Source organism: Suricata suricatta, chromosome 2 (genome assembly GCF_006229205.1).
Source record: "Suricata suricatta isolate VVHF042 chromosome 2, meerkat_22Aug2017_6uvM2_HiC, whole genome shotgun sequence".
NCBI classification, from domain to species: domain Eukaryota; kingdom Metazoa; phylum Chordata; class Mammalia; order Carnivora; family Herpestidae; genus Suricata; species Suricata suricatta.
The window spans coordinates 130,869,982-130,942,070 of NC_043701.1; the positions used below are offsets into that span (position 1 = coordinate 130,869,982).

At 37.9% G+C, this 72,089-nt stretch overlaps 1 protein-coding gene and 2 non-coding genes across 6 annotated transcripts; 2 read left to right on the forward strand and 1 right to left on the reverse strand.

Moving 5' to 3' along the window:
* The first annotated feature begins 2,863 nt into the window (after positions 1-2,863).
* On the forward strand, positions 2,864-60,267 carry CCAR1 (cell division cycle and apoptosis regulator 1). Of its 4 annotated transcripts, none has more exons than XM_029931795.1 (25): positions 2,864-2,880; positions 4,290-4,412; positions 14,609-14,781; positions 15,361-15,405; positions 19,919-19,951; positions 22,946-23,139; positions 24,248-24,362; positions 24,476-24,668; positions 27,477-27,606; positions 27,837-27,998; positions 30,874-31,099; positions 31,669-31,782; positions 32,296-32,462; positions 33,214-33,424; positions 34,238-34,321; positions 36,692-36,877; positions 45,012-45,203; positions 49,849-50,088; positions 50,487-50,598; positions 55,838-55,920; positions 56,249-56,395; positions 57,417-57,537; positions 57,627-57,812; positions 58,643-58,848; positions 59,413-60,267. In XM_029931795.1, the coding sequence occupies exons 2-25, from the start codon at positions 4,340-4,342 to the stop codon at positions 59,470-59,472; spliced, it is 3,453 nt and encodes a 1,150-aa protein (XP_029787655.1). In that variant the 5' UTR covers positions 2,864-2,880; positions 4,290-4,339; the 3' UTR covers positions 59,473-60,267. The 4 variants fall into 4 exon arrangements, with proteins under 4 accessions (XP_029787655.1, XP_029787652.1, XP_029787653.1 ...); XM_029931792.1 differs by lacking the exon at positions 2,864-2,880 and adding an exon at positions 3,014-3,101; XM_029931793.1 differs by lacking the exon at positions 2,864-2,880 and adding an exon at positions 3,049-3,226.
* On the forward strand, positions 32,100-32,164 carry LOC115286201. Its single transcript, XR_003905945.1, has one exon. It is a non-coding gene; the product is annotated as a small nucleolar RNA SNORD98 (small nucleolar RNA).
* Positions 40,071-40,176, reverse strand: LOC115286151. The gene has a single exon (XR_003905905.1). It is a non-coding gene; the product is annotated as a U6 spliceosomal RNA (small nuclear RNA).
* Positions 60,268-72,089: the final 11,822 nt, after the last annotated feature.

Consider the following 72,089-nt stretch of genomic DNA (forward strand, 5'->3'; position numbering starts at 1 on the left):
CTGTCAAAAAAAAAAACCAAAAGGGTCACCTGGGTGGCTCAGTTAAGCATCCGACTTCGGCTCAGGTCATAATCTCACAGTTTGTGAGTTCAAGCCCCACATCAGGCTCTGTGCTGACAGCTCAGAGCCTGGAGCCTGCTTGGGATTCTGTGTCTCCCTCTCTCTGCCCCTCCCTGCTCATGCTCTTTCTCTCTCAAAACAAAAACAAAGACAAAAAACAAAACAAAACAAACCAAAAAGAAACAAATAGCCAACATGGTAACATTGTTACTCATTAGGAATACCAATCAAACCGATTTCATACACAGGTAGTGCTCCACAGCATTTATTTATTGTTAGTATCTATAAATATATTTAGATATCTTAATTTCTGTTATTTAAAAAGCATTTGGTGTGGGGATGGCACCTGGGTGGCTCAGCCAATTAAGCGACTGACTTCAGCTCAGCTCATGATCTCACAGTTTGTGAGTTTGAGCTGACAGCTCAGAGAGCCTGGAGCCTGCTTCAGGTTCTATGTCCCCCTCTGTCTGTCTCATACTTATGCTCTGTCTGTCTCAAAAATAAACTATCATGAAAAAATGTTTAAAACGTTTTAAAATTTTTATTTATTTATTTTGAGACTGAGATCTCGTGTGTGAACTGGGTAGGGGCAGAGTGTAAGAGGGAGGGAGAGAATCCCAAGCAGGCTCTGTGCTCACAGCACAGAATCCGACGTGAGGCTAGATCTCACAAACTATAAGATCATGACCTGAGCCAAGATGAAGAGTTGGACACTAAACTGACTGAGCCACCCAGGTGCCCTTTAAAATTAAAAAAAATTTTTTTAATGTCTTATTTATTTTTGAGAGAGAGAGAGAAAGCGTGAGCAAGGGAGGGTCAGAAAGAGAGAGAGACCCAGAATCTGACAACATGCTCCCGGCTCTGAGCTGTCAGCACAGAGGCCAACACCAGGCTCGAACCCACGAACTGTGAGATCATCACCTGAGCTTAACTAAACTGAGCTAACCAGGCACCCCTAAAATTTTTTAATGTTTATTTATTTGTGTGTGTGTGTGTGTGTGTGTGTGTGTGTGTGAGAGAGAGAGAGAGAGAGAGAGAGAGAGAGAGAGAGAGAGAGAGACAACATGAGCAGGAGAAGAACAGAAACAGATACAGGAGAACACAGAATTCACAGCAGGCTCCAGGCTCTGAGCTATCAGCACAAACTCACGAACTGTGAGATCATGACCTGAACAGAAGTTGAATGCTTAACCAACTGAGCCACCCAGGCACACCTAAATATTTTTATTTTTGAGAGAAGATCGTGGCAGTGGGGCAGAGAGAAAAGGAGGCAGAAGATCTGAAGTGGGCTCTGCAGTTGCTGCTGCAGAGAGCCTGATGTGAGGCTCTGACTCAGGAACCATGAGATCATGACCTGAACAGATGTTGGATGCTTAACTGACTGAGCCATCCAGGTGCCACAGCTGTAACAACTTTTTAAAAAGAGAGTAAGGGTTAAGGAGGATGTGATGCATTGCTTGTAATAAAGTAAATTAGTGTGGCCACTGTGAAAACAGGTTGGCAATTTTTCAAAATTTAAGTATGTAATTGCTATGTGATGCAGAATTCTCCTAAGCATATACCTAAATAAATTGAAAACAAGTGTTTTAACAAAAACTTGAGTATTCACAGCAGAAGTACTTTAACAGCTAAAAGTGAAGACAACCTAAACGATCAACTGACAGATAAACCAAATGTGGCAATAAAGGAAAGGAGGAAGAAAAACAACAACAAAATATGGCCAATATCCATTTAATAGAATAGTTTCAGCCATAAAATGTAATGACACACTGATAGTTGCTACATGGAACCTTGGAAATTGCTGTGGAGAACAAAGGCAAAAGAAATATGGGGGGAAAAAATTAAACTTTGTAATTTATAGCCCATTGACAAGTACTTAAGACAGGCAGAGTGATCTGCAAAAGGCAACCTTAGCTTAACTATATCCGGACCTCCAGGATCCAGTAAAAATTCCCTTGGAAACTTCCTTTGTCTCTATCCCCCAAGATATAGGTTAACAATTATCCTCCAAGCATATGGCTCACTGATACACATCTGAAGGGTCTCATGACTATTTTACTAGATAGTAGTATACAACCTTATCCTAAGCTGGACACCTTGCTTCCAAATTCCTTAGAGACTTATGCTTTCTCTAACCACCTCCCAACTTGAAAGCATATCTAATCAGCCACTCTTCACAACCTCAGTGCAGCTCCTTCCGCCCATGGGTCCTGTCCCATGCTTTAATAAAACCACCCTTTTGGCATCAAACATGTCTGGAGAATTCTTTCTTGACCTTTCGCTCCCAACCCCCAACATTTCACATTAGAAACAACAGTTAAGTTGAAGAGGTTAATGAGAAAAGGACACTTATTATATACTCCTATTAATATTAAGGATCTAGGACAAGCAAATCCACAGAGACAAAGCTGATTAGCGGTTGAGAAAGGATGGTGGGAGCAAGGATTAAGAAGTGATTCCTTAATGGGTACAGGTTTCTCTTAAGGGCTGACTCTATGATGGTTGCAGAACCTATGACTATATAAAGGCCACTAGAAAAATAAAAAATAAAGGCCACTGAATTGATGAAAATAATTTAAAAAGTGACTTATATGTTAAGTGAATTTTATCTCAATTTTTAAAAATTAAGGAAGCTGGCACAGGATATATTCATTCTTCCAAATACTATAATGAGAAAACACAAAAACGGCGAGAGAGCACAAAATGGCGGCAAGCCGCTCGGATCACGTGACCGCCGATTCCTTCCTTCCCACCCTAACAAAAGTCTTTTCTTCAGAGTTGGCGCTGAGACACTACGGGCTCATTGTCCCGGAATCCCAGGTAACTCTTCTCAGGCGCGCTCTCGGTCTAGCTGCGTAGCGAAAGCCGTGAGCGTATTGAAGGCGAGGTGGGGAGCGCGCACGTTGAACGTATACTCGTAAGCTCGTCCTCGGAGAAATGAGGAGGAGGGGAGAGGCGTGGAGGAAGAGGGGGAAGTTGGCGCATGCGCCCAAGGCTGACGGGTTTGAAATGGCCTCGGTGTTAGCCGGGACCCGATTCAGGTGAAGGTTTGGTCCTCGAGGTTGGAGCAGCGGGCGGCGGAACCGGGGTTGTTAACGTCTTTTGGGAACCTCGGAAGGGCCGGGATCGACTCTTTTGGTAGCACGGCGTCCGTAGGCCACCGACGGTGGGGTTCTCGTGGGACTGGGGCGGGAGGGACACGGTCCCTTTTGTGCGGGTCGAAGCAGGCCCCGCGCGGCAGGCCCCTCCCCCACCGCTTCTTTTCCCCCGCCTTCTCCCCCCTGGGGTTCTTCAGGTGCCCCCTGCGCCCATCATCCTCTGTCTGGCGGGTCTAGAGGGGCTACCGAGCTTCTTCCCTCGCTGCGGAGCCGTTGAGCTTTAGCCTCCCGGCCTCCGGCCCCAGGCGGCTGGCGGCGGGAGGCGGCGCGGGTTTTGGGGATAGAGGCTCTCTGCTCCGCATGATGGTTAAGGGTACCAGGGCTTTCAATACCCCAGTTTTGGCGCTTCGCCCAATGTCGTGAGACGTAAGATTCCGCCTTCCCTGGTTAGCGTCCCAGAAGGAGCTGGGGCCGGAGGAAGATGGATGGCAGCGCTCTGGCCCCTCCGAGTGGCGGGGGGAAGGAGGGGGTGCGCGGGCTGAGATCCTCGCCTTCTCTGGCCTGATTTTGGGGGGAGGGGGTCTCAGCGATGGTTCTTTAGGGGGCATCCGTTATTTCAACTGTTTTTCCCCCTCGAGGGAGGGGAGAGAAAAGGAGCCCCTAGGCCCTTCTCATCCCGAGAAAGTGAGGTGTTCGTTATTTAGACGATAGTCTTAAATACCTTTATTCAGGGTCTCGACCCGATTTCCGTTATTGGTTTTACCACTTTCAGTCCCCATCTCTTTGCCAGAGGAAACACGCAGACTTTATTTTCTTTGAACCCGAAGCTGTGTAGTTCTTTTTGTTAAGACTTGGGTTGGTAACAGCACATGGTCTTCTGTTGAAATGTGAGTTCGTAGTCACCGAAATAAGTGCCTTTCTTACTAGCCTACCCCTAATGTCATATGTTGAAATCGGGTATTTTTCGTGAGCTACTTGATGTAAAATGTTTTTACTGCATATCGGACATTCGTGTACACCTTGTTATTTATACTGTGATCTAGGAAGGTGTCCTTGACATACATTTTATTAAAATAATACTTTCATGATACTTCTAGTTCGAAGTTTAAAATGTGGATTCTTTCTTAATAGATCGCTGCTATAGAAGACAAACAGGCGAAGGTTTCTTTCCTCCTCTCATCATGGCTCAGTTTGGAGGACAGAAGAATCCGCCATGGGCTACTCAGTTTACAGCCACTGCGGTGTCTCAGCCAGGTCAGGCTACTGAACATAAGGGGTTGGGGAGAGGACATGTTATAACTGCGAATTAGGCTATACGTAGTATTGTAAAATGTTCGCAAAAGATGTATCTTTTAAGCTTATTTGTCAAGCTTTTAAAAATTCATGGATCAGCTAGCAAAACATTTGTTTTATGCTGCAGTTTGGACAGTTTTACATAGTTTCTCAACCATCAAATTATTAACTTTGATTTAATTAGGTTCTAACTATCTGATTAGAGGTTATTTTATTGGCATGTTAAGGTGTCAATATTCACAAGTTTTATTTAAAAATAAATGCATTAAAAATTTTCATGCTTTTCAGTTGTTTGAATTTAAAGTACAAAACCTAACTCTAAAGAATTTACCAAGCAAAGGAGAAAGATAAATAGATATAAAAGGAGTGAATATTTACATTTCCTAAAGAAGGTCAACAAAAAAATGTTGAAAATATTTCAGTGAGCTTTTTACCTTTGCTTGTAGGAAGACTTTTTTTAACACCATTTTCTTCTTGACTCATGGTTTGAATCTTTTTTTTAAATTTTTTTAAATGTTTATTCATTTTTGAGGGACAGAGCCAGAGCCAGAGCATGAGTGGAGGAGGAGCACAGAGAGAGAGGGAGACACAGAATAGGAAACAGGCCCCAGGATCTGAGCTCTCAGCACAGAGCCCGATTTGAGGCTTGAACTCTCAAACCGCGAGATCATGACCTGAGCGGAAGTCAGATACTTAACTGACTGAGCCATCCGGGCGCCCCGGTTTGAATCTTAAAATAAGTTTCTTAGGGATTCTATGGAATGAATTTGGGTTTCTTTGAGTATTCAGAAAAGTTGCAGCTTAATTCTGTTAATTTGAGTATATTTTTACTTATGACATCTCTAATAATAATCTCTTTGCTACATTTTATGTACTTAAAATATCTATTTTAGTAATTGAAGGTCAGTTATAGAGATACTATAATCTTCTGACTTCGGTGTTCTAAAATTTAATGGACATGATTATTTTGTTATGTAGGTGGCCTTTCTCCTTAAATAGATACTTTAACGTTTTTATTTTGCTTACTCTTCACTTAAGGGGTTAAATGACCAGTTCTGCAGTTAACTGAAGATATTATGAAATAGTAGTTATGGATTATATTTAATTCAGATCCAGGTACTTCTTTATGTTAAATAATGGGGACTCTGGTATTAGTTTTGATGAAACAGGAATTCTTAGAAACTACTGTGGGGCGCCTGGGTGGCTCAGTCCGTTGAGCCTCCGGCTTCGGCTCAGTTCAGATCTCACGTTCGTGGGTTCGAGCCCCGCGTCAGGCTCTGTGCTGACAGCTAGCTCAGAGCCTGGAGCCTGCTTCCGGTTCTGTGTCTCCTTCTCTCTGTGACCCTCCCCCTCTCATGCTCGGTCTCTCTCTGTATCAAAAATAAATAAAACATTAAAAAAAAAATTACTACTGTGTACCTAGAAGCAAATGCTGTGTACTTGTATGCTGGTAAACTAAGCACATTTTATCTGCTTTTTCTGCATATAATTTGTTTTAGGTTTGTATCTGTATAAATAAAATAGCTGTTATGGTAAAAGCTATTTTCTATAGATCTTAACGTTTATATTATAATTACTTAAATATAGATTATAGTCTTTTTATTTTTATTTTCAGGCTGAGCAAAGGAGAAAGCAAAGGCTTATAAAAAGTGTCAGACAAAAAAAAAGTGTCAGACATAAAGTCAGTAGTAAATATAGGTCTCCTTTTTTGTATTTAGCAATAGAGTCCAAATATAAATAATGAGATTTGTGTAAATGGAACTTGTGTTTGTGCTGTAGGAAATTATGGGTTATCTTAGACCTGTTTTTTTTTTAAATTTTTTTTTCAATGTTTTATTTATTTTTGATACAGAGACAGAGCATGAAAGGGGGAGGGGCAGAGAGAGAAGGAGACACAGAACTGGAAGCAGGCTCCAGGCTCTGAGCTAGCTGTCAGCACAGAGCCTGACGCGGGGCTCGAACCCACGAACGTGAGATCTGACCTGAGCCGAAGTTGGAGGCTTAACCAACTGAGCCACTCAGGCGCCCCTCAATGGAGAACATTCTAACCTAATTATAGGATCTTAAGTTTTCTCCTGACAGCTTCAAATACAATTTGAGGAAAAATTTCAACAAAGGACATATAAAGACTTAAGGTAATAGTGTAGGTGTCACTTTTTACTCTATTAAAAAAATAACACATATTAATATCAGAGGCTACTGTCATAAATCAGATGATCATGGAACAGAAAAAGGTTAATTGAATAATTCAACTTGAATTGAATATTTTATTTTTGTGTCTATATTTCTGACTCATTTTCTCTTGAGAGCAATATGAAAATTACTAGTATTGGGGCACCTGGGTCAGTCATCTTTTTTTTCTTTTAATGTTTTTTACATTTATTTCTTTTTGAGAGACAGAGTGAGACAGATTGTGAGTGGAGAGGGGCAGAGAGAGAAGGAGACACAGAATCTGAAGCAGGCTTCAGGCTCTGAGCAAGTGTTCAGCACAGAGCCTGATGTGGGGCTGAAACCCATGAACCGCAAGATCATGACCTGAGCAGAAGTCGGATACTTAACCGACTGAGCCACCCAGGTGCCCCTGATTTTCTTTTCCTTTAACACCCCTCCCCCCCCTCTGCCATATTCAATCTAATATCAAATCTTGACTTCTTTCTCCTTTGAAAATGTCTCTGGTATACTCTTATTTTACATTTAGGCCCTGGGCACTCCACATTTGAATAACTGCATCAGAGCAGCTTTCTCTTGCTTACAGTTTAAATCCCAGAGTCTCTCACCTAACTTTCAGATCTTTCCATACTTTCCCAAATCCAGGATGCTTAGCATAGATCCGTAAGTCAAAAAGTTCTTTTTCCCGTCACTTGGTGGCGTTGCTCTTTGTTTATTATCTTTTATTTAGTTCTGATTGCTTTTATTTGCTTTCTTCCTTTACTTACTGGATAGGCTACTTGTTATCTCTCTCTCTCTGCTCCAATGTATATGTCAGATGTCATACTCCTAAGCATAGTTTCTGTTTAAATCACAGTATTTTTCAAAGCTGGATGGATCCTGAGCTAGATTCTGTCTCAACTCCTTTCTCCAACAGATATGGAATTTGAGGCCCAGAATGGTGAAGAAATTTGTTTAGATCTTACAGAATATCACAGGAGAGTCCCTGTTAGGACATCAGAATTGTGGTTCACTGTATCTTCCATTTTTCTCTAACTTGTCTGAAAAAGTATCTTCAAGTACTTTTAGAATTAATTTCAAACTTCTTGGGATGGTATTCAAGATGTTCTGTCTTTCCAGCCCAAATCTCATTTCTTCCACACTGAAATAATGTGTGTGTGTGTTTTAGGATTATTTATTTTGAGAGAGAGGAGCACGAGTACACAAATGGGGGAAGGGGCAGAGAGAGAGGGAGAGAGTCCCGGTGTGGAGCCCAACACAGGGCTTGAACTCATGAACCTTGATACCATGACCTGAAGTGAAACCAAGAGTCAGATGCTGAACTGAGTGAGCCATCAAGGCACCCCTGAAATAATTGTTCTTAATATTTTTCTTTTTTTTTTTTCCATTTCCTAACTGAAGTGCTGTGGTATATGTTCAGTGACATTCTTATTTGGTTCCCGAATGTTTAGGTTCAAAAGTTTTAACAGTTTTCTGTGTATAAAGAGACATTGTTAGAGATAGCTGATCAACCACTGATTGAATCTTTATGAGATATTTATTTATTTTTATTTATTCTTTTTTTTATTTTTTAAGTACTCTCTACCCAGTGTGGGGCTCGAACTCACCACCTCACGATCAAGAGTTGCATGCTCCACTAATGAGCCAGTTGTGTGCCCCACTGATTGAATCTTTAACCCTTAGATTAATTATATTGATTAGGGGTAGTTTGTAGATTTGACTGAAATTACTTGCATTTGTATATGTATATAATCACAACAGTTTTGAAGTGCTTGGAGTGATTTAGCATACCAGTTTCTCACCTCTTTCTTGTGACCATTTGTAAAATGACTGCATTCTGGCCATAGAGGAATATGAACCGGTTTAGGAGTTAAAACTATAATGATAATGTGCTTTTACACAGGTGACTGAAGCTAATATCAATACGGTTGATTTAAATATGATTGCATTTTTCTACCTCTTTATTCTTGCCCAGTAGTCATTTTTTAAGTCCCTAATCTCTTATGGGGCGCCTGGGTGGCTCAGTCCATTAAGCGGCTGACTTCAGCTCAGGTCATGATCTCGTGGTTCATGAGTTCGAGCCCTGCATCGGGCTCTGTGCTGACAGCTCAGAGCCTGAAGCCTGCTTTGGATTCTGTGTCTCCCTCTTTCTTGGACTCTCCCTGGCTCATGCTCTGTTTCTCTTTGTCTCAGTAATAAATAAAACATTTAAAAAATTAGTAAAAAAGATAAAACCCTAATCTCTTGAATCAGCAACTCAAATGATTAAATTCCGACATTCATGGTCCTTTTCTTTTTTTTTTTTTTAATCTTTTTTTTTTTTAATGTTTATTTTTGATACAGAGAGACAGAGCAGGAGAGGGGGAGGGGCAGAGAGAGAAAGAGACACAGAACCAAGTAGGCTCCAGGGTCTGAGCTAGTTGTCAGCACAGAGTCCGACACGGGGCTCGAACCCACGAACGTGAGATCTGACCTGAGCCGAAGTCGGAGGCTTAACCGACTGAGCCACCCAGGCGCCCCATTCATGGTCCTTTTCAAATGAATAATAGTTGATATACTATGTATACTTCACTTATGTTAGTTATCCATGGATCGATTTGGATGTTTACAACTCATTTGGTAGGAAAGAATTGCCCCTGGTGTTGGCTTAACCCTGTTTAAAAAATTTATTATTATTATTATTATTATTTTTTTTTGAGAGAGTCAGAGCCCAATCAGGGGAGGGGTCAGTGAGAGAGGGAAACACAGAATCTGAAGCAAGCTCCAGGCTCTGGGACCTGGATGTGGGGCTTGAACCCACAAACCACGAGATCATGACCTGAGCCGAAGTCAGATGCTTAACCGACTGAGCCATTCAGGTGCCCCTTAAAGTTTATTTATTTTGAAGAGAGCAAGTGGAGAGGGGCACAGAGAGTGAGAGAAAATCCCAACCAGTAGGGAACCCGATGCTGGGCTCCATCTCATAAACCATGAGACCATGACCTAAGCTGAAGTCAAGAGTTGGATGCTTAACTAACAAAGCCATCCAGGTGCCATCCTTTTTTAAAGTAAGCTCTGTGCCCACTGTGGGGCTTGAACTCATGACCCTGAGATTAGTAGTTGCATTTGTTCACTTTACCGACAACCAGCCAGGCATCTCTGTATTCTTCTTAATTATCAAGACATCAGTATGGTCTTAAAGCCTTGTGTCTATATATGCTTCCCTATGTGTGAGTGGCTTACATAGACATAACACTATATTGAGGTCCTAGAAAAATAATGCCAACAACAAATTAGCTAATTGGTATTTTCTTTCATTTAGGAATATTTTATCCCAAACCACTAGTCTATTGGTAGTTAGTTTTGGGGGATTTAAAAGTTATATGTGGATTTTCACTGTTTGAGGAGGTCAAGCATCTTTAAGTCCCATGTTGTTTGGGGTCACTTGTAACTTTTTTGTAGTTTCTAATTCACACTGATTGCTAACAGTGAAAATGAGATGTAGCTATCATCCTACCTATGCTGCCAGGATTCAGAACACCTAGAGAAGCTGTAAGGATAAAAAATAGACTTTCTGAGATCCTGGCTTTGAACCATTCTGCAGTGGCAACATCCAGGGTCCTGGAAATTGGTACTAACAGTGAAACAGCAGATCTGAGGTTGGAGCTCAGGTAGATGAAGGAGAGGTGTATGATAATTTAATGCAAGGTGCAACTTCTGTCAAATTGTAACATGCCAGTCGTAGAATTTAAAACACTAATCATTTTCCCTACGGTCCTTACCTTGTATTCAGTGAGTATCTGGCTTCTGTTACCCTAGAACAGCGGGTCTTAACCTTTTTTGAGTCCAGAGTTCTTTTGAAAACAGATGAAAGCTTTGGACTTTTTCGTTTGTAATTTTGCATACAGTTTTAAAAGATTAACTGGATCCACTGATTAGAACTTATGTCCTAGATTTCCATACTTTTTTCTTTATTTTCAGTGCAGTTAACTTCATTTTGAACTTAGTCTAGTGTTGAGATTCTCTACTTTTATTTAAATTTCTTATCTTTTGTTTATTTTTAATGTTTTATTTATTTTTGAGAGAGAGTGAGAGTGTGCACTAGTGAGGGAGGGGCAGAGAGAAACGGGGACAGAGGATCCAAAGTGGGCTCTGAGCTGACAGTACAGAGCCTAATATGGGGCTCGAACCCACAAACTACAAGATCATGACCTGAGCCGAAGACAGATGCTCAACTGACTGAGTCACCCAGATGCCCCTATTTATTTATTTTTAAGAGAGAAGGAGCATAAGCAGGGAGAAGCAGAGACAGGCAGACACAGAATCCGAAGCATGTTTCAGGCTCTGAGCTGCCAAAGGGGCTTGAATTCACAACCTGGGAGATCATGACCTGAGCTGAAGTCTGATGCTTAACTGACTGAGCCGCCCAGGTGTCTTCACTTTTTAAATTTCTATTTAAGTTCATTTAGTTAGTCCTGATTTTTCCTTTCTGCCCATCTGTGGTATCTCACCTTAAAAACAGAAAAAGATTAATCTGGTAAGGATTTAGGACATTTAGAAATTTTTTTCAAGGTTACATTCTCCTTTACCCCTCTCCCCCTTCTTAATTTTTAAAAATCTGTATGGTTTTTAGGGAGTCATTTGTAATTTACAAGAACTGCAGATATAATTTCTGAGATTTTTGTTTGTTTTTGCTTTGCTTTGTCATTCTTTGGTTTGTTTTACGTAAAATGAATCTGAAGTTTTAAACGACTGATAATGGACCTCATACTTCAAAAGATTTTCTGGGATGTTCTAGATTAGGTGCTTTGTCCAGTTCATTAATGTTCTCTGTTCTCTTCCTGTACAGCAAAATACTGTTCTTTGTATAAGGGTGTTTACTAAAAGTTATAGAGCTATTTTCAGATAAAAGCAAGGTGCTTTGTAGAAGGGCATGTTCCATGAGTAAATATTACTTTTATGGCAATCTTTTGAGGTTCATAATGCTTAGTTGGCATATTAAAGGTTGAGTAAAAATATGTGCTTAATTTAATTCACTGTTTCCTATACTTTAAAAAAAATTATTTTTTGCCTATACTTTTTTTAAAAGTTTATTTTATTTAAAGCTTAATTATATTGAAAGAGTAAGTGTGCACAGGCATGCTCAAGCAAGGAAGGGCAGAGAAAGAGAATCCCAAGGAGGCTCTGCACTGACAGGACAGGGCCTGACATAGGGCTTGATCCCTTGAACTGTGAGACCCTGGCCTGAGGTGAAACCAAGAGTTGGATGCTCAAACCACTGAGCAATCCAGATGCCCCCAGAGTTAGAGTTTATTCATTTATTTTGAGAGGCAGGGGGGTACATATGAGTGGAATTGGAGCAAAAAAAGAGAGAGAGAGAATCCCAAGCAGGCTTCTTGCTATCAGTGCAGAGCCTGATACAGGGCTCCATCCCAGGACCTTGAGATCATATCCTGAGCATATATCAAGAGTTGTTCAGTCACCTGAGACACTGAGCCAGCCAGGTGCCCCAACTTTTTTTTTAATGTTTATTTATTATTGAGAGAGAGAGAAACAGAACACGAGTGGGGGAGGAGCAGAGAGAGAGGAAGACACAGAATCTGAAGCAGGCTCCAGGCTCGGAGCTAGCTGTCAGCAGAGCCTGATGTGGGGCTCGAACCGAAGAACTGTGAGATCATGACCTGAGCCAAAGTCAGACGCTTAACCGTTAAGACTGAGCCACCCAGGCGCCCCCCAACTTTTTTTTTTAATGTAAGCTCTGTGTCCATAGTAGGGTTTGAATTTATGACCCTAAGATCAAGAGTCTCATGCCTTAACCAGCTGAGATGGTTCAGGTGCCCCGTTTCTTCAGCTTTTTATACCTTAGACCCTTCTTTTTGCTTTCAAACTTGAATGTCTTGGAGAACTAGTTATTGTACCAGGAGATCCAATATTGTACCAGGAGATCCAATTTTGGGAAGGATAGTGCCAGATGTGATTTTTATTTTATTTTTTTTAGATTGCAATATTTAGTTGATTGCTTTTTTGCATTCAGTGGAATTGCATGAAAGCATCAAGTAAAATCTTAGCCCTGTCTAAGCATACATTAAACAATTACATACCTAAATCTGTCCTTCTGAGTTCTTTAGCCAATTTGGTTTAATCAAATGGTAATTTTAAGTTGCTGTGGTTAATTTTGTCTCATTGCTCAATACAGTAGTGCATCAATTTTATTTATTTATTTTAATTTTTTTAATAGTTTATTTATTTTTGAGACAGAGAGAGACAGAGCATGAGTTGGGGAGGGGCAGAGAGAGAGAGAGAAACAGAATCTAGGCTCTGAGCTGTCAGCACAGAACCCGATGTGGGGCTTGAACCCATGAACTGTGAGATCATGACCTAAGCTGAAGTTGGACATTTAACTGACTGAGCCGCCCAGGTGCCCCTATAGTGCACCAATATTAAGGTGTTGCTTTGGTGTATTTCTTAGTTTTATAAACCGTTTGTTTTTGAGAGAGAGATGACAGGAATTCAGGAGAAGGGCAGAGGGGAGAGAAAGGAAGAGACAACCCCAAACAGACTCTGCGCTCAGTAGGGAGCCAAACAACGTGGCCTGATCCCATGACCCTGGGATCATGACCTGAGCCCAAATCAAGAGTCAGATGCTTAACTGACTAACCACACAGGCGTTCCCCTTTAAGATTTTATTTTTAAGTAATCTGCTCCCAACATGGGACTCTAAGTTACAACCCCGAGATCAAGAGTGCCATACTCTACCAACTGAGCCAGCCTGATGCCCCTAGTTTTATAAATCTTTAATGCAAAGTAGAAGTACATGAAAATTTTGTCCAATGGAAATTTATAGGGTAGATAACTTTCAGCAAGTGTCTGTAATGTATGATTCTCGTCTTGAAGATAAAACAATAAATTCTAGATTAGTAAAATAAGACCATTTATTTTCTGCCCTTTTTTCTAAAAATACTTCTTGAGAGTACTTAGACTGTTGGTCTAGATAAGGTTAGTTATATTTTAGGGTGCCTGGCTGGCTCAGTTGATTAAACATCCGCCTTCAGCTCAGGTCATGATCTCATGGTTTGTGAGTTTGAGCCCTGCCTCGGGCTCAGTGCTGACAACTAGCTCAGAGCCTGGAGCCTGTCTTTAGTTTCTGTGTTGCCCTCTCTCTCTGTCCCACCTTTGCTCGTGCTCGCTCGCTCTCAAAAATATTTTAAATTTAAGAACTAGTGAATTCTAGGTGAGTAAAGTTAAGACAATTTATTTCCTGCTCTTTTACCAAAAAATACTTGAGCATACTTTAGACTTTTGTTCTAGGTAAGGTTGGTTGTGTTCATTGTGTAGTTTAATTTATAGAATTGGTTTTTTTTTTTAAATCTTTATTTCTTTTTTTAAAAATTATTTTAACTTTATTATTTTTGATATATAGAGAGACAGAGCATGAGCAGAGGAGGGACAGAGAGAGAAGGAGACAGAGAATCCGAAGCAGGCTCCAGGCTCTGAGCTGTCAGCACAGAATCTGATGCAGGGCTTGAACACACAAACCATGAGATCATGACCTGAGCTGAAGTCGGACGCTTAACCGACTGAGTCACTCAGGCGCCCCTTATGTTTATTTCTCAGACATACAGAGAGACAGAGTGCGAGCAGGGAGAGGCAGAGAGAGAGGGAGACACAGAATTCAAAGCAGGCTGCAGGCTCTGAGCTGTTAGCACAGAGCCCAACTTGGTGCTCCATCTCAAAAACCGTGAGATCATGACCTGAGCCAAAGTCAGATGCTCAACCGACTAAGTTGTCCAGGCACCCCTAGAATTATGTTTTCAATCATGACATCAACAGTAAGTACAAAGCTACTGGGATCTGGGATGGTACCTGAATAAGTTAAATTTAACAAGCATTACTCAAATTTTGCTTAGGTTATTACTAAGCAATTACAACATTATAACTAAGTACTTAATGGAAGATTTCTAGAAGGGATCCAAATAATGTTTTTTGTTTCCTTTTTAATCTCATTTTAGCTGCGTTGGGTGTTCAACAGCCATCACTCCTTGGAGCATCTCCTACCATTTATACACAGCAAACTGCATTAGCAGCAGCAGGCCTTACCACCCAGACCCCAGCGAACTATCAGTTAACTCAGACTGCGGCGCTACAGCAGCAAGCTGCTGCTGCAGCAGCTGCATTGCAACAGGTGAGCCTCTATTCTTTTTAAGTGTATTTATTTATCTATTTTGAGAGATAACAAGAGAGCATAAGTGGTGGTGGGGCGACTTAGAAGTGGTGGGGAGAGGAAGAGAATCCCAAGCAGGCTCCATGCTGTCAGCGTGGAGCCCAATGTGGAGCTGTTGTAAGAACATGACCTGAGCCAAAATCAAGAATTGGATCCTCAACCAACTCAGCCACCCAGGCACTCCTTTGTTGGCTTTTAATATGTGACCTAGAAAACTATCAAATCTGCATAGCCACAGTTGGTACTTTCATTTTTTAGAGACTTAATAATTGTGGGGTTTCATTATATTAATTTTTCAGGTTATGAAAATTATATATGCCTAAGATACATGGAGCAGTGCAGTTGCATGGTCAAAATTCTTAAATTCTTAAAATGGACAGTACTTACAAATCTTTTGCTTGTTTTTGGAGAAGTTTAGTCTTTGAAGAAAATTTCTCTTTAGTGTAATTTTGTTTATGTATTTGTATATATGTATATCACTTTTTGAGAATGAATAAAACTAACATCCATATTTTTCTTTGAAAAAAAATTTTTTTCCAGCAATATTCACAACCTCAGCAGGCCTTGTATAGTGTGCAACAGCAGGTTAGTTTATATTTTCCATATTAAAAACTGATTTTAAAAAAGTCATTTGTCCCAGATTCAATTTATGGAGATTTTATTTCCTTTCAGTAACATTAATGTATGATTTGAATTCTTTTGGGGCGGGGAAATGAGGTAGGTAAAAGAAAATGTCTCCAAGGGAGAGGGATAGAAGAGAGATGTCCTATGGAAATCCAGATCCTCAACTAGCAACCATTTTTGTCACATCTTTCTAAGAAAGCATGCCGAGGGTAAACTGGAAAGAATCGTTCTATAAGTGAGTCACTGGCCCAGTACCTCTGTCTGGAACGTCTAGCCCTACTATGCTATATTAGACCACGTGTGAAGACGAAAAGGTCTTTTTTCCCATTTGAAACCTAAGTCCTAGATAGACCACTGGCTTTGAGCTTTTAATTTTAATTTAAATTAATTTATTCATTCATTTATTAATGTAAGCTCTATACCCAGTGTGGGGCTTGAGTCATGACTCAGAGGTCAAAAGTTGCGTGCTCTTCCGACTGAGCCAGCCAAAAGCCTTGTGAGCCTTTTTTTTTTTTTAAAGCAACAGTATCTTCTCTTTTTTCCTCTAATGAAATTGTGTATTGAAACCCAATATGTAATATATTAAAACAGAGCTGTTGAAAATGGGTAGAAGCCTCCCTTTGTACTTTCCCATTCCTACTCTCAGCACATTTGAACAATTTGAAAACTCCTGACGTAGGGTAAAAAGCAAGTTTATTTGGCCCCTTTTCCCTAGTCTTATACTATATTTATGTTCTATAGGGGCTTATATCTGTGTGTAGAAACAGGTAAGAAAAAATGAACCCAAGGAGAGGCATAGATAGGTTCTAGCCCAAGCAGCCACTCAAGAGTTGAGGTAGTCTTCTTCCTTCTCAGTGTTGTTGAGAGCTTCAGGAAAGTATAGCAATCAGGAGGGGGAAAGGGGATATAAGAGAAGGACCAAGGATGTGAGGGCGATCTGGCTGCGACATCTGTCACCCCATTGATCGCCAGGGTTGATTTGGCTGATCTGGCTGGCTAGGCGGGTGTCCCCTTCCTCCCTCACCGCTCCATGTGCGCCCCTCCCGAAGCTGCGCGCTCGGTGGAAGAGGACGACCATCCCCGATAGAGGAGGACCGTTCTTCGGTCAAGGGTATACAAGTAGCTGCGCTCCCCTGCTAGAACCTCCAGACAAGCTCTCAAGAGAAGGACCAAAACTTGGATCCAAAAACACTGGAAAAACATGAGGCTTCTTAATGCATAAGGTCTTATCCATAGATCCATGCCCCAATTTCATCGTTGGCTAAGTCTATTGGGGCTTCAGAAGCATTGCATTTTCTCTGAAGGTTATACTATCTCCCTAATATTGATGTGAACGTGTAAAAAATTGACAAAAAATCGATGTCAAAGTTGACTGCTTTTCAAAATATTCTTTAGACTTATTATTATTAAGTGTATCATTAAAAATTATGTGTTAGGTTGAACCATATGAAAATGGCAATGCTCTGATGTAATTGCCTTAAAAAATGCCATTGTTTATTCTTAAAGAAAAACTAGCGATTTGGTAGATTAAACCTCTAATACATGGTAGCCCAGGTAAACTGAGTGCTTTGAATAGGACCCCACATAGATTCTTTTATCCTAGCTTAAGTCAATTTTCTATTCCATAATTTAAATGGTTTTCTTTTCACACCAATTTCTTGTATTTCTGGTAATGTTATCTTTTACCATGGTCAGAAAAACTATGTCAGAGTGTGTGGTCTTTTATGGTCCCCATGCATATGGCACATCTGACCAGAAAGAAGGCTTCTCAGTTTTAGGGGGATATATATGAATTAGATAACCAGTGATTTTTTTTTAAATTATTGAGTGTGGGAGAGAGAGAGAGAGATGGAGTGTGAGTTGGGGGCTGGCAGACAGAGAGACACAGAATCCAAAGCAGGCTCCATGCTCTGAGCTGTCAGCACAGACCAATGTGGGGCTTGAACCTAAGACCTGCGAGATCATGACCTCAGCCAAAGTTGGACTCTCAGCTGACTGAGCTACCCAGGCACCCCTAATTTTATTCCCTTTTAGTAGGCTGAACTTTTCTTTTTGAGAATAGTTGACATACACTTGTTACATTAGTTTCAGATATACAACTTAATGATGTGACATATTTATACATTATGCTATGTTCACCACAAATGTGGCTGCCATCTGTCTTGTTACATTGCTATTATAACATCACCGTGTTCCTTATGCTTTTAAACAACAGTTTTTTATATAGCCAGCAACTTTTTTAATGTTACATATAGTATTCTCAAGGCACATCTGATGATACATTTTATAACACAGTAGGTGTCAAAGTATGTTTAACATATGATTTCTTCAGGATCCCTCCCCTTTCTGAGTTCCAAATGGAGGAACTGAAAGTGCGATGTAAAGACTGGCCATCCATATTCTATCTTTGGCAAGCTTGTACAAGCACTATTGTAAAATGTAATGTAAAAGAACTGTAAACTAGGAACTTCTTCAGTTTATGAAACAGAATTCAGGTTATTTAAAAACAATTTTTACCCTCTCTCTCTGACCCTCCCTCCTTGCACGGCCTCGTTCTATCTCTCAAAAATAAATAAAAAACATTAAAAAAATTTTAGTGTTTATTTTAAAGATTTTATATTTTTTATTTATGAGAGACAGAGAGAGACCATGTGAGCAGGGGAGGATCAGAGAGAGAGTGAGATACAGAATCCGAAGCAGGGTCCATGCTCTGAGCTGTCAGCACAGAGCCTGATGTGGGGCTCGAACCCACGAACCGTGAGATCATGACCTGAACTGAAGCCAGACGCTTAACCGACTGAGCCCTCCAGGCGCCCAAAGTGTTTATTTTTAGAGAGCGGGAGCGTGCATGTTGCTTGCACGCAAGTGTGAGAGAGGGAGAGGGGAGAAAGAATCCCAAGCAGGCTCTCCCCTTTCAGCACAGAACCCCATGTGGTGCTCAGTCTCACAATCCGTGAGATCTTTATCTAAGCGGAAATTAAGAGTTGGACTCTTAACCAATTGAGCCACCCAGATGTGTGCCCCATTATGCTGTGCCTTTTCATTCCTATGACTTAATAATTCCATAACTGGAAGTCTGAATCTCCCTCTTCCCTTCACTCATTTTCCCCAAACCTCCTCCCTTTCGGCAACCATCGGTTCTCCGTTTATAGCTCTGATTCTCCTTTTTTGTTTATTCATTTTTTTAAAATTCCACTTATGAGTGAAATTGTGTATTTGTCTTTCTCATTCTGACATATTTCATTTAGCATAATACCCTCTAGGTCCATCTGTGTTGTCTGAAATGGCAAAAACTCATCCTTTTTTGTGACGTGTGATTCAGTGTGTCTGTGTGTGTGTGGTTGGTTCCGTATATTGGTTTGTAAATGCTGTGGCAAACGGGTACATCTATCTTTTCAAATTAGTGTTTTTGTTTTCTTTGGGTAAATATCCAAAAGTGGAATTATTGGATTATTTGATTTTATGAGGAACCTCCATACTGTTTTCCATAGTAGCTGTAGCAATTTACATTCCACCAGCAGTACATGACGCTTCCTCCACATTCTTGCCAACACTTAATTTCTTGTGTTTTTGAATTTGCCATTCTGACAGGTATGAAGTGATAGCTCGTTATAGTTTTGATTTGGATTTTCTTGATGATGCATGATGTTGAACATCTTTTCATGTGTCTGTTTTTAAGTAATTTCTACATCCAAACGTGACTCAGGCTCAGGACCCTGAGATCAAGAGTCCCATGCACTACTAACTGAGCCAGCCAGATGCAAATAGATAGCCAAAGATGTTTTTGATACAGGTAACATACTGATGATACTTAATCATTTCTGTAGCATGGTGATTCACATGTGGTAGAACTAGAAATTTTCCCGTCTATGGATATGGGGTTTTATTGTATGTGTTATTCTTAGAAAGTAAGATAAAAGATCAATTTCTTTACTGAACGAGTTAGTTGGTTTTTTTTTCTTAAGATCAAAAAAAATGTTTATTTGGGAGAGAGAAGGAGAGTAAGTGCATGGGGGAAGTATAATGAGAGAGAATCCCAGGCAGGCTCTGCACTGCCAGCTTTGAGCCTGATGCAGGGCTTGATCTCATGAACCTTGGTATTACGACCTCAGCCAAGATCAGCAATTGGAGACCCAACTGAACCACCCAGGCAACCCTAAAGATTTTATGTTTTAAGTAATCTCTGCAACCAGTGTGGGGCTCAAACTTAAAACCCCTAGGTGAAGAGTTCCATGTTCTGCTCACTGAGTCAGCCAGGTGCTCCGTTGAATGAGTTAGTTATGTATTAGATCTACAGTTAGAAATAGTTGTAGGAAACCTTATAACTAATGACTCTGGTATATTTTTTTTACCATATTTCATATTTCTTAATTAGAAATGAAGTACCCATTTAATAGGAATTGTTCCTTATATATAAGACATCTATAAGACAATTTTGATTTATTTTTATTGTTTTTCTTTTTTCTATTTTCAGTTACAGCAACCTCAGCAGACCCTTTTAACACAGGTTAGTTTGCCATTACTTTTATTTATTGTGGATATCTGAATGAAGAATAGATCAAAATTTTATTTGTATTCGAGTGTTTCAGGGTTTGAAGATGAATATTGGCTGACTCACATAATAGTTTAACAGTATGTTAAATACAGACGGAAAGTGTGCTGCTTTTTCTCGTATGGTTTTTGGTCACAGATCCAGCTGTGATCTAGTTTGAATAAATATGAGGTCTTATTTTAAACTTAATTCTGGGGCATTCACTTTCTAATGAAACCTCTATAAACAGAGCTTTCCTACTATTCTTCCTTTCTGATCTTACACTCAATAAACTTTTGTCTGCTGTTCAAAATAAAAATACTTCTGATTTTGGCATTTAGCATTTTCTTTGTAGTGAATAATTTTAGGAATTTTTTATATATCTTTTTAAGCTTGACCTTAGTAGGTGAAGGTATTATGTTACATTATCAACTTAATTTTTCAGCAGCATTAAAATGTTTTTTTTTTAAATAGTTTATTGTCAAATTGGTTTCCATACAACACCCAGTGCTCTTCCCCACAAGTGCCCTCCACCATCACCACCACCTCTTCCCCCGCCTTCCCCTTCAACCCTCAGTTCGTTATCAGTATTCAGTAGTCTCTCAAGTGTTGCGTCCCTTTCTCTCCCCAACTGTCTTTCCCTCTTTTCCTCCCCCTGGTCCTCCATTAGGTTTCTCCTGTTCTCCTGTTAGACCTATGAGTGCAAACATATGGTATCTGTCCTTCTCTGCCTGACTTATTTCGCTTAGCATGACACCCTCAAGGTCCATCACTTTCCTACAAATGGCCAGATTTCATTCATTCTCATTGCCATGTAATACTCCATTATATATATATATATACACCACATCTTCTTGACCCAGTCATCAGGTGATGGACATTTAGGTTCTTTCCATGATTTGGCTATTGTTGACAGTGCTGCTATGAACATTGGGATACGTGTGCTCCTATATATCAGCACTTCTGTATCCCTTGGGTAAATCCCTAGCAGTGCTATTGATAGGTCATAAGGGAGTTCTATTGATAGTTTCTTGAGTTAAAATGTTTTTGAATTTTTGATGTTCCTTTAGGTTTGTGGACCATTATGGTCCCTGTTGTATATATGTTTCTTTTTAGAAATTATTTAAAAATGTAAGAAACCATCCCTGGTTTACAAGTTATACAAGAATCATAAGCTATGGCCTGGATTTGGCCCAAGGACCCATGGTTCACTGACTTAGAGTAAAATACTATACAACTGATCAAAACAAAGCCGGGGGAAAAAAAGGGGTGTCTGGGTGGCTCAGTCAGTTGAGTTTCCAACTTCAGCTCAGGTCATGATCTCATGGTTCGTGAGTTCGAGCCCCACATTTGGCTTTCTGCTGACCTCTAGCTCAGAACCTGGAGCCTGCTTAAGATTCTATGTCTTCTTTCTCTCTCTGCCCCTCTTCTGTTCATGCTTTGTCTCTGTCTGTCTCTCAAAAATAAATAAATTAAAAAAAAATTTTTAATAAAAAAAACAAAGCAGAACCTCTAATAACTAGTGACAGTCATTGCCCCATAGTTAGGGAATTGGGTAGCTAAGGAACAGGAAAAAGAAGAAGGGTTACTCTATAACCTTTTATACTTTTTTAGTCTTGAATCTTATTTTTTGTAAAAAATTCACTTGAATTGAAAGTCAACCTCACTTTCTGTTTTTATTAAAGAATCAAAATCAACTAAAACTGACCTTGTATTTTCAGTCTCCAATAGTAGAATTTCCAAACTAATTAGAAAAGCTATAAAAATTTGTTTTTTCTTAGAATAGCATTTTCCAGTGTGTACCCATAAATCATTAGTGTCTTAGGATGTTAATTTTATTTTCATGAGAAAGTAATTTTGTGGTCACAATTTGAGAAATGTTGAGTTCCTTCACTATATAATAAGATTTTGCTTTCTTTCCTTTTTTTAATTGTAGAAATTAAGAGACTTCTGTTATTGGGCAGGTGTAAAACAAGTACTGTGGTTTTTCTTGAAGAATTAATGTGTCTGTTTAATGACTTTATTCGTTTTTATGTACAGAATTTTAAATCAGTAATATGTTATTCATGCTTTATTGTACCAAGAAAGACCAATGAAAGTGTTAACTTTTTTTTGTTCCAGTTTTATTGAAGGATAATTGACATAATATTGTATTAGTTTAAGGTGCACAGTATAATTTGATTTGTGTATATCGTGAAATGATTAGTTAATATGCATCACCTCACATAGTTACAAATTTTTTCTGATGAGAATTTTTAAGAGCTGTCTCAGCAACTTTTAAATAAACACTACAGTATTATATTTACTATACTGTATATTACATCCCGATATTTACCTTATTACTAGAAGCTTGTGTTTTTTGACCAGCTTCACCCATTCCCCTTCTCTCCACACCTCTGTTAATCACCAATCTGTTCTCTGTATCTGTTAATTTTTGGTGTTTTTTTAAGATTTCACACTTAAGTGAGATGATAAGTATTTGTCTTTCTCTGGCTTCACTTATTAGGACTTTCCTGAGTTTCATGACACTATTGTTTTTAAATTTATGAGAGAGGACTGAAATATGCATTTTGTTGTTGTTGTTTTTGGTTTTGTTTTTGTCTTTTTCAAAGTAATCTCTACACCCAGTATCATGCTTGAACCTACAGCCCGGGTATCAAGAGTCATAACACTCCACCAACTGAGCCAGCCAGGCACTCCTAAATTATGCAATATTTTTAAAACTTGTTTCACTATGGTATCTTCTTGGAACAGTTTTAGAAAACATTCATTTGAGAGAATTTAATGTTGAAGTAGATTTTTTTTTAAAGATTCATTTCTTTAGTTTTTATTTATTTCATCTTCAGGGTGTTCATATGTGTTTCCTAACTTCAAATAAATTACCATTTTGAATTAGTTTTGAGTAGTCATTTTTAATTACTAGAGTATGTCAAATTATTTGTTTAATTTGATGTTGATTTTATTTTATAGCCAGCTGTTGCCCTGCCTACAAGCCTTAGTCTGTCAACTCCTCAACCTGCAGCACAGATAACTGTATCATATCCAACACCCAGGTCCAGTCAGCAACAAACCCAACCTCAGAAACAGCGTGTTTTTACAGGTGTAGTTACAAAACTACATGATACATTCGGATTTGTGGATGAAGATGTATTCTTTCAGCTTAGGTAAACTTACTTAGGTGTTGACAATTGCCTTCTTGTATTTATTTGTTTATTTTTAAGTTTATTTGAGAGAGTGAGTGTGAATGTGCCTGTGTGTGCAAGTAAGTGGGGGAGGGGCAGTGAGGGCAGGGAGAGAGAATCCTAAGCAGGCTCTGTACCATCTGGGCCGAGCCCCACATGGAGCTTGAACTCTTAAACTGTGAGATGATGACTTGAGCTGAAATTGAGAGTTGGATGCTCAACCTACTGAGCCACCCAGGTGCCCCCGCCTTCTTGTATTTAGCATGAAGCATATTGATAAGGCTTAATTATGGCATAGGATTGTGGTTTGTTTCTAATGTTTTATTCATCGAGTTTGTATTATATTTGTATCTGGCCTTTTTGTTGGAGAATATGAATGAGGCTATCTTCTGGTTATTGGACATGATAGCTAATGGTGAATTCTTTACACATGTTTTATAGGAGTGACTTTTTCCAACTCTTCATGGGCAGACTTAAAATAAGAGTAGAGATTTAATTAGTCAGGCCTTCTCAAATTAATCTTCTGTTTGACATATCTAATGACAGTATGTGCTAAAAAAGCATTTTTCAACTGGAAAATTAGTGAATCCAATTGAATGGTTAGTGACTAACCTATTAAAAATTGTACTTTTTTAGTGTGATGGTGGTTACATGAAATAAGATTTTCCTTGGATATTTCAAATATATTCATAATGAATTGCCTTAGAAGTACGTTTTTGGGAAATGTAATTACTGTATGACATTAAAAAAAAAAAACGGGTCACCTATTTTCTGTCTCATTTCTCTTAGCTCTCTACAGCCCCAAGGAGATTTTACTCCTGGATTATAGAACTTAGAATGTATTGTCGAAGGAAGGACACAGTATTGGGAGAAAATGGGGCGAGGGGGGGATTATTTCTTTCACTCCAAACCCTGTGTTTTTATAGGGAGGGTGTCACGTGATCAGTTCTCAAAATAAGTGTAGGAGGTATAGCTAATTTTTAAGAGCTTTTTAGACTTCCATTTCAGTTTAGTTAAAATACTACTAATAAAATATGTTTTTTGGAGGAATCTTTTAATTGCATTTATAGTTAACTTAATTTTTTTCCAGTGCTGTCAAAGGGAAAACCCCCCAAGTGGGTGACAGAGTATTGGTTGAAGCTACATATAATCCCAATATGCCTTTTAAATGGAACGCACAAAGAATTCAGACACTACCAAATCAGGTGTGTAAAGTACTGAGTTAGGTATTACAGAAACTTGGTGATTCAGTCTTCTAATTATTGAAGTATTTTCTTCCTTTTAAAAATTTTTATTTATTTTTTTAATTTTTGTTAAGAATCAATCCCAAACTCAACCTTTACTGAAGACTCCTCCTGCCGTACTTCAGCCAATTGCACCACAGACGACGTTTGGTGTCCAGGCCCAGCCCCAGCCCCAGTCACTGCTGCAGGCACAGATTTCAGCAGCTTCTATTACACCGTTATTGCAGACTCAGCCACAGCCTTTGTTACAGCAGCCACAGCAGAAAGGTATTACGTGCAGTGCGTCTCTGTTCAGACGAATACGTAACTTTCACAGCTCTTCAGTTGTAACAATAAAAAGAGCATGCTTTTAATGATAAAAAAGGCAGGGATTTCCAGAATACTCGATAGGAAGTGTAAGTATCTTATTAATCCCCTGTCGCTTCATTGGTATTTTATCTGTAGTGGAAGAAAATGTCATATAAACATAACATTATATATACATGTTGTCTAGTGGTAGTACTTTGTTGAATTGTGGTGCATGAAATAATCGAGCTGTGTTTTACATTTCCTTTGCAAATTAATTATTTGAAGCTCTGGACATTTTTTTACTGAACCGTGTTAACAAAGATAGCCTTGGCTTAACGGAAGCCTACTTAATTGCTATTTAAGTGTAATTGTGGCATTTTCTCTTTTTATTATAAATTATGACATACTTATAACAGAATTATTAAAGAGATTATAGTGTAATGAATACCTCCACCATCACTATTTGGGTAAAAAAATAAAATGGCTAGTTTACTCTTTTTTAATAGTTTTACCCTCTATCTATGCATGTCCGCATAGTATAGTTAGGTTTGTTTTTGAATTTTACATAGTGTGTGATTCCATTTATATAATCTGTTGTGTAAAACTTTATTCAAGGTTATGTTTTGACAGTGTCTCATACTTTTTTCTCCATGTATATAGGTTATTCTTTTCATTGTTAGGTAGTATTATATGTATGAATATTGTACAGTTTATCTGTTCTTTGGCAAACATTTGAATTGTTTCTAGTTTTTGGTTTTGGAAAATTCTCCTATAAATGTCCTCATATGTGTGTCTCAGAGGAATGTGCATGGGTTTCTCCTTGTATAGGTGTCCAGGGCATATACTGTTAGGTGGCACTGCAGAGTCTGAGGGTATCTGTGACTTTAACCAGTTAATGTGAGACCGTTTCCAGGCTCTTGGTTCTTCCAAATATCTGACTGGTAGGCCTGTGGTTTTTCTCCTTTTGTCAAATTTTTATTTAATTTTAAAAAATTTTTAAGTTTTGTTATTTATTTCTTAAAATTTTATTTATAAGTAATCTCTGCACTGATGTGGAGCTTGAACTCATGACCCTGAAGTCAAGAATTAGGATGCTCTTCCATCTGAGCCAGCAGGGCACCCCAGTCATGTGATTTCTATTTTTTTTTCTATCTTTTTCCTAAGAGGTTTTGTTTCCTGTTAGTGAGCTGCGACTTAAATAGCATTTTTCCCTTGTCATTGTCTCAAGAAGAGATAATGACTTCTGTGGGAGGGGTGAAGGAAGCGGTGTTTCTGGTGCTGTTATGTCCCATGAATTTGGTGGATGACTTACAGAAGCAATGAGTAGGGTAGAAAAAATAGAAGAGAGAAAAATAGGGGCACCTGGCTGGCTCAGTTGGAGGAGTTTGCAACTCTTGATCTTAGGGTTGTGAGTTCAAGCTCCATGTTGGGTAGAAAGATTATTTAAAATTTTTTTTTTAACATTTATTTATTTTTGAGAGACAGATCATGAGCAGGGGAGGGGCAGAGAGAGACACCTACAGAATTGGAAGCAGGCTCCAGGCTCTGAGCTAGCTGTCAGCACAGAGCCTGACGTGGGGCTCAAACCCATGAACCGTGAGATCATGACCTGGGCCGAAGTTGGATGCTAAATCGACTGAGCCACTCAGGTGCCCCAGATTATTTAAAGTCTTAAGAAGAGTGAAAAGTAGTTTGGTAGGTGAGGATTTCAGAACTAAGTTCAGTTGTAACTAAGTTCACTAAGTTTAGTTGTCATAAGTGTAGGGAATTTTCCATTGGGAACTGAGATTCCTTAATATAAGAAACATAAGTTAGTTAATTTTTCCTCTGCCAGGTTTACCATGAAAATTTTCAAGCATACAAAAATGTCAAAAGAACAATATAGTGATTACTTGTATACTTATAATCTTATATAAATTGTTAACGCTTTATTTTGTGTTTTATTCTAGAATAGTTTCCCACTTTTTCTTTCTTCCTTTATGATGTCGACTTCTTTTTTTTTAACATTTTTATTTATTATTGAAAGACAGAGACAGAACATGAGCCAGGGGAGGGGCAGAGAGAGGGGGAGACACAGAATCTGAAGCAGGCTCCAGGCTCTAAGCTGTTAGCACGGAGCCTGACGTGGGGCTCGAACTCACAAACTGAGATCATGATCTGAGTCGAAGTTGGACGTTTAACCGACTGAGCCAGCCAGGTGCTCCTATGGTGTCGACATTTTGAAGAAATTGGGCTTATTGACCTATAGATTGTTTTGGAATGTTGTTTTCTCGGTTTGCTTTGATTCCTTGCAATTTTTTTACCTTGTTCTATCTGTCACATAAACTATGAACTAGAGTTAAGTCTAAAGGCTTTGGCAAGAACACATTATATATGGAGTTTTGTAATTCATATTGCACCATAGTAGGAGACACGTGTCAGATTTTTATATAATTGATGATAAATTTGATTACTTGGTCAGAGTAGTAGCCATAGACCTCCATTATAAGGACCTCGTTTTCTCTGAGTGATACTTTGGCACCCCGTGAATATCTTACTGTACAGCACTCTGGTTTACTGTCTGTGGATAAGGGATTTCAAACTACAGCCCTTGGATTTGGTTTATAGCCTGGTTTTATATGGTACCTTAGCTTTTGCGTTTTTAAACTATTGTGAAAAGTATATACAAATAAATGGTGTCTACAATTTTTTGGCCACAAAGCTTTGGATGTTAGCCAACTTTTTCTATTTGTAAAACATAACTAGGTGATGCTTTTATTTAAAATATTTTTTCTGTGTCTTTTAAAGCTGGTTTATTGCAGCCTCCTGTCCGTATAGTTTCACAGCCACAACCAGCACGGAGATTAGATCCACCATCCAGATTTTCAGGAAGGAATGATAGAGGGGATCAAGTGCCTAACAGAAAAGATGACAGAAGGTATGTCTTTAAAAGTGTTAAGTTTGATAGTGGTGATGGTTGCAGTGTGAATACACTTAATGCCCACTGAAGAGTACTTAAATGCCAATTTAAATATTTAATGCCAATGAAGTACATTTAAAAGTGGTACGTTTTTAAAAAATTATTAAAGTATATTGAAATCTTTCTTGTAATAAGAACTCTTCAATAATGCCAGAAATATTAGTAATTTTAGAAAATTCTGTTTTAAGTCGTGAAAGGGAGAGAGAAAGACGTAGATCCAGAGAAAGGTCTCCTCAAAGAAAACGTTCCCGGGAGAGATCTCCTCGAAGAGAGCGAGAACGATCACCTCGAAGAGTTCGACGTGTTGTTCCACGTTACACAGTTCAGTTTTCAAAATTTTCTTTAGATTGGTAAGTTCCTCGCCCTTCAGTTGTTTTCTTGAATTACCAATATCTGATTATGTATAATTTAGTAGAATGTACAAAATGCAGCAATATTTTTCTTGCATAGTCTTTGATGAAGTAATCCAGGAGTGTACCAATTATTTCAAGTTAGCTGTGATAATATGGCGGAATAGCAACTTAGACCTACATATATACTCACAGATATATAACATATACATATGTGTGTGTATCCATAAATAGGTTTTTCAGGCTTTGGAAATCAGAGGTAGTGGGTGAGTTACTAAGAATTTCCGAGTTTCACCTGCAAAATGGAAATTCTGTTAACTAACAGAATTACTGAGGTTAAATTGAGTTCATGTATCTATAAAGCACTTGATCAATCTGTGGCAGTTGTAGATACTCTATATTTAATGGTGGTGGTGGGATGTGGCCAACTAGGTAATAGCTACAAAGTTGTAATTCATAAAAAGACAGTTTGGCAAAATGACTAGGCTTTAGGAAAGGAAGAATTATCTAAAGGTCCCAAGACTGGCAGTTATGTGTATATGATACAGTAACAATTGGAGAAAACAAATTGATAGTAAAGTAAGAAAAATGAATCATTAAAAGCAGTGTTTAAAGCTGTTGAATATAGGAACAGGTAACTGTATGTACTTCAGTGTCCTGAGAAGGTATTAACTGCATTTTATCAAAGAATAATATTTATAATATTAGTCTATCAAAAGTTTAAATTCTTATATATTCAGTTGTAGATTGAGTAAAACAGTGTAGTTTACTTAAGCAGCTCAGTGCCAAATAAAATCTTGATGGCAACTTTGCTTAATTGTTGTATAGTTGATGTTTCTTTAGCCTTGTGGTCAAATGAGCAACTACTCTAATTCGTACTACTTGCTATTTCTGTTTACTTGTATATTTTAAAATATCTAGACTGCATGTATCTGAGAAATGCACTGTAATCAACTTCTCCAGTCCCACAGATACTAAATAGAGCAGTTCTGCTTTTAAACTCCTCTGTTCCAGTTTATAATGCTCCTTTTTGGGGAGAGTTGACAGATAGGATATAAAATCAACTGCTATCTCCTTCTGAGTTAGACATTCACAGTTTCATTTCACCACTTTGAAGTAAATTTCCCAGAACGTTGAATAAATCCATTACAAATAAAAATGATTTAAAAAAATTTTTTAATGATTTAAAAAAAAATTTTTTTTACATTTATTTGTTTTTGAGAGACAGAGCATGAACAGGGGAGGAGCAGAGAGAGAAAGAGACCCAGATTCTGAAGCAGACTCCAGGATATGAGCTAGTGGTCGGCACAGAGCCTGACATGGGGCTTGAACCCACAACAGATCATGACCTGAGCTGAAGTCAGATGCTCAACTGACTGAGCCACCCAGGCGCCCCAATTTTTTAATGATTTTAAAATATCTACATCTCTTCTCATCTGTAGTTGTGGAAATCAAGATTGTTGTCTAGTACTGCCATTAGACTCTATGCCAAGAAATGATGACTAATTTGTACTTAATCTTTTTTTTTAAATTTTAGATTTTAATCTTACAGGACAAAACACAATTTCAAAAATTCTAGTGATAGGAAACTAAGAAACTATTACACCTACTTTCTGTTTGCGACATTTAAAAAAACCGTCAAATATCTGTTTTTCACATTTTCCTTATTTTGAGATGATTTTATCCAAATAAAGTATAATTCTGTCAGTAATCACACCTGACAAGTTTATCATCAGATATTTGTTATTTTTAGGCTTCAAATAAGAGGACACTCCTATAAATACATTAAGTCATATTTTTTACCCTTGTTGTTAGTTCTCCTTAAAAACAATGTCAGGGGCACCTGGGTGGCTCAGTCGGTTATGTGTCCAACTTCAGCTCAGGTCATGGTCTCACGGTTTGTTAGTTTGAGCCCTATGTTGTGCTCTGTGCTGACAATTCAGAGCCCCAGCCTGCTTTGGATTCTGTGTCTCCCTCCCCCTACCCTTTCTCCCTTGCTTGCACTCTATCTCTCAAAAATAAACAAACATTAAAAAAAACTTTTTTTAATTAAAAAAGACAAGGTAGTTATCGTTTCATCTTACAAATTGTTCTTTTCCAATTTTTGTTATGCTTTTAATAGAAATTCTTTCTTCTTTTACCAGACTGATTTACCTTTGAGTTCCTTTACTTTATGGGTTCTATTTCTTAGGAAAAAGGGAAATCGTTTAGAAAAATCAGTGTTCCACTCTCTCAAAATAAATTTAAAAAAATTATTATGCCAGATTTAAAAGGCAAGAAATTTATTCTCTTTTCATAACAAACATTCAGGTATGAATCATTGCCATTAATACAGAGGGGTGTGGATAATCCAAAATAACATTTGGATTTAGCTTTCATGTGGATAATTGTGCTTATTAAGAATGTAAATAATGCTTGATCTAGGATCTTTCTGTAAAATCAAGGTTTACTTATTTTTATAGTATATGAACCTGTTGTAGAGTACTCATTATTTGGTACCAGTCTTGTCCCTTCATTTTATCCATTCTATATGAATTACAGTTTTCTCAAAAATGCAGTTTCAACTGAGGCAGAACTGCTTTTTGTATATATTTTCTCTGGAGGTGGAGTTGAAGTTATTTCAAAGGGTCTCTAATGAATTTTAAGCTACATACAAAAAGCAGAAAAATAAAGGTAACACTTAGATACCAGTTACTTTAAATTGTAAGTAAACTAATTTGAGAATGAGGTTCTCATATGCCTTTCTGCGACTCTGTAGCCTATTTTCAGCTGTCTTTTAACTGTCAGGTTATATATTTAGATTCAGAATGGACTGGATATTTGTATAATCTTTGATATTGAGGCTATTTATTCACTACTTATGTCTGTTTTTCAGTCCTAGTTGTGACATGATGGAACTAAGGCGCCGTTATCAGAATTTATATATACCTAGTGACTTTTTTGATGCTCAGTTTACATGGGTGGATGCTTTCCCTTTGTCAAGACCATTTCAGCTGGGAAATTACTGCAATTTCTATGTAATGCACAGAGAAGTAGAGTCCTTAGAAAAAAATATGGCCATTCTTGACCCACCAGATGCTGACCATTTATACAGTGCAAAGGTTTGTATTACATGATATACAGCTAAAATTTCTGAGCAGTTACTCATATTAAGAATGTGGAATTAATCTTCATAAAGTGGTTGTTAAGTTCAAGACCTGAATAGCTATTTTTTTTCATGTCTGCCTAAATTTGTTTTGGTTATATTAATAATTTAACCTCTGTCTTACCTCCTTAAAAAAATTATTGTTATTGTTTTAACATTTTGAAACTCAAAAGTGTGAACATGAAGTTGATTTTATTGAACTCTTTAGGATGTTTATTTCTGATATCCTCAGATAAAACGTAACATTGGTGAATACCGTATATGTTAGTCTTCAGGGTAACATTCTCTATATTGCCTATGGTCTCATAGTTTTTGGCTGTTTTAGAAAATTAACCAAAAAGCATTCCTTGAAAAGTTAAAACTCTATCATTATAAAGTATCTAATACCATTTCTATTATAGCATTTTACTTTCCATTTTTTTTAAAAAATGTGGATATCAAATATGTAAGGATAATTAGTAGTGCTTTTCATTTTTTTACATTACTTTAGACTTTTGACAGGATTGAATTATTTGACTATAATAGGTAATGCTGATGGCTAGTCCTAGTATGGAAGATTTGTATCATAAGTCATGTGCTCTTGCTGAAGACCCACAAGAACTTCGGGATGGATTTCAACATCCTGCTAGACTTGTTAAGGTAAAATGAAACATTTATTTTAACTTCAGGTGTATACTTCCTTTGCTTAGTTCTGATTATATATATATAATTTTAAAACGCCACATTTTTAACTTGCTGATTAGTTTAATTTTTGTGTTATGGTACTTAAAATTTGATGATAAGGATTTTTTTCCATTGCAGATTATGTATGTCACTAGTTCAGCTGTCATTTTGATGTTTTGTATTCGAAGTGTAGTAAAATCTTAGTGGTATTGGATTTAGTGTATCTTTGGATGCTGCTGTTAAAGCTTGTTTCTTTAAAGAATTCTTTATCTGAAGAAATATTTTAGAAGGATGAGTTATGATGTATAAATCCTATTCCATTGCTGAAATGCAGTGTGGAACACGATGAACTGAACTCTTCCTTGACTGACAGATACCAGAGGTAGTAAAAATGATATTGGAAAGGTTTGTACCTTTCCTTTTCAAGTACTTTATTTGTAATTTGACAAGTTGCATAATATATGTAAATGACTATTTGTTTTGAATTAGTTTTTAGTGGGCATGAAAGGCAAGGATGAAGCCATGGCCATTGGAGGCCATTGGTCTCCTTCGTTGGATGGACCAGACCCAGAAAAAGACCCATCTGTGTTGATTAAGACTGCTATTCGTTGTTGTAAGGCTCTGACAGGCATTGATCTAAGTGTATGCACACAATGGTAAGTACTAATTCATCTTTTGATTAGAAATGTTTTTCATAGTTTATATAGATGTTCTTACTTATCAGCCTCCCCACCCCCCACCCCGCCCCCGCACCCTTATTTTAGCAACCTTGATCATGCAAGTAATCTCAAAGGAAAATCCCCATTTGTAGCAAAAGTTTATTTGGTGCCAAAAATGTTTGGGGGGGGAAAGGATTAAGAACTAATCAAAATAAATTGGAAATTATTTAAATGTTTTGTTATGCTTTACTTCGGAAGTTGGATGTATGTTGAAAATATTTTTCATTTCATGCATAGCTGGAGAAGATCGTCAAGAGAGAACTTCATTTCATTATAATTCTTTTGTTATAAAATGATATAGTTGCTGATTATTTTTGTTCAGCCATATTTTCTCTTGAGGCTTATTTGTCTTGTGTATTTTAGTATATTTCTTGTGATTTAATTGAGAACATTCTTTTTTTAGCACATGAAATCTGAACAGCTATCCAGCTTCTTCAGGTATTCTCTAAAATATGGGTAGCACTATAATCAAACTTGAAAATGCCTTGGGGACATATTCTTCTTTTAACCCTAAACTGTTGTACAAATGTACCAAAAGAGGAACTATGGCTTCTATAATTTTTTTTTCTTTAGACCAACCTCAGGTTCTTGCAGCAAAATTTCTTTACTTGATGTGCTACAAGTGAACTAGGGTCTTTAAAATGTATTTTAGAATTTTTTTTCCAACATGCTTCTTCCCTTGCAACAGGTACCGTTTTGCAGAGATTCGCTACCATCGCCCTGAGGAGACCCACAAGGGGCGTACAGTTCCAGCTCATGTGGAGACAGTGGTTTTATTTTTCCCGGATGTTTGGCATTGCCTTCCCACCCGCTCAGAGTGGGAAACCCTCTCCCGAGGATACAAGCAGCAGCTGGTCGAGAAGCTTCAGGGTGAACGCAAGGAGGCTGATGGAGAACAGGCACTGAACGCTAATCCCTTTTTCTATTTCCGCTTCTCACAGGCACAGGAACACAGGCACAAATGCACACCACACACTACATAACAAACACACACGGAGGAACATAACTGGTAACAGCGACTGGTAATCCAGCTTTCAGCAGTATAGTTTTATGTTCTTTCCTTTTTAAAAAAAATCTGACTAGTATGCTAACTTTAAGAGTGCTGAGACCTCAAAGGAAAATAAGTTGTGCTTAAATTGCACAGAATTTTGTTTTTTATCATAGGTCTAGTTGCTGGAATCTGGGACCAGTTGTTGAGCAAGTTTCAGTATTAAGCCATTTTAAACATTTTGCCATTTTCTAAAATTTAAAAAATTTTCTCTTTCACGGTCATCAGTTCTAGTCATGGATATTTGAAATTGGACAACCACAAGTCTGAGAGATTTGACATTTCAGGCTATGTGGCATCGTCTTTGGTACATTTGAAAGGTCTGACTAAATCAGTCTTTGGGTGGCTTGAAAATTGGGGCAAGATCACACACTGTGTGGTTAGTGGAGACCGGCAGTGTTTGTGCATCCCTGATATCCTTTGTGTTGTAATTTATCACCCTTTTGTGTTTCACAGATCTGGCTTTGATTGGCTGATGAGTGTCTTTGTGATCAGTTAAAAGTGGTAGAATGTATGTACGTGGACTTGCCTAAATAATAACTTTAGGAGAAGACAATCTGAAACATTTGTGACCTTGCACAGATCAGCAACAGACTTTTAAAAATAAATTACCATAATTTTAAGGTTTCAGAATAGTAATTATGTTCTTAACTTTGTATATCAGGATGAAGAAGAGAAGGATGATGGTGAAGCTAAAGAAATTTCCACTCCTACCCATTGGTCCAAACTTGATCCAAAGACAATGAAGGTAACTTTGAAATTGATGGTTTATTTAAGTTTCTGAATAGGAATAGAGAATGAGAATATTGTTTTAACAGATAAAAAGCACTAAAAATCAAGTCCATATATATATATATATATATATAAATCTTATAAATTGTATTCATGTGCATGTTTATAATGACTAAATAAAAGATGACTTCAGGGGTGCCTGAGTGGGTCAATTGGTCCAACTTTGGCTCAGGTCATGATCCTTGAGGTTCACGGGTTTGATTCCCATGTTGGGCTTTATACTGACAACTCAGAGCCTGGAGCCTGCTTCAGATTCTGTCTCCCTCTCTTCTTGTGCCTACCCTACTTAAGCTCTTTCTCTCTCAAAAATAAAGAAAAAGATTTTTAAAAATTCTGTTAACAAAAAGTGAGTTTATAAATCAGTGCAGCCAGTATCTTTTTAATGTAATATACAAATGTCTCTAGTGGGAGCAACATCATTCTCTGATTGGGGAACTGACCAAGAAGGCAGAATTTTTATGTTTTTAAGTAATTTATATTCAAAGAAAAGGGAAGAAAGTGGGAAAAGATTATCAAGATTTTTTTTTTTTTTTTTTTAGTTTTTAAAAGTAGAATTTTAAAGTAGAATGAGGGGCACCTGGGTGGCTCAGTCGGTTAAGCATCCGACTTCGGCTCAGGTCATGATCTCACAGTTTGTGGGTTCGAGCCCTGCACCAAGCTCTGTGCTGACCGCTAGCTCAGAGCCTGGAGTCTGTCTTCAGATCCTGTGACTCCTTCTCTCTCTGACCCTCCCTTGTTCACGCTGTCTCTCTCTATCTCTCAAAAATAAAAACCTTAAAAAAATATTTTTTTTTAAAAGTAGATTGGTACGGGTGCCTGGGTGGCTCAGTCAGTTGAACATCCATCTTTTGATTATGGCTCAGGTCATGATCCAACAGTTGTGGGTTGAGCCCCACATCAGGCTTCACTGAATGCAGAGCCTGCTTAAGATTCTCTCTCCCTTTGTCCTCCCCCCCCCCCCCCCCCACTCCTGCTCTCTTCCTTTCAAAAAAAAGATACATATCTAAACTGGGAAGGAAGTAATAATTTAAGTCTCTTGAAAATCTTTGGTTAACTCATACTAGGCTTTTCTTTGCTCCCCAATGGTTTTAGACTGTTACCTTTCTGTACGTTTTCATCTCTGGGCCTTTAATGTGAGTATATTTCCATAGATTCTGTATATGTAATTTCTACATAGATCAGAAGGTGGTTGTAAATTGCTCTTGTAGCTTGTTATTTTTAACACATAAAAGCTGACCTTTTAGGTTAACTTTTGTTCTAATTAAAAAAGCAGGTTTTCTTTTTTTATGAAACTATAGTTTTTTAATCCACATTGCTTTTTTAATAAGTGGTGAATATATATCATAAAAGTGTTATTCTTGTACTGCTTCAAGTTGTATTCAGCATCAGGTTTCATATTGAGAACTGTAGAATCAGAAAATACAGGTAATTGGGGGCTCCGGGTGGCCAGTCTGTTAAGCACCCAACTTCAACTCAATGGTGTCATAACACATGGGTTCGAGCCCGTTTCGGGCTCTGTGCTGACAGCTTGGAGCCTGGAACCTGCTTGAGATTCTGTGCCTCTCTCTCTGCCCCTCCCCAACTCATGCTGTCTGTCTGTCTGTCTCTCTCAAAAATAAACATTTAAAAAAAGAAAGAAAATACAGGTAATTAGTTTAAGCCTGAATCCCAGGACTTTTTAGACTAATGACTTTACTATTAAGTTTCATATTTTAAAACTTGTATTTCATTTGATTATAAAAATAATGTGTCCTTATTTTAAAAATTGGTGCATAGACAAAAAATTGAAGAAAAAAGTTGCTGAACCCTATAACTCAGAGGACCACTGTTAAGTTTTTGATTTTTTTTTCCATTACTTTTTAGGGGTACATACTTAGTGATTGGTTGGTTCTGATCACATTGTATTAAAAAGTTGCAGTTTCATTAGTATTTCTCATGTAATTAGTTTTAAATGTTCTATATACTCTCCTCTAGTTGATGTGTTATTATTCTTTTATTGGATATTTAGATTCTTCACTTTTTTGAGAAAGGGACTGTTACAAGGATTATGTAAAGTGTTTTGTTTTTCCTGTGTTTAGGATATTTCCTTAGGGTTAATTCCCAATAATTAGGAACCTTATGTCACAGTATTTTTTTTCAAGCATCCTAAAACATGTTACAGAATATTTCCAAAAATGTTGTCAGTTTGCATTTTTATAAGCGTGTTCTAAGCTGAACAAGTGTACTTTTCACCAAAGTTTTAAAATAATCAAAAGACCATTGCAGTTTGTTTCTTATTTCAATATCCCATTTTTTTTTCCTGTGTTTTTATGTTTTGCATATTTAGGTAAATGACCTCCGAAAAGAATTAGAAAGTCGAGCTCTTAGTTCCAAAGGATTAAAATCCCAGTTAATAGCCCGATTGACAAAACAGCTGAAAGTAGAAGAGCAAAAAGAAGAACAAAAGGAATTAGAGAAATCAGAAAAAGAAGAGGAAGAGGAGGATGATAGGAAATCTGAAGATGATAAAGAGGTATACACGTGTGATTAAATATAATATTGGTATATAGGAAAATTTTTAAATATGTATGTATTTACTTTTATTAAGATATAACTATAGGGGCATCTGGGTGGGCTCAGTTTGTTAAGCGTCCAGCTTTGGCTCGGGTCATGATCTCGCGGTTCGTGAGTTCGAGCCCCACTTCAGGCTCTGTACTGACAGCTCAGAGGCTAGAGCCTACTTTGGATTCTGTGTCTCTTGCTCTCTCTGCCCCTTCACTGCTGTGCTCTGTCTCGCTCTCAAAGATAAATAAACATTTAAGAAAATAAATAAAGATATAACTATATAACTCGGGGCACCTAGGTGGCTCAGTCAGTTAAGTGAGATAGAGCCCCACGTCAGGCTCTGTACTGACAATGTGAAGCCAGATTGGGATTCTGTCTCTCCTCTCTCTGCCCCTTCCCTCAGCTTGCCTGCATGCACACACTCTCAAAATAAACATTTATTTTTTTTTTAAAAAGGCACAACTATATAACTGTAGAGTTCGATGGTTTTAGTGAACAGTTATGCAGGTTTGACAAATGTATATAGTTGTATTACCATGATGACAATTAAGACGTAAAACAGGTCTGTCACCCTCTAAAAATCCTATGTACTCTTATGTGAGCATTTTCTTCTTTCCATGTACACCTTCTGCTTTCCACGCCAGCTTCTGTGAGTCAGTAATATGTTTCCTGTAGTTTTGTCTATTCCAATATTTGGTGTAAATGGAAGTCTATAACCTTTTAAATCTGACATCTTCAAGTTAATATAATGCATTAGAGATTTGCCCATTTTGTTGTATATATCGCTGTTGTATATATCACTTTTTATTGCCTGATAATATCCCATAGTATCACTGTATCATAGTCTGTTTTCTACTTGAGAGTCATTTATTTCCAAATCATGTATTTTTAATCTTCCCTTTTAAAAATGAATGCTAAATTATTCATATGTTTAGGGTGCCTGGTTGGTTTAGTCAGTAGAGCATGCGACTCTTGATCCTAGGGGTCATGTGTTTGAGCCCCACATTGGCCATAGGGTTTACTTAAAAAATTCTTCAGGGGCTCCTGGGTGGCTCAGTCAAACATCCAGCAATTGATTTTAGCTCAGCTCATGGTTTTACTGTGAGTTCGAGTCCTACATTGGGCTCTGCACTGACAGTGTGAAGCCTTCTTAGGGTTCTTCTCCCTCTCTCTGCCCCTTCCCCACTCGCTCTCTGTATCTCTCTGAAAAATAAAAATAAGCTTAAAAATTTATTCATATGTTTTAGAATTTGATTGACAGAGCCATTAAGTTCAGAGATTGAGTTCTAGTGAAGTGCTTTTCCCTGAATTTTGCTGTGTGTTTGCACTGCATCTTATTCCCTTACAATAACTCCTGAATGCATAAGCCTGCCATTTGGAATCTTCTGATCCGTAGTCTGGCACGTTATCCATTGCGCCACTGGCCCGTCCCTAAGCCTGCCATTTGTTTTCTGAATTTGAAACAGAGCGATAGAAGAAGCATGTTAGAATGCCAGTAATTGGGCAAACCAACATTATGTGTTTCCTAATGTGATGCATTCTGGAATATACTTCATTATTTATGAAGTATCTCTGCCAAAATCTTTTTACCTTAATCTAATTGTTAGAGAGTAGTCAGATTTAGAATGTAGAAAGTTGGACAGAGCAGCTTATCTGAACTTTTCAAAAAATGTCTATGTAATAAGAGACCAAAGAAGAGAAATGATTTACACTAGGGGCGCCTGAGTGGCTCAGTTGGTTAAGCATCCAGCTCTTGGTTTTGGCTCAGGTCATGATATTGCGAGTTCGTAAGTTCAAGCCCCATGTTGGGCTCTGCATTAGTAGTGTGGAGCCTGCTTGGGATTCCCACTCTTCCTGTCTTTCTGCCCTTCCATCTCTCCCACTTTGTCTCTCTCAAAATAAATAAACCTAAAAAAAGAAAAATGACTTACATAAAAGAGGTTAGTAAGACATGATAACTGAATGCACTGAGTGAAACTTGACTGGATCCCAAATAGGAAAAAAAATGCCATAAAAGGTAGTTTGGGGATAATTGGAGACATTTGACTATGGGTGTGATATTAGATAATATTGAAGCAGTGGTAAATTTCTTGGATGTGATTTTTGATTATGTTGAGTTACCTGGTTAAGAGATTTGTGATTTCTTCATTCAGTAGATAAAATATTTATGTTGATAGTGTAACTATATCACTTGGGCAGTGGGAGCCCTTTTGAGTTGGCTTCCATGTTTTCACATGTCCTCATTATATTTTCAGGACTTACTTATTTTGCAGCACCAAACAGTGTTGCCATCTCACTGTGTATGCTCCCTGCCCTGGCTTTGGAATTAGCCATTTTCCCAGGAAATAATGTATGTGCACACTTTTATTAAGATATAACTTTCAAAAGCCCTCATACTTTTTAGTGAAGAGTGGTAATGATATTTATAAGCCAAGACATACTCATATCAGTGTTGTGCTACTCACAACCTCTGTTAATGAATAGAGCTATGGTATAGATACATATTAATTTATATCTATGTATACCTACATATGTATTTGTATCTCTAGTTGTTACAGTATATGTATTGAAAGTCATGAGTTTATGCTAGTATCTCCAGTTGTAATCCCCAACACCAGAGTTCATTTCAGTTTCTCCCTTTCCACATACCTAACTCCTTTCTCCAATAATGAGAAGTGTAGCTTCCACTGTACTTAATATTTGCTTACTTGCTCAGTTGTTTGTTGCATTCCCTCTCCTATCTGGATACTCTCCTGACTTTGATCTGACTCCCTAGCCTGTGTTGGGTCTCTGGATGTTCTCCTTGCTCCATTTGTGTCAGTACCTCTTAACTGGTGGGCTCGTCTGCTCTGGGCTATTGTAGCTCTCCCTCCCTGCCAGCCTCCATCCTCTATATAAATTCCTGCTGTGCTTGGAGGAGTTGCTTTAGAACTGAATTGTTCAAGACAGAAAGAATAGAAAGAGAAGGCAAAGACGAGCTGGTTTTCACTTTCTGATGTTAGCAACCATGGGGGCTGGAAAATGGTCGTATTATAATCCTTACTGTTTTGTTTTCATATATTTCCCTCATCTCCTATTTGGTTACTTGGTGGTATAGTTTTCCCTCTTGGTAAGTTCATATAGAAGAAGTCAGGATTGATTCTTGATTCTGTTCTGTTCTTTTTAATATAGTATACTTTTTGAATATAAGCAGTCTTTATGCAGGGGCCATCGCTAGTCTTTTCTGTATCGTTCTAATTTTAGTATATGTGCTGCTGAAGCAAGCACTGTTTTCCTGTGTTTTATGATGGCTACCTGTTTGTTTTTAAACGTCATTATGAATTTATTGAGGCACCTGGGTGGCTCAGTTGGTTAAGCATCGACTTGGGCTCAGGACATATCTCACAGTTTGTGAGTTCAAGCCCCACATTGGGGTTTGCATTGGCAGCCCAGAGCTGCCTTCAGATTTTCTCTTCCTCTCTCTCTGCCTCTCCCCCACTCTCGGTCACTTGAGCTCTCTCTTAAAAATAAACACTTAAAAGATTAAATATGGGCACCTGGGTGGCTCAGTGTCCAACTTCAGCTCAGGTTATAATCTCATGGTTTGTGAGTTGGAGCCCTGCACCAGGCTCTGTGCTGACAGCTCAGAGCAGGGAGCCTGCTTTGGATTCTGTGTCTCCCTCTCTCTCTGCCCCTGCCCCACTCATACTTTGTCTCTCTCTCAAAAATAAACAGTAAAATTTTTTTTTCATTAAACATCATTATGAATTTATAGATTTAAATATATTTGATGGGCTTCAGTTCTTTGCGATTCTTACCCTTATTGAAGCTCAAATTGTCTTTTTTTGACCAGTGGGTAGGAATATATAAATACATATATTTAGTACTAATAAATACTAATGATATACCACCAATGTTACTGCTGAAATTTGTGTAAAATTATTTTTGTTTTTTGTATCCCCATTTTCTCCCCAGTGTTTTTATGTTGTACTATAAATACATTGTGCTAGCATGTAGCATTACATATTGTACTCTTTTAATCCCCTTTTAGTCTTGGTTCTGCAGTTCGATATCCAGTGCTCACCGCTAGTGCTTTTGTCATTGTCTCTGAAGGTCATCTCTAGGAGATTCTTCAGAGCTCGTGGTAGCAATATTTAGGTTCTTGTATGTTGGTAACATACAAGACTATATACATGACTATATTATACCTAAAATTCCGTTTTGGGGAATGCAAACTGGTGCAGCCACTCTGGAAAACAGATGGGAGTTCCTCAAAAAATTAAAAATACAACTACTGTATAACCCAGCAATTGCACTACTAGGTATTTATCCAAGGGATACAGGTGTGCTGTTCCGAAGGGGCACCTGCACCCCAATGTTTATAACCACGCAATCGACAGTAGCCAAAGAAAGCCCAAATGTCGGTCATCTGATGAATGGATAAAGAAGATGTGGTACACACACAGACACACAGACACACACACACACACACACACACACACAATGGAGTATTACTCACCAGTCAAAAAGAATGAAATCTTGTCATTGCAACCATGTGGAACTAGAGGGTATTATGCTAAGCAAAATTAGAGAAAAGCAAATATCATATGACTTCATTCATATGAGGAATTTAAGATACAAAACAGATGAACATAAGTGAAGGGAAGCAAAAATAATACAAGAACGGGGACAGGGACAAAACATTAGTGACTCTTAAATATAGAGAACAAACAGGGTTGCTAGAGGAGTTATGGGACGGGGGATGGAATAAACTGTATTTTTTATGACATACAGAGTTTTGCTGTCAAAAGTAATGATAAGGCAATTTACTCTGATATGATTACTTGGCTATTTTTCCTAGACCCAGGCATTTCTCATTTTATCAGAATGGTTTTGATATTGATTATTCTGGGTTACTACCCTCAGATCCATGGTTGCTCTTTCAATATGTAATTTTAGATCTTTTGTGTGTGTGTGTATAAGCAAAATTTCTCTAACAATTTTTTTGTAGTAAAATATACATTAATAAAAATCACCATTATACTGTTAGTGTACAATTCAGTGGCATTAAGTACATGCACCATGTTGTGGAGCTATCCCTATTTTATACATCCAGAACTTTATCAAATGGCAACTCTACTTAAATTAAACAATTAAGTCCCCATACCCATCTTCCTCCCTGCCCCAGTAACCTGTTTTCTGCTTTCTGTCTCCAAATTTGTCTGTGCTAGATACCTCACGTAAGTGGAGTCATACAGTATTTGCTTTTTTGTGTCTGGTTCTCTTAGTGTAATGTTTTCAAAGTTCATTCATGTCCTAGTATATATCAGAACTTCATTTCATTTTAAGGCTGAATTATATTTCATTTCATGTATATACAGCATTTTGTTTATCCATTCATCTCTGGTGGACACTTGAGTTGTTTTCACCTCTTGGCTCTTGTGAATAAAACTGTTATCAGCAATCACATTTTCTTCAGTAATATTTTTTTTGTATTCTATTCCCTGTTTTTTTGTAGGAATCCTGTTATCTCATATTCAACCTTTTACTTTTTCAGTGTTGGTCTCTTGCTTGAATCCTTTTCTTCTTCATTGCTTCTTGTTTTAAAATTTTTTCCCATTGCCTTCTGTTTGCTTAAGGCATGGTCTCTTGAGTCTATTTGCTTTTGTATTCCTTCTAGTTTATTTTAAATTTCTGAAACTGTCTTTTCTTAGTAATCATTTTCTGTATTTTATCACTTTATTTTTACTTTAAAATTTTTATCTTTTTAATGTTTATGTATTTTTGAGAGGGGGGGTGGGGGGGAGGGTAAGTGGGGGAGGGGCAGAGAGAGAAGGAGGGGACACAGAATCTGAAGCAGGCTCTAGGCTCTGAGCTGTCAGCACAGAGCCGGATGCAGGGCTTGAACTCACCAACCATGAGACCTGAGCTGAAGTTGGACACTTAACTGAGCCACCCTGACACCCCTATCACCTTATTTTTATTTAAAAATTTTTTATGTTGTTCTTTCATAGTTTGTAGGATTTTTTCAGTCTCTTTTAGCAGACTTTAAAATAGTAAGTTAAGATTTTCATCTGTCTGGCCCACTTTCATTGTCTGTAGGGATGTAATTCTCCTTTTCTCTCTTTTAAGTAAATTTGTATAGGACGTGACCTCAGTACTTTTCTATTACTCATTTTTAGGTGAATTTAGTTTGCCAAACATTTTATCAGAAGAGATTGCTTAGGATAGTCTTCTTTCTTTCTTTTTTTTTTTAATGTTTATTTTTGAGAGAGGAAGTTATTAAGCACACGTGTGCAAGTGGGGAAGGAGCAGAGAGAGGGAGGGAGACAGAATCTGAAGCAATGCAGGGCTTGAACTCATGAACTGTGAGGTCGTGACCTGAGCCAAAGTTAGATTCTTAACCGACTGAGCCACCCAGGTACCGCAAGATAGCTTTTTTAAAACTTCATTGAGCTTTATATTATGTTATTTTCTTACTTTGTCCAAATACATGATGGCTTGCTTTCTGATATTTCAGTCTTTGTTGCCCTTCTGTCACTGTTTATCAGGACCTTCTCGTCCCAAGTCTCTGTTGTCGATGTCCTGCTCCCTATCCTACTGAGTTTACTTCCAGAAGTATCTCCTCATTGTGAGGTTCTGGAAAGATGCCCTGGTAAATCAGCCTTGTAAGTTCATAGAGCTAGAATGTTCTAGGCACTTTTAGATCTTAACATGGGCTCCTCGTACTCTGTCATTGATAGTAAAATGTTGCTTAGTTTCAGCTGCTGTTAAAAAAATCGACTTCACTTTCCAGTGAGTGCCTATTGCCTCTTGTTTTAATATTCCTTTTTTTTTAACGATATTTTATTTTTTTTTATTTTATTTTTCCTTCATGATGATGAAGACTTAAATTTTATTCTCTGGTTTGTTATGTAAGTTTGCCAAAAAGAAATCCTAATAATACCTAGTACAGTGCCTGTTGGTAAATCATAGTTACTATAATTTGTTTACAAGGTGATTCAGTGCCCTAGAATTAAAGCTGGATTGCTACTTAGGACTACATTATCTTTCTGTTGTTGTTGAATATACAGTTTTAACCATTAATGGAGGATGAAGAAACTCACACATTTTGTTGATTAATTTTAGATTTTACTTAAAGTCAGTGAGAAAATAAGTATATATCCTGATGATTTTTTTTTTAATTTTTGCTTTTTCTAAGTAGATAAATGGAAAGAAGTCAGGGATTTGAAACCAAATTGGAGGGCAAGATGGGAGATCCTACAATATCTCACTTGTGCTCTGTGCCTAAACACGCTAGGTGAGGCCCATGTCAAAGACGTGTGCCCATCATGTGGCTCATCTCCTGGGCTGGCTCTCCCACATTCTTTCTCTTGGTATTTGGCAGGGGCCTCTCCATCTTGGGGTTTCCCTTGGTTCTGAGGATTTAGATCCTCAGCTGAACTTTCATGATCTGGTGTTTTTTTCACTTCTAGTTGTGCATTGTTGCTCTCTCTGTCCTCAGATTTCTTAGTTCAAAATGATTTTGTATTTATCTAACTTTGTTCGAGGGATGATGCCTAGGGGTCTCCCTACTTTTCTCTGCCATCTTAACTCCTCCTCCCCGGTTTTCCTGTTTGCTTTTCTTTTTGTTTTCTTTTGCTTTCTCTCTATACAGATGCCAGTAACATATAGGTCTTTTGGCTCTTGTGGCTGGTTTCCTACCACTCATATACTGACTGGGGTTTATGGGGATCCCATTTCACCTTGTTTTGATGTGAATGTCCTTGGATGTTGGTGTTGGTATAGAGATTATTCTGTGTTTTTAATGTGGGGATTCAAGAAGATCCAGAAACTATGCTACCATCACTTTTTCTAGAATACCTTGATTTATATAATGTCAATGAAGGGTTTATTTCTCTTTAGAAGACCATTTCTTATGTTGAGAAACTGAAAAGTAAGAAAAGTAGGAGCCATAAAAACTGCTATCTTTAGTAAATGTGAACTTTCATAACAGCAGTATGTTTGGCATAATCACCTTACGAAGTCATGGGAATTTTGCCCTTTTTCTTTACATGATGTACGTTTGATAACATATATGGTATGTGGAGATACAACCAGTACTTAAAATTTCAAATATGTAGGAAGAAGAAAGAAAACGTCAAGAGGAAATGGAACGCCAGCGTCGGGAAAGAAGATACATATTGCCAGATGAACCAGCCATCATAGTACATCCAAACTGGGCTGCAAAAAGTGGCAAGTTTGACTGTAGCATTATGTCTTTGAGTGTACTTTTGGACTACAGATTAGAGGATAATAAAGAACACTCATTCGAGGTAATGTTTTACGTTTGAATCGGGATCTAAATAAGGTACATACATTTTGATTGGTTAATGTATTTCTTAAATTTCTTTGATGGCCTTTTTCATGGATTTTGTGTTTGAGGGTTTTTTTTCCTTGCAATTTTTCTTTGGTGGGGGTGAGGACACCAGCTGATTTTCCTAAAAGACTCATTTTTGTTGATTGCATTCCTATAGGATTGTTTAAATATTCCTCTGGCCTCTGTATCTCATGTAAATTGATAGAGATCTAAAGTTTTAATCAGATTCTGACTTAATTTTTTTAAAAAACGACTTCATAAGTAGTGGTGTGTTCTTTTATCAGACTTTCAGGAGACACATGATACACAGTATCAGATTGCTTCCTTTGGGAATGAACTAATGCTTTATTATTTAATCTAGAATTAAAATGTCATTTAAGGGGTGCCTGGGTGGCTCAGTCGGTTAAGCGTCCAACTTCAGCTCAGGTCATGATCTCACAGTTTGTGGGTTTGAGCCCTGTGTCGGGCTCTGTGCTGACAGCTCGGAGCCTGGAGCCTGCTTCGGATTCTGTGTGTCCCTCTCTCTCTCTGCACCTCCCCCATTCATGCTGTTTCTCTCTGTCTCAATAATAAATAATAAACATAAATTTTTTAAAAATAAATATCATTTAATAGGATTTAAAATTTTACTTGTGATTGAGATGTAAGATGAAATAATTGATAATTATTTCCAACATGAATCTTATTTCTCTTTTACCATTTTTAAGAAATTTTTTACATTTAATTTTTGAGAGATAGAGGCAGAGCACAAGTGGGGAAGAGGCAGAGAGCGAGGGAAACACAGAATCCCAAGCAGACTCCAGGCTTTGAGCCATCAGCATAGAGCCTGACACGGGGCTAGAACCCATGATCCATGAGATCATGACCTGAGCCGAAGCCGGATGCCCAACCACTGAGCTACCCAGTCACCTCATTTTTTTACCATTATTATACAGCAGATTTACAACATAGAGTTTAGTTTTTCAAAATAATTGAGATTTCTATCCTTAAAGAAGTGATTGCTTAATTTTAAATAAAACAATGTAAAATATTTTTAAATATTGTTTTATTAATAGCCTGTGAAAAATTGTATTCAATTGTTATATCTTATCAACAAATCTCACATTGGTTTTTTTTTTAATAGTTTATTTTCAAATTGGATTCCATATAACACCCTCTACCCACAAGTGCCGCCCACCATGACCATCACCCTCTTCCCTCCGTCCCCCTCCCCCTTTAGTCCATGGTTCGTTTTCAGTATTCAGTAGTCTCTCATGATTTGTGTCCCTCTCTCTCCCCAGTTCTCTTTCCCCCTTCCCCTCCCCTTGGTCCTCTGTTAGGTTTCTCCTGTTAGACCTATGAGTGCAAACATATGGTATCTTTCTCTGCCTGACTTATTTCACTTAGCATGACGTCCTCAAGGTCCATCCACTTTGCTACAGATGGCCAGATTTCATTTTTCCTCATTGCCATGTAGTACTCCATTGTATATATATATACACCACATCTTCTTGATCCATTCATCAGGTGCTCACGTTGGTTTTTTGTTTGTTTGTTTTACTTCATAAATTATAATTTTATAAATCAAGTTAGTCATATGTACCTGACCTTAGATGTCGTTGTCCCCAAGATGAAAATGAATTACTTAAGACTGGAGGCATTTACAAACAAATATAGAGAATTATTGTGACAGTTATAAAATACGCAGTGCATGCTTATTGGTCATGTTGTAAGACAAGTTGCAAATAATAAAATTTTTAGAATTTTTAGTACATTAATGATTCTATTAAGCCAGTATTTTTAAATATTATAACTATATGATTTTCTTTTTTTTACCAGTTGTCTTAAAAGAACTCTTGATAGTAACATAACTCTTAGTAGTAATTTGAATAAATAAATGAAAATTTTAGTCTTAGGTATTACTTACATAGTATATACTATAAATCTGACAGATGGTGTCCATGGATCTCAAACTAATGCTATTCTGTTTGAAACAAAGCAATTTATAAAACAGGCTTTCATTAGCAAAATGATCCTTTATTTTTTTTCCTGTCCACCTAACACATCTTCTGAGTTAATTTCTTTTTAATCTGTTTAGAATGCAGATGTCATTTTAAGTTTTTAAAAAATACTCTGTAAGAGGGACACCTGACTGGCTTATTTGATGGAACATGCTACTCTTGATCTCAGGGTTGTAAGTTCGAGCCCCGTGTTGATTATAGAGGTTACTTTAAAAAATGGTAATAATCGTCACCTGGGTGGCTCAGTCGTTTAAGCGGCTGACTTTAGCCCAGGTTATGATCTCACATTTTGTGGGTTTGAGCCCCACGTGAGACTCTGTGCTGACAGCTCGCAGCCTGGAGCTTGCTTTGGATTTTGTGTTTCTCTTTCTTTTTTTTCTCTCTCTCTGCCCCTCCTTCACTCACACTCTGTCTCTCTCTCAAAAATAAACATTAAAAAAAATTTTTTTTAACTGGCAGTAATGGGGTGCCTGGCTGGCTTAGTCAATTGGGTGTTCGACTTGAGCTCAGGTCATAATCTCATGGTTTGTTGAGTTCGAGGCCCCGTGTTGGGCTCTGTGCTGACACTCAGAGCCTGGAGCCTGTTTTAGATTCTGTGTTTCCCTCTCTGTTCCTCCCCTGCTAAAAATGAAATAAACATTATTCAAAAATGAATAAACATTAAAAAAAATTTAATGGTAATAAATTCTTTAAAATTCTATAATTAAGAAAAAACATCATAAAACTCTAAATCTTTGATTGATTTAATATTAATGCTAGATTTCTCTCTTTCAGTTTCAATTCTGCTTTTCTAGCTTGTGCCTGGCTGGATCATTCAGAAGATTATGTGACTCTTGGTCTCAGGGTTGTGGGTTTGAGCCCCACATTGGGTACAGAGATTATGTAAATAAATAAATAAACTTCAAAAAATTAATTCTATTCTTCTCAGTACTGTTCTGGGCTTCTTCTAATTTAATACCTTTAAATTACTACTTTTAATCTCTAGGTGATGGAAAAGAGAAGACTTAGGAAAAGATATGCCACTTGCTATTTACTTATGCAAAGGGAGATCTTATTTAGTTTACACTAATTGTTAAAGGAAAGAGTTTCCAACATCTTAATGTCCTTTTACTTAATAGATTTCTGGGTTTTGGGGGGATTTTTTTTAGGTTTCTGTTTAAATGTATAAAGACTGAGTATGAATTAAAGAAAATAGATTACAAGATCAATTTTAATACATTATATTATCATTTATGATCAGAAAAATAGTCTAAAGTGTTTTGTCAGATATACTGAACACATTGTATAAGATTACTTTTTTTTTTAATTTATTTATTTTGTGAGAGAGGAGAGAGAGCATCCCAAGCAGGCTCTGCAGTGTCATTGCAGTGCTTCATGTGGGGCTTGATTTCATCAGTTGTGACATCATGACCTGAGCCAAGATCAAGATTCAGGTGCTTAACTGACTGAGCCACCCATGTACCCCAAGATTATGTATTTTTTTAATTTATTATGATTTTTTAAAGTTTATTTTTGAGAGCGTGCAAGAGAGGGCAAGCAGGGGAGGGGCAAAGAGAGGGGAACAGAGGATCTGAAGTGGGTTCTGCGCTGACTGCAGCAAGCCTGATGTGGGTCTTAAACTCATGAAGCTCATGATCTTGACCTGAGCCAAAGTCAGACATCAACCCAGTGGTCACCCAGGTGTCACCTCTCCCCCAAGATTACTATTTTAGAGCTGTGCTCAACCATTTCAAGTCCTGAACCCTTTCAGTCTATTAGAAACAATTAGCCTTAGGATTTTTCTTTTTAATATTTTTAAGTAATCTCTGCACCCAATGGGGGGGCTCAAACTCACAACCCCAAGATCAGGAGTTGTGTGCTCTACTGACTAAGCCCGTCCGTCCTTAGAAACCTTTATGTAGAAAATTTAGTGTTTAATTTTAGGTTCATGAGTATGTCAGTATCCATGGACACTTGCATAATAATGCATGCTCCCTGTTCAGAATTCTGAGTTGGTCTCCCCTTAAACACTTTTCTAGATGTTTATGGCCCATTCCCTTGCCACCTTCACCCCACTTTTCAGAGGCCTTCTCTGACTATACTACACTTTCTTGTTAGTCTCTCTGTGTTTATCCTACTTGTTCTTAAATTTTGATTTTGGTTTGGTTATCTTTTACTTTTCCCTGCTTGATTGATTGCTCATTAGAGTCAGGATTTTTATGTTTTCTTTACTGCTGTATCACCAGTGCCATAAACAGTCCATGTTACATAGTAGGCATTTCAGAAAATCTTGCTGAGTAAATTAGAATAAAATTCATTTATGATGAATTGCTATGTAAAATAGTAGAAATCTTTTTTTTCCTACTCATTTTCAAATTCATGGTAGAATTTTGTTTTTTCTAAAATTTGACCAAAAGTACACTAACATATAGTATTCATATATTCACAAGAGTTTTTTAGTTTTTTGAGAATCTTTAATATCATCAACACCAATTATTACAACTCTTCTTATTAGTGAATAATTGTTAGTTAGATGTGGCAGGTCATTATTTGATAAATTATTGTGCTGGATATATTCAGTATTTCTATTAAAGTTGCATTATTTTTGGTGTCTTTTTATAGGTTTCATTGTTTGCAGAACTTTTCAATGAAATGCTTCAAAGAGATTTTGGTGTCAGAATATACAAATCATTATTATCTCTTCCTGAGAAAGAGGACAAAAAAGAAAAGGAGAAGAAAAGCAAAAAAGATGAGAGAAAAGATAAAAAAGAAGAGAGAGATGATGAAACTGATGAGCCAAAACCCAAACGGAGAAAATCAGGCGATGATAAGGATAAAAAAGAAGATAGAGATGAAAGGAAGGTCTGTAATTATTTCCATGGCCAGCATCCTGATTTAGAAGTTTTCATTTAGTCTTCTGGAGTATAAAAAAAGATGATGAATTTCATCATGATAGTGAAATGTGAAGGCCAAACTAAAAGATTTTAGTGTGTTATTAGAAATTTAATTCTTTGAATTAAGTCTTTATAAACATCTAGATCTTTGTTACTGGTAGTTTATTTCTTTTATTAATTTAAGGTATATTGCATAATGATTTATTTACATATATTGTAAATGGTAGTTTACTTTTAAAGTGTAATCTTAAGAAAATTTTATAATGTTACTCTTTCTCAACTAAATTTAATGAATTTAATGTTTTTTGGTTTCAGTCATTTAACGTTTGGTCAGATATCTTAATTTTAAGACGTTTTAAATTACAGAAAGAAGATAAAAGAAAAGATGATTCTAAAGATGATGATGAAACTGAAGAAGATAATAATCAGGATGAGTATGATCCAATGGAAGCAGAAGAAGCTGAGGATGAAGAAGATGGTATGATTCAAATTTATTTCTCCTCGGATGAAAAATACATATTTGGTGACTTTATATAATCACAATCTATAACTTTAAATTTTTTTTCTTTGTTAGAAACAGTAAAATATTTTTTAGTAAAAATCTGTTTATTATTTTATTAATAGATGGAGAATTTTTTTAAAGGTAGAACATAGTAGTTTATTTAGATCTTCATTATACTGTTGGAATTGAGAACCAGACATACATTGTAAACCTTCAAATACAGACCCTGAAAGGCACTTTCTTCTTAGGACAAGCAGTCCTAGAATACACAAGTGGTCTTCTCTGTTCCACACCAGCCAAGTCAGCTTTCTCCACGGCTAGTTACACCAACTCTGCCCTCTCTTCTGTTAACACCAGCCTGGCCCACTTTGTGTCCAACTCAGTGTTTTTCTGTAGGACACCTAGGACTGCCTGGGAATGCTACACACCTATTAATTACCCAAAATGGGCTTGAACCCAAGAACTGCTAGATCATTAATGACCTGAGCCAGTCAGATGCTTAGCCAACTGAACCACCCAGGTGCCTCTAAAGACCCTTTTTTAGGATAGAGATTTTTCTTTGGTATATATTTCTGAGGATTATTATTATTTAAGGTATTTTCTTATTTGCCTCTACCTTTTCTTTTTGCTGCCATAGCATTTTACTTTCCTTTGCATTGATGAAAATATTTGAACATAAAAGAAGCTGAGAGATTAGTGCATCAAACACTCCATAACCAACAATCCATTCATTTGTAAATATTTTGTCTTACTTGTGTGTGTTTCTGATCCATTTGAAAGAAGGAATTCTTCAGCTTGCCTAAGAAAAAGTAGTCTCTTAACTGTAATTCTGTAATCACACCTAAGAAAATTAACAGTAATGTCATATTCCATTTAGGTGGTTAACCTAATTTCTAGTCTTAATTGTCCTAATAACCTCAATAGCAATATTGCTCCGTTTATCTTCCATTACCTGCTTTGTCCAGTGGAATTTAGCCCTTTTTTATTGTCCTGGTTTCCCGCCCTCTTCCATTCTCTCGTTTGGTCCTATCACTGCTTTAATTAAATCACTACTGTTTTCTCATTATTTTGTCTTTCAGAATGTTCTGGCTCTCATCCTTATTTGTCGTCTTTATTCTACTATATAATTACCTTGGTGGTGTTCCATCCATTCTCCTGACTTAAAGTGCTATCTATATCCTGACAGTTCTCAAATGTGTCTTAGGTCAGACCTCTCTCCCATATTGTCAACTGCCTACTTGATATTTCCATTATCTGACATTTCAAAATAAACGTATCTAAAACTGAATTCCTGCTTCCCGCCCCTCTTCACACACACAAAAAAAAAATCTTCCACTCTTAACCTTATCCCACTAATTTGATGGCAACTTCATCCTTTAAATTGCTCAAACTAAATTCTAGGAATCATCCTAAATTCCTCTTGTCATATGCCATTTCCAGTCTGTCTGGAAGTCATATTGCCTCTATCTTAAAAACATCTAGAAGCAGACCATATCTCACCAGCTCCACTAATCTAACCTTAATCTAAGCCATGTTTTTCTGACCTATTTTATTTTATTTTATTTATTTAAAAAATTTTTTAATGTTTATTCGTTTTTGAGAAAGAGAGACAGAGTGTGAGCAGGGGAGAGGAGAGGCAGAGAGAGGGAGACACAGAATCTGAAGCAGGCTTCAGGCTCTGAGCTATTAGCTCATAGTCCAACACAGGGCTCAAACCCACAAACTGAGCTTATAACCTGATCAAAAGTTGGACACTGAGCCACCCAGGTGCCGATATTTAATCTTTTAAATGTTTATTTTTAAAAGAGAGCTCAAGCGACCAAGGGTGGGGGGGAGGCAGAGAGAGAGAGCTGAAGTCGGATGCCATACTGACTGAGCCACTCAGATGCCCCAAGTGTTTGGGTTTTTTTGAGAGGAAGAGTGAGAGTGCAAGCAGGGGAGAGGGAAAGATAGGGAGAGACAATCTCAGGCAGTCTCTGTGCCACAGTGCAGAGCCCAATACCGGCTCTATCTCGGAACCGTGAGATCATGACCTGAGCCAAAATCAAGAGCTGGATGAGCCCATAGGTTCCCCTTGCCTAGTTTATTTTTATTTTTATTTTTAATGTTTTATTTATTTTTGATACAGAGAGAGACAGAGCATGAGAGGGGAAGGGGCAGAGAGAGAGGGAGACACAGAACCGGAAGCAGCTCCAGGATCTGAGCTAGCTGTCGGCACAGAGCCCGATGCGGGACTCGAACCCACGAACGTGAGATCTGACCTGAGCCGAAGTCGGAGGCCTAACCGACTGAGCCACCCAGGCGCCCCTAGTTTATTTTTAAAAATCTTCTATCTGGGAGGGTCAATTGGTTAAGCTTTCAACTCTTGATTTTAGAGCTTGCTTGGGATTCTCTCTCTTCCTCTCTCTGCTTCCCCCCGCCACCCCACTCACTCACTTGCTCTCAAAATAAACAAACATTTAAATAAATAAATATCTCCCTATCTGGTTTCCTGGCCTCTTCGCTTCTCCTCTTAAGTCTCTTCTCAACACAATTTACAGAATTACCTTTGTAAAATTTAAGTCATTTCATTTATGTTTTTAAATTTCTTTTATTTGTTTTCAGACTCCTGCAATGGGTCTCCATTTAACTCCATGTTAAAAGCCAAAGTGACATCTGTCTAAAGCTGTACTACATACATCAAGTCTGTAATTTCATCTTTTACCACTCTTTCTACTTGGATGTTGTACCTAATGGATCCTGGTTCTTGAACCCATTATGTATGTCCCTGTATTAGGGCTTTTGCATTGGCAGTTCTCCTTCGCGCAGACTCTTTCCCAGAGATTTTCCTTCCTAACTACTCCTTCACATTTGAGGTCTTCATTCAGCTATCACTTTCTCAGTGAGGCCTACTCTGCACTCAGCCCCATTTAAAAATGCAGTCCTTCCCACCAGTACACGTTCCTGGTCCTTATTCTGTTCTACTTAGAGATTTTATAACCTATTTTCCTATACTGATTACTTATTTTACTTACTGTCCTTTTCCTAGTTGAATACACATGAGCTTTTAGTAAGGAAAAGAGGGGTGGGTTTTTTTGACACATGGCTGGCTTAGTTGAGCATGCATTTCTTGATCTCAGGCTTAGGGTTTGAGACCCACGTTGGGTGTAGAGATTACTTAAGAATGAAGTTGTTGGGGTGTGCCTGGGTGGCTTAGTTGGTTAAGCATCTGACTCTTAATCTCAGCTCATGTCTTGATTTTAGGGTTGTGAGTTCAAGCTCTGCATTGGGCTTTGGGAAAGGAGCCTACTTAAAAATACATACATACAGGGGCTCTTCGGTGTGTTAGTCAGTTGAGGGTCCAACTTCGGTTCAGGCCATGATCTCACAGTTGGAGAGTTCGAGCACCACATTGGGCTCAATGCTGTCAGCGCAGAGCCCACATCAGATCCTCTTTCCCCCTCTTTGTCTCTACCCATCCCCATTTGATTGCTCACACACACTCAAAAAATAATAATAATAATTAAAAACACAAATACATATATACAAAAATGGTGTTGGCATGCCTGTTAGGCTTAGTTAGTGGAACATGTTTTGAGTTTGAGCCCCATGTTGGTTGTAGAGTTTACTTAAAATCTTAAGGGGGTCCTGGGTGGCTCAGTTGTTCAGTGTCCTGACTTCTGCTCAGGTCATGATCTCACAGTTTGGGAGTTTGAGCCCCATGTTGGGGTTTGTGCAGATAGTGCAGAGCCTGCTTTGGATTCTCTCTTCCTCCCTCTCTGCCCCTCCCCCACTAGCTCTCTCACACACACTCTCTCCACACATGCTCTCCCTCCTGCCCCAGACATAAACATGTAAAAAAATTTTATTTAAAAATAAAATCTTGGGGCACCTTGGTGTCTCAGTTGAGCGTCCAGCTTTGATTCAGGTCATGATCTTGCAGTTTGTGGGTTCGAGCCCACGTCGGGCTCTGTGCTGACAGCTAGCTCAGAGCCTGGAGCCTGTCTTCAGATTCCGTGTGTGTGTGTGTGTGTCTCTCTCTCTCTGCCCCTCCCCTGCTCACGCTGTCTGTCTGTCTGTCTGTCTCTCTCTCTCTCTCTCTCTCTCTCAAATAAAACATTAAATAAAATCTTAAAAGGGGTGCTTGGGTTACTATGTTAGTTAAGCATCCAACTCTTGATTTCAGCTCAAGTCATGATCTCATGGTTTGTGGTTTCAAGGTCCACATTAGGCGCTCTCTGCTGTCAGCAGGGAGCCCTCTTCAGATCATCTGTCCTTCCCCTCTGTCTGCCCCTCCTCCACTTGCACACTCTCAAAAATCTTTAAAAATAAAAGAAACTTTAAAAGAACTTTTAAAACTTTTTTCTATAATTTTTTTTTTTCCAATAAAATCTTTTTAAAAAATGGAAGAGTGGTTCTTGTGTCCTCTTTTGCTGATGTTTATTGCAAGTGCCTGGAGCAGTCTCAGTATCCAAATAGTCTAATAGATCTTTGTTGAATGAATATCATAAACTGCAAAGCCAAGTAGGGTGGTAGGATTATAGTTCTTTTTTTGGTTTCCTTTATGTTTCCAGTTGCTGATTGTTTATGATATCATCAGGTCCCGCCCCCCATACTTTATACTTCATTAAACTATCAAGTAATTGGAAGACTACTCTTTTTCCATTGGTAAAGTACAATTGGTGATTTTTTAAAAATGAAAATGGTGTCATTTAATGTCTAAAATGGTGTTGAATCTTAGTAATTAGAGGAGCATGTAACAACAGGAACCTATTTTTTACCTATCAATTTGATGAAATTAAGTTTTTAATAAAAGGTATCTCAGATATGTTTTATTTTGCAATTATCTATTTGCAATTAGTTTTACTGTGTTGAATGTTTTAAAACATTTAAACATATTTTTGTATGTTATATATGTTATATTTATATGTTACATGTTATATTTTATATGTAAAACTTATTTTTTGAACTATGCCCTCCAAATTTTTATGGAACTAAGTTATTTGATTTTTTAATAAAGTTAATTCTTTCCTCCTTGTAGTCTCTTTATACATTTCTTCTGCTTCTTATTCTTTATAGTTTTTCTTATAAATTCCAAACCGTTTTTATTCATACATGTTTTTTTTGCCCTTGGGTGTTTTGAAAGCTATTAGGTAATAGAAAACTATTTTTGGCCTCTGTAATACTTGGAAACACCTGTATTAATGAGTATTTTCCTGTTGTATTGATTTTATAGATCGAGATGAGGAAGAAATAAACAAACGAGATGACAAAAGAGATATCAACAGGTACTGCAAGGAGAGGCCCTCTAAAGATAAGGTATTTATTGGATACTGTGTTCTTTATAATTTAATAATTTCCATTTCTCACATAATTCAGACTTCTTTAGCATAACATAGTCATGATGTTTATTGGTCTTTGTATATCTACATATTACTGCTTGGAGCAAACTTCAGCCAATTATATTTTGGTATTTATGTTTATGTCAGATAAACTGGTATGTCTTATTCCTTTCTCCCATACACATAAACCAGATCAATTCATTTTAACTTCTAACATGAGGCAAAGGTCTTTTTTAATTTTTGCTGTTATATGGACACAGTACCAGTTTCTCACTTTTCACTGTTATCTTTTGCATTTTCTTTAGGAAAAAGAAAAGACTCAGATGATCACAATTAACAGGGATTTGTTAATGGCATTTGTTTATTTTGATCAAAGCCATTGTGGTTACCTTCTTGAGAAGGATTTGGAAGAAATACTTTATACTCTTGGACTACATCTTTCTCGGGCTCAGGTAATCTGTCTTATGAATATTTAAAGTGAAAAGACATTTTAAGTAATACAGTCAAGAAATACTGAAATGTGTGGTGTAAAAAAAGCTAAAAGTCCTCTTTTTTTCTATACGTCTGGCCTCATATATAGTCCTCTGGATCTTTTTGTAAGCAACTCATATACATGTACATATGATCTGAAACCATTTTACACATTACTGATAGCTTTTCTTTTTCTTCTCTATTCTCGTCTCTTCTCTTCTCAATATTTTAAATAACCTCTGTACTCACCATGGGCTCAAACTCACAACCCTGAGATCAAGAGTTCCATGATCCACCAGCTGAACCAGCCAGGCGCCCCTAGACAACTTTATTCATTTAACAGTATATATAATGGCCAGTCTACCACAAAAATAGGGACCCACTTTGTTTTTTGTTTGTTTGGTTGGTTGGTTTGTTTTGAGAGAGTGTTAGAGCAGGTGATGGGACGGGGTGGGGGAGGCGGGGAGAGGGAGAAAAAGAATGAATAAATATGATTAGTAGGCTCCATACTCAGTGCAGAGCCCAACACAGGGCTGAATCCCAGGACTCTGAGATCATGACCTCAGCCAAACTCAGGAGTCCGACACTCGGCTGATGGAGCCACCCAGGCACACACACACACCCACTTTTTTCTTTTTATGATTGCATATCATTCTGTAACATAAATGTACCATAATTGCCTTTAACTAGTCTCTATTGTTAGGCAGTTTCCATGTTTTAGAATTACAGGCTATATGCTGTAATATCTCTCTACATTTATCTTAGTGTATATGTTAGTGTTCTATTAGTGTTATACCTTTTCTTTTTTAACACATTTTTTCAAAAGATTATTTGAGATTTAGGTTTATGGAGAATATAGTTATTAAAAAAGCAGAAGCATTTGAATAGGAGAGGTACTAAGAACACAAATGACATTGATGTTCCTCATATGTGAAAATAACACAATTAAGGAAATCAAAAACTGAACCATCTTTTTAACTTGTTTACTTGCTTGAATAACAGGTAAAGAAGCTTCTGAATAAAGTAGTACTCCGTGAATCTTGCTTTTACCGGAAGTTAACAGACACTTCAAAAGATGAAGAAAACCATGAAGAGTCTGAAGCATTGCAGGAAGATATGCTAGGTTTGAGTATTATTTTAAGATTATGTCATTTTATAATTGTGTTATTAAGAAAGAAAAATAATAATAAAATATGGTTTCTTATTTTATAGGAAACAGGTTGTTACTTCCAACACCAACAGTAAAACAGGAACCAAAGGATGTGGAAGAAAATGTTGGTCTTATCGTGTACAATGGTGCAATGGTAGATGTAGGAAGCCTCTTGCAAAAACTGGAAAAAAGTGAAAAAGTAAGAGCTGAAGTAGAACAGAAGCTGCAGTTGCTAGAAGAAAAAACAGGTATTTTGGTATTTTTAACACCCTGTTGGGATTTATGTGTTTACATACATGTATACATACCTACATACACATGCTTGTCCATCCTTTGCCTTTTAGAGTAGGCAAATAATGTAACTTAGTTTTGAGCACTTTATTAAAAACTACAACATTGATTAGCTTTAGAAGAACCTTAGATTTTCATGTGCATTGATGTTTACTTAATTTATTTTTGAGAGAGAGAGATCACAAGCAGGGGTGGCACAGAGCGGAGGGAAACGGAATCATTGAATGCTTAACCGACTGAGCCTCCCAGGTGCCCATTAAAACTTTATTTTTAAACAGTCTTTCTCTATACCCATCGTGGGGGCTTCAATTTAAAACCCTGAGATCAAGGGTCGCCTACCCCACCAACTGAGCCAGGCCAGCATCCCGTATTCTATTGCATCTTTTATTGGTTTGTTTATTTAAATGTTTGCTTATTTTGAGAGAGCACAGGCAGGCAGGGGAGGGTCGGGGAGAATCCCAAGTGGTCTCCATGGTGTCAGCGTGGAGCCTAATGTGGGGCTTGATCTCACTAACAGTGAGGGTATGACCTGAGCTGAAAAAAAAGAGGCACCTGGGTGGCTGTTGGTTAAGCATCCGACTTTATCTCAGGTCATGATCTCACAGTTTGTGAATTCGAGCCCTGCTCAGAGCCTGGAGCCTGCTTCTGATTCTGTGTCTCCCTCGATCTGTGCCCCTCCCCTCCTTGCACTCTGTCTTTCTCTCTCTAAAAAAATAAACATTGAGGAATTTTTTAATTGGGGATCTTAATGGGGAAAGATGACCTATTTCCTTTTTTTTTTTGACAGACGAGGATGAAAAAACCATATTAAATTTGGAGAATTCCAACAAAAGCCTCTCTGGTGAACTCAGAGAAGTTAAAAAGGACTTTAGTCAATTGCAAGAAAACTTAAAGATTACAGAAAACATGAATTTGCAATTTGAAAACCAACTCAGTAAGACAATCAGAAACTTATCTACAGTAATGGATGAAATCCACACTGTTCTGAAGAAGGTTAGCAGTTTTATACTTTCATATTTTTAATACATTTCAACTTTTAAATTTATATTTGAAAATTTTAGTGTTCTTAAGCTCTTAGTGGTTTTTCTAGGCACAAATAATGGTATCATTCTGTCCTTCATCAGATTAATTAAAAGCAATTTCCAAAAGATTGTATTTGCCTAGAACTTAGTTGAAATGTCAGTGTGGTTTATGTGTGCTTTGTCACTAAATGACAAATCTGGCTCAGTGCCATCTCAAAGTGATTTCAATCATTGAGAGATCTGCCACATCCTCAGTATCGTTCAGAATAAGGAGTGAAAATTCCCATTACTTTGCCAGAAATATACTACTGTTATTCCTTAGAACTTTAAATTTCTCAGGTTTACATAACTTTCTCACTACTAGAAATTGTTCTGCATAGTAGACTTGAGAGATTTCTTTCACAGTTGTCCCCAAGGTCAATTTTTTATGTATGGCAAAATGGGCTATCCTAGAGTATCTGTTTACTAATGTATATTTTTAAAGTTACATTTAAGAGAATCTAATAAATCTGTTTCCTTGTCTGTTGTGTTACAGGACAACATGAAGAATGAAGATAAAGATCAGAAATCCAAGGAGAATGGTGCAAGCGTATGATAAATACATGTAGCAGTGAGGAACGGTGTTAAATAATGTAATATATTAAATCATGATACAAGAATGTTTGAAAATGATGCATGTTTGATTTTAGTAGTATAAATATCTGTTAGTTCAAATGATGTATAAAGTTTTATGAATGTGAAGAGTCTCTGCTTTTGAAAATTGCTTGTAATTCCTGGCATTCAAATATTAAACACTCCTTGAGTGAAATAATTTTGCATTGCAAAATGTTTTAGGATGAACTTTGTTATAGTTTTAACCCCAATAAAGTTCATCAATTTAATTGATAGTAGTATTTAATTACCAAATGTCTTTTATTAAAATACCTAGAAGATTGTAATTTTATTTATAGAATTACCATCATTAGGTTTTTATAAAAAAATTTTTAGTCTTTTAAAATTTCAGTATAAATCATAAAATAGCATGCTGCTTAATTTTTTGCAAGGTTTTTGAACCATACTTTTTTACTTGTTAAAAAAAAGCCCTCTAATTATCAGTCTCTAAGCCAATCATTAAAAATTCAATTCATCCAAGACAGTACATCAAAAACTAAGAAAATACTAGATAGTTACCATTGTTATTATATGTTAGACTTAAAAAAAACAAACAGTACTAATGTTAATGTTACTGCTTTCAATTAATTGTTCTACTTTCCCAAACTAGCACCTATTTTTTGGAGGGTTTTTAAAAAAATGCAGCATATGTCAAATGTACAGTTTAGTACCAAGCCAGTAGATGTCAGTATGATGTCTTAAGTTAAGCCTTCTTCAATTAAAACTAATTTTGTTATTAGTCTGTGTACTTCCTTCAGAACCACCTAAGAGTTGATTAACTGTTGAGTGAAAAGTATAGGAAATGTGGTAGACTGTGAAGAAGTAGCTCTCAACAGGGATATCTGATCCTCTGCCCCAGAGGACCTTGGGCAATGTCTGCAAACACTCTACTTGTTACAACTGGGTGAATGCCACTGCCATCTAGTTGTTACAGGCCAAGGATGTTGCTAAACATCCTCCATTGCATAGGACAGCCCCCCAACAGCAGTGAATTACCTAGCCCCAAATGTCAGTCGTGTTCAGGTTGAGAAGCTCTGGTCTAAAGAAATATAGGAAGGCTGCCTGCTGGCTCAGTGGGTAGAGCATGTGACTCTCAATCTCAGGGTTCTAAGTTTGAGCCCCACATCGGATGTAGAGATTACTTAAAAATAAAATCTTTGGGGGGGAAATCTAGGATTAGGGGTGCCTGACTGGCTCAGTTATTAGAGCATGTGACTCTTGATCTTAGGGTCATGAGTTTGAGCCCTGTTTTGGGTGCAGAGCCTGCCTAAATAAGCAAATAATATTTTTAAAAAAGAAAAGAAATCTAGAACTAAATGACATGTCATTTAAATAACAGTGGTGAGGGACGCCTGGGTGGCTCAGTAGGTTGAGCCTCCGACTTCGGCTCAGGTCATGATCCCATGGTTTGTGGGTTCCAGCCCCATGTATGGTTCGCTGCTGTCAGCACAGTGCCAGCTTTGGATCCTCTGTCCCTTTCTCTCTCTGCCCCTCCCCTGCTCACACTCTCTCAAAACTAAATATTTTTTTTAAATTTTTTTTTAATGCTTTTTTAATTTATTTTTGAGAGACAGAGAGAGACAGTGCGAGCAGGGGAGGGTCAGAGAGAGAGGGAGATACAGAATCCGAAACAGGCTCCAGGCTCTGAGCTAGCTGTCAGCACAGAGCCCGATGCGGGGCTCGAACCCACGAACCGTGAGATCTGACCTGAGCCGAAGCTGGATGCTTAACCGACTGAGCCACCCAGGCGCCCCAAAACTAAATATTTTTTTTTCTAAATATTTTTTTATTAAAAAATAGTAAAAGAGTATAGTTCTTTTATACAGTATGTTTGTAAATGAGAAAAATCATTGTAACGTCCACTTGTTAGACTTTTTCCCAGATATATAAATCAAGTCAGTAATACTGGGAGAATGGAGAAGAAGTATAAATCTTTTATTGTAATACAGGTAAACTTTTTATAAATAATTTCAGTGGAAAGTGAGATCATTAAGAAAAGAAAGCAAGTTACATTTAAAAAAATGGTTTTAGAGAAGATGAGGGAAAGAGAAAGGACCTATTTTTTCCCTTCTAAACTGCTTTGTAAAGAATTAAAATTAAAAAATAAACTGCTGTGCTCGCTTCTGCAGCACATATACTAAAAAAAAAAAAATAAACTGCTTTGGGGGCACCTGGGTGGCTCAGTCAAGTGTCTGACTCTGGCTCAGTGGATTTGAACCCTGCATTAGGCTCTCTGGTGACAGGTCAGAGCCAGGAGCCTGCTTCAGATTCTGTGTCTCCCTCCCTCTCTCTGTCCCCTCCTCACTCATGTTCCATCTCTCTCTCAAAAATAAACATTAAATAAATAAGCTTTTAAAAACAACTGCTTTGAATATTTATTCAGAAGTAAATATTTAGTCTATCCTTGTACTGTCATCTGACCTTGACCAAGTCAAAAAATTAACAAAAATAATAAAGTAGGACTATGAAAACATTTAGTTTTATTTTCTCATCCTTTTTATGTTCTGGATGCCTGTTTTTTGCATTTTTTTTAAGTTTTATTTATTTAAGTAATTTCTATACCCAATGTGAAGCTTAAACTCATCACCCAAGATCAAGGGTCACATGATCCTCCAAAGGATCCCGCCAGGTATTCCTTGTTTTTGCTAATGTTTATTTTTGAGAGAGAGACAGCACAAGTTGGGGGTGGGACAGAGAGAAGGAGACATAGAATCCAAAGCAGGCTCCCGGCCTGACACGGGGCTAAATCATGAACCGTGAGATCATGGCCTGAGCTGAAGTCAGATACTACAACCAACTGAGCCACCCAGGCACCCTTGCTTTTGCATTTTTAATGTTTGATTCATTCATCATAGAACAATTGAAATTTTAAGAATTTCAAGTTTCTTTTTGAATTTTGTCTAAGTCATAGTAGAAATGTAACAACACAAAAAAATCCTTTTTTAATGTTTGTTTTTTAATTAAATTTTTAAATGTTTACTTGTTTTTGAGAGACAAAGTACAAGGAGAGGAGGGGCAGAGAGAGAGACACACAGAATCCCGATCAGACTCCTCAGAGCCCAACACAGGGAGCTGAGTTGAAGTCAGACACTTAACTGACCAAGTCACACAGAGTTCCCAATGTTTACCAATTATATATATAGAGAGAACACCAGCCGGGGAGGGACAGAGAGGTGGACAGAGGATCTGTAGCAGGCTCTTTACTGACAGCAGAGAGCCTGATGTAGGGCTCAAACTCAGAAACTGTGAGATCATGGTCCAATCCAGAGTTGGATGCTTCACCGACTGAGCCACCCAGGTGCCCCTCAGCCACATACTTTTAAATACTTTACCTGGTCTGACCCCTAACAGCAACCTATTACATAAGGACTTGGAATTCAAGATAACTAGTATTTGCTTATGAATCAGTGTGTATTCAGAAACTAGGATTGTTCAACTTTTAAGTCATTTGTGTACCACTTTAAGAAAGTTTGAGGTGCTTTTGCCTTTTATCCTAACAATTCTAAAACCTTAATCATAAAATCTTGTAGCTTGAATAAATGGATTTACTTCTAAGGTAAATAAGAATATTAATCCTATTATAAGATGCAAAAATCCTCTCAAGTGGTAAGAGTGCTGATTCTTTGATATCAGTTGTCTTAGTAAAGGAGAACTTACTGCTTTTTTTTTTAAATGTTTATTTTAGAAAGAGAGAGGGAGACTAAGCAGGAGCAGGGGAGGGGCTGAGAGAGACAGAATCTGAAGCAGGCTCCAGGCTCTCAACTGTCAGCACAGAGCCTGATGTGGGGCTCAAACTCACAAGCCATGTATGAGATCATGACCTGAGCCAAAGTCGGATGCTTAACCGGCTGAGCCACCCAAGCACCCCAAGCGTCTATTTCTGATGAAATTGATAATGAACCATCACAGGACAATGGAAGTACATGGTACAAGTAACCCTAGCATCTTTACTATTTTTGATAAAATTTATCTTCAGAATCTAGATAAATGAAACTATTTTGGAGAAAGAAAGACCTTAGGTGTCTGAAAATAACAAGGTAAAACCATAAACATTTTAAATGCAGACCAAAGAATTAACGTTATAGGATATTTCAGAATGATATTTCAGAATATTTGGAACGCCTTCTGTAAATAAGAACCTACAGAAGTGATAAGGGAGAATAGCTCAGCATAAAGTCAGAATTAACCTCTCACTAACACTCACTTCATAGCCTTTTAAAATCTCAGAGGTGATTTTGGTATTCAACAACACCAGATTTGGAATGACATGAAATTTTATAGATTTAAAACTATTTTTATATCATTCACCTCAGCTTACATAAACACCTTGAACAAACTGTGTCCCAAGGAATTCCACAATCATGGTGGCCAAGTTAAGAGCTAACGTAGGACACTTTTCCACCTCATCTTTCATGTTTTAGCAGAGTGACCTAAATAGTTCAGTCTTCAATAGTAATTCCTTGGAAAACATTGTCTTACTGTAAGTGGAAAACAAAAGAAACATAAAGACCCTGAACTTGATGGGCTGGACTAGGTTGGACGATTTAGCCGGCGTCCCTTTTGTCCACCCTCTCTGCATCTGAGAGCTTATGTAACACTGTGTTACTTGTAACCGCGTCTCACCTTCTGCACAGGTGCGTGACTTAGAATATCCCATCAGTTGTGCACCCCTGGGTCATTGTCTCTAGACCCCTAAGACTGGCAGGATATGGAGTTGTACCTTTGTTGAGGGGTCAAGCTTTGGAGACTGCCAAAGGTAGACTTGAGGAAAGCCATTTGATGCTTTCACATTTTTTATACATCTTAATGTCTATCTTTAGCACCAATGGAGGCAAGTGAACTTGGACACAGAACCAAAGACCACAGCAGTCCCAAGAGTCTCAACTTTCCCTATGCTTCAGTTGGGGGGAAAATTTCAAGTGCCTTAGTCTCTGGGCCACAACTTAGAGTCTTACCTGAGATCAAGGGGACAAAACGGATTTCTGCCACAATGACAATGTAATTGTGTTGTGCCTTAATACAGAGGTGATAACTTTCTAAGAAAAAAAAAATACAGGGGCGCCTGGGTGGCTCAGTCGGTTGAGCGTCCGGCTTCCGGCTCAGGTCATGATCTCACCATTCATGGGTTCGAGCCCCGCGTCGGGCTCTGTGCTGACAGCTAGCTCAGAGCCTGGAGCCTGCTTCAGATTCTGTGTCTCCCTCTCTCTGACCCTCCCCTGCTCATGCTGTCTCTGTCTCTCAAAAATAAATAAAAACATTTAAAAAAATTTAAAAAATATATAATAATTATGTAGAAAGCAAAAAACCATTTGGAAAATTCTCATTTTCTGCTAAAGAAAAAAATTTGGAATATGTTAATTATGGATGAATTTGCTTTTTAGAATATGGACAAAATTTATCAGAAATGTATTAGGGAATTTACCCATGGATATCTATGCCCAAAAGGCATTAAAGAATTTGATGAAAATAGATAATGGTACTGGTGTATAGCAAACAGTAAAGATACTCTGTTTCAGTATCTAGGTAGAATTATTGACATTCCAGGAGCACGTGGTTGGCCCAGCTGGTTAAGCTTCCAACTTCGGCTCAGGCCATGATTTCATGGTTTGTGAGATGAAGCCCCATGTCAGACTCTGTGTTGATAGTTCAGAGGCTGGAGCCTTCTAATTCTGTTTGTCCCTCTCTCTCTGCCCCTCCCATGCTTGCACTCTGTCTCTCTCTCAAAAATAAATACACATTAAAAAAAAAAAGAATTAATTGACATTCAAGCAAGGAAGGAATGATCTCTTTTGTGTTTGGCTGGATCCAAGCCAATCTTGGCAAGTTCTCTGGAATCCAGGTATTAATTGATATTGAGAGGCTACACAGAGCCTGATTTTTTGGAATACTGACTAGATTTCATCAAAAATACTATAGTGGAGAGGCGCCTGGGTGGCTCAGTAGTTTACAGGTCTGAGTCTTGATCTTGGCTCGGGTGATCTCATCTCAGGTCATGATCTCATGATTCATGAATTCAAGCCCCATGTCACGCTCTCCGCTGACAGCACGGAACCTTGCTTGGGTTTCTGTCTCTTCCTCTCTCTGCCCTTCCCCAACTTGCGTGTGCACGCCTATTCCCTCTCATGTGTGTGCACTTTCTCTCAAAGTAAATAAACTTAAAAAAAAAAATACTAGAGGCACCTGGATGACTCAGCCAATTAAGCATCTGACGTCTGATTTAGGTTCAAGTTATGATTTCATGGTTTGTGTTTAAGGCCCACATCAGACTCCATGCTGTCAGTGCAGAGCCTGCTTGGGATGGTCTGTCTCTCTCTGCCTCTCCCCTACTTGTGCTCTCTTATCTCTCCCTCAAAGCTAAACTTAAAAAATAAAATACTATAATGGGGACTATAGATAAGAATTGGACATACTACTAAAGGACTTTCAGAGCATTGTGACATCCTATACCTACTTCTTTGATGCAGCCTTTGTAGCCCAGCATACCCAGCTCTTAGACCTTGGCAAGTCTGCAAGTTAACTCAGATGGCGCTGAATCTTTATGTGGGTGTTAGACCTGAGGCGGTTTTCATTGTCAGAAGCCATGTAGGCTTGCTCCTAATGGTGTAAAGTCAAAGTAAGTTCAAAAAACATGTATTGGGTTTAAGCAAAGGATTGAAGAGAACATGGTAATTAGAGGCCCCATAAAAGTCTCCTCTCTAGGCCAGGTAGTGTGTAGCATATTTCCTGATTAAACTGCAGTATAGCTGCATCTCTGTGGCTTCTGGAAAGAAATGTTTCCCACTATAATTTCATATTCAGATTATTTTGAGGTTAGTTAAGTTCTAAGAATATCTTTACTAATTGTTTTAGTTAGATGAAACTTAATGGAGTGATGAGAATGTTTCAAGAATCGTTGACACATTTCACTGCCTTGTTTTATGATTTATTGAGTGGGTGATATATAGACCATAATTTATTGTTAAGCCGTTAAGAATAATTATACCAAGATATCAAGTATAAACCAGGATTAAGTCAAATTAATTACTGCCTACTATTCATCATGTGTGTAATATTGACCTGCTCTCTTGGTGTGCACTGGTTTAAAAAACAAACCTCCAGCTGATTATACATGAATGAAAATTACATCCCAAAGTACTTTTGACCATAAATTATTTTTGTTGTGTATATAGAGAACGTATATCAGATAGGATATTGCTTAAGCCACTGGCTCAGCTCCTGTTTGAGCCCTGTTAATGATGGAGTGTGAATGTGATCATTATGCCTAACCTAAGGCATGGTACTTCAGACTGGTACTCATCAGAATCAGATGACAGGCTTGTGTTCTTTTGTTTTTATTTTTGCTTTTTTTCTGACAGGCTTATTAACACTCAGATGACCAGGCCTAGTTTCAGAATTTCTGATTGAGAAGGTTTGTTCTGGCTTAATATGCTTAGAGAGACCCTCCTAACTAAGGTAATATATAGCAGGTTTCCCTACTTCATACGTGATCTTTTTTTAATTTTTTAAAATGTTTTTTAATGTTTATTTGTTTTTGAAAGATACAGAGACAGAGTGTGCATGGGGAAGGGGCAGAGAGAGAGAGGGAGACACAGAATCTGAAGCAGGCTCCAGGCTCTGGCTGTCAGCACAGATTCTGACATGGGCCTCGAACTCACAGTCCGTGGCCTTAGCCGAAGTCAGACTGACTGAGGTGCACCCAAGGTGCCCCATTAATACATGATTTTTAAAAAGCAACTCCAAGGAGGGAGGCACGCTGATCTTGAGGTTGTGAGGTCAAGCCACATATTGGGGGTAGAGATTACTTAAAAAAATAAAATCTTTAAAAAAAACATTAAAAACTCCAAGGAAAGTAGCAATTGTCCTGGCGATATTATCTGAGCCACTTGGGCTTTTTCTGTAGGGGTAAATATTTCTACATTGGATAAGCAAGTCTAGGAATCTGCGGGGTACTTACTTTGAAAAGCTACTATGAGAGAGTTTATGAGAAGGGTCACAATACTCAACAAATCTGGGGAAAATCCATCTTCATAGTTTTTTGTTTGACTTCTCACCCAGCTGACAGGACTATAATCCCTTGTGAAGTATCAAATCTGAACATAATCTAAAGTGAGTGTCTGTGTGTGGTTGAATGGAGGACATGGTTGGTGAAGGTGGTTAAGTGCTTGGTTGGGAGAAAGGTGGGTGGTCAGGGGGCCGACTAGCTGGGTTGGGCAAGAACACGGAGTTGCTGGGCTAAGAGGGAAAAAATTAAAGAATTGAGATGGTCAGCAGAGGGAGGGGTAAACTGTAGGCAACAAAGTATTTTTTTTTAATTTTTTTAATGTTTTATTTATTTTTGATACAGAGAGAGACAGAGCATGAGACGGGGAGGGGCAGAGAGCGAAGGAGACACAGAACTGGAAGCAGGCTCCAGGCTCTGAGCTAGCTGTCAGCACAGAGCCTAACACAGGGCTTGAACCCACGAACGTGAGATCTGACCTGAGCCGAAGTCGGAGGCTTAACCGACTGAGCCACCCAGGCGCCCCAACAAAGTATTTTTGAAAATGGAGAAGTCAAGAAAACGGCAAGAGTTAGGCAAATAACGAGCTATGGGGGAGGATCTCTTGAAAAGGTGTGAATTGTGTACAAAGGCACAGATTCCAGGTTCTCTGTGTGTCACCAGCCAGAGCTTAGTCTGCCTGAATGTAAAGGGACTATTCTTCAAGACGGTGACTTCATCCTCTGAAACCTTAACTGAAAAAGCTGTGCTCTCTCCTTGAGGCAAAAGGGGAGCTTCCATGACTAGTTAGGCCCCCATAGAGAAATTGCTTTGAATTGGGCAAAGCAAATGGTGGGAGAAACCTTATTTGGCTAAATTAGATAAATCCTAAAATGTTACTCCATCGGGGCGCCTGGGTGGCTCAGTTGGCTAAGCGTCCAGCTTCAGCTCAGGTCATGATCTCACGGTTTGTGGGTTCAGGCCCCGCGTCGGGCTCTGTGCTGACAGCTTGGAGCCTGGAGCCTGATTCAGATTCTGTGTGTCCCTCTCTCTCTGACCCTCCCTGTTCACGCTGTCTCTCTCTGTCTCTCAAAAATAAATAAAAACATTAAAAATTAAAAAAAAAAAATGTTACTCCATCGAGCATTTAAGGAACTAGAATTTGTTGATAATCTGGCGACGTGAGGGTCACCCCAACTGTGCTGCTCCCTCAGATCCTACTCAAGGGATGCTGGTAGTCCAGATTCCCCTGTACAGGCTGACCTTATTGCCCAGAAGTCTAATTTGGTGAGTGGACAGAGTAAAGGGGGTGAGGAGCTCATAGTCCTCTAGGCTGTGGACTGAAAAATCAGGCAGATTATAATCTTAGTTCCAGGGAAATGGATCAGTGTGAATTAGACCTCAGCCAGGCCTGGTCATGAAGACAAAGTCCAGCTCCTAAAGAAAGGATTTTGCAGACTATCGGGACTCTAACCACAGAGGTAGAATTCACCCCAACTTCACTGTAAACAACTTACAGGCCAGGAGCCAAGGTAGAGGCTCATCTATACAGAGTTTGATTGAAGACCAGAGCTTTATGTGGGTGAGGGCATTTGGGTTCACACCACTATTTATCAATCAAAAATATGTATAAACATTTTAATACGTTAAAAAAATTTAATGTTTATTTTTGAGAGAGTGCAAGACACAGAGAGATTGAGACACAGAATCTGAAACCGGCTCTAGGCTCTGAACTGAAGTCAGACGCTTAGCCGACTGAGCCACCTAGGTGCTAAGTGGATATTTAAAAAAAAATTTAGGGGTGCCTGGGCACCTGACTATGGCTCAGGTCATGATCTCATGGTTTGTGGTTTGAGCCCTGTGTCGGGATCTGTGCTGACAGCCAAGAGCCTGCTTTGGATTCTGTGTCTCCCTCTCTCTCTGTCCCTCTCCCTCTTACACTCTGTCTCTCAAAAATGAATAAACATTTAAAAAATGATTTTTAAAGAAAAACACTTTTTAATGTTAATTTTTGAGAGAGGGAGAGAGAGGGAGACACAATACTAAGCAGGCTCTAGTTCCCAAGCTGTCATCACAAAGCCCAACACAGAGATTAAACCGACGAACCATGAGATCGTGACCTGAGCCAACGTTGGGTGCTTAACCAACTAAGCTACCCAGGTGCCCCTAAGTGGATATTTTAAAACATCTAGTCACGGGGTGCCTGGGTGGCTCAGGTCGTGATCTCACGGTTCATGGGTTCAAACCCTGCATCAGATCCTCTGTCTTCCTCTCTCTCTGCCTCCCTCCACCTTGCTCTCGTGCTCTCTCCCTCTCTTTCTCTTAAAAATATATAAACATAAATGAATAAATAAAACATCTTAGCAAAGGTGTTTAAACCTTAAAAATATTCTAAGTCTAGGGTTACCTATCTCAATCATTTAAATATTTGGCTTTTGGTATTGTTTTAAAGAATCTTGAGAACAGATGGCTTTCTAATTCATCAGTTTTTAGGACACATGTGCCTTGGGCCTGACATCAAAGGATGTCATGTAATCATTGTCATTTTCGTCCTTTATTACACTACTGCAGTAGCCAATATAACCAATATTGTGAAAGGCTATAACAAGAGCCATTGTTATGTTAACATGTGGCTAAGAGGTGCCTGTTTGTATGAAGTTTGTTCTAGGTTCTCAAATTGGGGGGATTAATTTAACTTTGGAATTGAACTTTTTCCAAACATTTTTTTAATAATTGGAATTTATTTGTATTTTCATGACCTTTGCCCTAAAAACTCTCTGAACTACTAAATTGGGTGAAAGTTTCATCTTTGGTTACATACGCATGTGTTTTAACAATAATTGATATGGTACCATTGTAGTTCATTCAAATGAAGCTTCATGAAATGCAAGAATAACTTGATTTTTTAAATGTTTATTTATTTTTGAGAGTGAGTACAAGTGGGGAAGAGACAGCAAAGAGAGAGGATCTGAAGCAGGCTCTGTGCTGACAGCAGAGAGCCTGATGAGGGTCTCAAACCTACAAACTGCAAGATCATGAGATCATGACCTAAGCCCAAGTCGGACACTCGACCCACTGAGCCACCCAGGTGCTCTACATTTTTTTTTAAATAAACTCTATACCCAACATTGCTGAAATTTGCCACCCTGAGATCAAGAGTTGCATGTTGGACGGACTGAGTCAGGCAGGCACCCCTTTGAGCAGGGAATAGCTTGAAGTGTAATCTATATAAAGCCACTCACTAAATGGAGGTTATTGCAATTTTCTCACATCTAAGGAGACAAACTATGAGGAATTTGCATGCCCTATGTTTCATGATCATTCTAAATTTTCTAATTCAAGATAAAAAAAATAATCTTGGGATTAGTTTACTATGACAAATTCTCCTTTGGAATAGTCATATAAAAGTTTTAAGACATGAAAAAAAAGTTTGGAGATGATATAGGAATTACTGTAAAAATTCAAAATTCAACTGAGTAAATTTTAAAGATTTTATTGGCTTTATTCAATGATTTATGAATCTGGCAGCATTCCATCTAGCAATAAAAAGGAATCCCAGGGGCACCTGGGTGGTTCAGTCGGTTAAGCCTCCGACTTTCTCAGGTCATGATCTCATGGTTTGTGAGTTCAAGCCCTGTGTGGGGCTCTGTGTGGACAGCTTGGACCCTGGAGCTGCTTCCGATTCTGTGTCTCCCCTCTCTCTCTGTGTCTCCCCACCCCCACTTGCACTCTGTCTCTCAAAAATGAATAAACGTTAAAAAACAAAAAAGAAAGGAACTCCAAAGAGCTAGGGGTGGGGCCAGGAAGACTCCTAGCAAAGTGGATGGTCTGTGAGGGGATGGCAGGGGCCATTCAGGCAGATTGCCTCTTTCAGAGTTGAGAAGGTAATTCCAGATTGGCTAGTTTAAGGTTCTACTCCTGGGAGAGGTTAAAACTGTAATTAAGTTGGCATTAAGTGCTGGTCTGGTGATGTTTACTTAGCACAAATGGCTCCGTTTTAAGCCTGTTGATTCTCTTCTTTAACAATTATTTATGCTGCAGAAAAAAAATTTTTGACCATGTTATTTTCCCCATTCTAAAGGTGAGAAAAATGCATCCAAAAAGTTATTCCTTTATTGGATAACTCAGATAAATGATAAAGGGTTTAATATTTCACATCATCTCACCTTTAGTAAAACCTGAGGTCTGCTTCCTACTTGAACCTGGCCTCCCAGTCTTTTCATAAAATTATATTTCCTTTTTTTTTTTTTAAATAAGATTGTATTTCCAAATGCAGCTCACTGGTTATCTCTAGCCTTTTTTATCTTCCTTCAGGCAGGGAAAAAGCAGAACCTACTTTTAACATGTATAGAATAAATATTTAATGTCCATTCATTTCTTTGCTGAAATAGACCTTTTGAAAGCCAGTCTCCGGCCATACAAAGACCACTTGCTGTTTCTAGCTATAACATAAATATTTAATTAAAACCTACTTTGAACCATTCTTCTGTACTAGCCTGGGGGTACACTTAAGCCATTTCCCAAATCCATCTGTTATTTATCCCAGAGTTTTTATCAGCTTTGCAAACTCAGGAGGCAGTCAC

What these genes read in the sequence shown, in the direction of transcription:
- CCAR1 (XM_029931795.1), top strand. Translation starts at nt 4,340, where the DNA reads ATGGCTCAGTTTGGAGGACAGAAGAATCCGCCATGGGCTACTCAGTTT. An exon ending in ATCCTGCTAGACTTGTTAAG is followed by an intron (nt 31,783 to 32,295) that starts GTAAAATGAAAC and finishes GTTTTGAATTAG; the next exon opens with TTTTTAGTGGGCATGAAAGG. An exon ending in ATTGCAGGAAGATATGCTAG is followed by an intron (nt 57,538 to 57,626) that starts GTTTGAGTATTA and finishes CTTATTTTATAG; the next exon opens with GAAACAGGTTGTTACTTCCA.